We start from the raw sequence: 71,464 nt of genomic DNA on the forward strand, positions 1-71,464 counted from the left end.
TATTACTTAGATGTAGTTCCTTTTTGTTTTTTGTTTTTGATTTGGTTTCTTTTTTAAAATCTCATAACATTTTTTGCTAATTTCATTTCTTCCTTTAATTAATATATTATGTTGGTTATTTTGTATTTTGTCTTGAAAAAAGTCTTATTTTCTTGCTAGTGCTTTTGTTGGTTTTTGTAAATACTTTTGCAAGAAACCATTTTGGCCCAGCATGATTGCCAGTTACTAGTTTGGAACACAGAATTCAATGAGGGCATTGGAGCTGGCATGAGATCAAAAGTCAGTTGAGACGTGCTTATAAAAGTAGGAAAGCTCAGAATGTCAGGGTCTCAATCTTGAGATACTGGTGGGAGGAAGGAGTCGTCTCAGGATCATCTCTTAGCTAGGGTTAGGCTGCTCATAGACTATTCTGTGTGTATCAGCATCCAGCTTTAATCATCAATCAACATTTATATATCAACATTACACCTCTATCACTAGGACTTCTTGGGGCTGTATAATAATCATTACAGTTTCCCTAGGGTCCTTACATTTTGCATGATTATAATTTTCTTCTAGTATTTTTGTTGCTTTTTCTTTTATCTTCTGATGTTTTTGTGTCTGAATTCCTTTTTTTTGTTTGTTTGTTTCTTCATTTTACTTCTTCATTCTGATTCCTATCTTCCTGCCTTTTGTCCTGGCAGAACCCCATGCCTAAATACCCTCCCTCCTCACTTCTGCTTCTTGCAATACCTATTTTCTTTCAAAGCTCAGATTATGTAGTTTCCTACAAAAGATGTTTTTTTCCCTCCTTCTGATTCTCTAATATACTAGTGCTCTTTCCAATAATTTCATGCTTCACTTATTCATTAGATAGCGAGATATGCAATGAGTAGAGCACTTGACCTCCAGTCAGGAAACTGATTCAAATCCTTCCTCAGATACTTATTGGATAATTCCTGGGCAAGTAACTTCTGATGCCCCAATTTTCTCATCTGTAATATGGAGATAACAATAGCACTTATCTCCCTGGATTGTTGTGAGGATCAAATGAGATAATATTTATTTAACACTTTGCAAACCTTAAGGCATTATGTAAATGCTTGCTATTATTTTTTGTAGTTTTATTTCTTGATATGATTTATTATTATTATTTCCCCTAATAGAACACTAGCTCTCCAGGAGCCAGAACAGTTTTGTTTTTTGTCTTTGTATCTCTTGTGCCCAACACAGGGCCCGACACATAACAAGAGCTCAATAAATGTTTATTGATTGGTTTACTCTTTAATTTCTTTGAATGTTCCTTAAAAATAATTTTCCTTTGAATATATATGGTAGTTTACTTGTTTAAAACTTTTCTATGATTATATTTCAGGGGAACTGAGAAATTAGACTCACCAGTGAGCTCTCACTCATCCATCTTCCTAGAAGTACCCAGTTTAAGGGGTCAGGGAGGAGGAAATAAGCATTTATACAGCACCTACTATGAGCTCTCATCTGTGGATCCAAGAAGATATAGCATGTGCAATTAATTGTCACCCTACAGTAAGCCATTTCAGCAGATGGGCTAAACCAGATTGAGGGTAGCTAATGAGCCATTAGTGATGAGTTAGAGAGATGTCTACCCCAAGCACAGAAAGATTTCCCCCTTTGGAATGTAGGATGAGGACCATTTTGTCCAGTGGCTATGAAGGCAGCTGAAGCAGGTACTTTGCAGTGCTTAAGAGTTAGGCCAGATATTGCAGATGCCAAGGCCGTCCACTGCATCCTGGGCCATCACCAGTTGCCTTGACTTTTGTCTTGCCATTGGACTTCAGTGACTGGAAGAGACTGCAAGACTGACAACTTTGTGCAACTCTACCTCCCTGAAATTCCATTCACGCTCAAGTGAAGATGTTGCCCCATGTCACTGGTCCTCTTTGAAAATGAAGGACAAACTGAAACAACTATGGCACTGTTATGAGTGTTTAACAAATATTTTTTTCATTTAATCCTAACAACAACTATGAAAGGAATGTGCTACTATTTGCCTATCAGACAGATGAGAAAACTGAGGCAACAGAGGTTAAGTGCTTTGCTTGGACTAATAAAGGCTAGTGAGGATGCTAAAAGAAAAACTCTATCTTTTTGATCCTTTTTAAAAAAAACTTTATTAAAGAAAAGGCACTGATAGTTTCTCCTGACTGAAATTAACTACCTCTCTAAACTTTGAATCAAGTTCTATTTAAAGTTCCCTCCTAGGCGTGGGATTGGTCCTTATGTAGACCTTAGACAGAAGTAGGGGCGTGGTCTCTCCTTAGCATGGGATTGGTCCAATCAGGACCAATCACATGCCAGGATATAGGGGCATGGTCCCTCCTCAGCACAGGATTGGTCCTTATATAGACCTTGCCAGGAGGTAGGAAGCATGGTCTCTCCCTAGCAAGGGATTTGTCCAATCAGGACCAAGCCCACACCAGGAAGTAGGGGGGAGGGACCTCTGGGGCACACTGGGTGGGGGTGGAGGGATGGGTGTGTGTGTGGGGGTGTAGGGGTGGGGGTGGGGAGGATGGGGGGATGGGGGTGGGATGCAGTTTCTCCAGCCACAACATTTCAAAATCCACCCTAGTAAGTGTCTGAGGCCGCGTTTAAACTCAGTTCTTCTTGACTCACTGTTCGGTCCTCCCTCTACTATATCACCTCAAAGCGCTATGTACATGTCAGCTCTGATGATATCTTAAATTTATGTAGTATTTTAAGATTTCAAAAGTATCATCCTCAACAGCTCTGTGGAGTATGTAGTAAATATATTGTTATTCATCTTATGGATAAGAAAATTAAAACTCAATGAGTTTAAGGGAATTGTCAGTGGTCATACCACATGGCAGACCTATAATTTAAACATAAGTTTCCTGTCTATATCTCCACCATCCTATGAAGAAAATAATGCTAAAATTCTGGCTGTGTTCTACAAAATGGATTGATAGAATGTGAGACTAGAAAAAGGAATATTTTTGAGGTGATCAGGTATAAAACAGCAAAGACTAGGACTAGATGTAGAAGATGAAATGAAAATGAACAGAAGGATAAGAAAGACATTTTTAAAAACCCTTTAGCTTCCGTCTTAGACTCAATAGTAAGTGTAGGTTCCATGGCAGAAGAGCAGTAAGGGTGAGGCAGTTGGGGTTAAGTGACTTGCTCAGGATTCCACAGCTAGGAAATGTCTGAGGTCACTTTTGAACACAGGACCTCCCATCTCCAGACCTGGTTTTCTATCCACACTAAGCTACCTAGCTGCCCCAAGAACTGCATTTTAATATAAGAATCTACAAGTGGTAGTGGTGGTGACCAATTGAATGGGAGTGATGTAGGAGGTGAATGAGCCAAGTGGAATGAATTAATAAAGTCAGGAAAACTGGAATGGCAAGTTGGCTTGCTGTTAAGTTTAGACATGTGGAATTCCAGTCACATCAAGAAGAAAATTTCCAGGTCTACGGCCTCCCCATCTTTAATTCGAAATTTGTGTTCTGCATTCTATATGATAGAAGCACATATCACCTATGGGAAACATAGAAATATCAATAAGAATTTTAAATGCCATTTATTAAATGTCAGGCATGGTGCTAAGCCCTTGGGATACAAATATAATGAATGAAACAATTCCAACTCCTAAGGAACTTACATATATAATTGGCTCTTCATATGCACTACTGTGAAGATGGGATTTACTCTACTCTGCCCATTTTTCTATTTAATCACCAAGTGATTATAATGTATACATACATTGCAAGCATGAAGGTATGAAAAGAAAATGGGAAGGTATTCACCAAAGATACAGATAATATAGTCATAGAATTGACTGGAAGGTGCAGAAAATGCAAGATCTCACTTTGTTTATTGTTTGATGACTATAAAATAGTATGTGATTACGTTAACCCTAAACATTGACCAATACACACACAGGCACATATAATGGATGACGGGCCAGGGAGTTAAGTCTTTATAAGTACGTGCGGCATGCTTGACTGATGTAATCCTTATCGGGAAGCATGTATATTTTTAACTCATTCTGGCCTATTAAAAGTAGAGTGAAGACAAGTCTAAATTAGCTATAGAGTCAGAACCGAAGTGGATTCAAAAAAGCATTGACCAACCCAAGAGAATTTCTGGCTTTGGTTCTTGTTTTCCAACTTCTGTTCCAGTAAAGAAGCAAGAACTAGGACTTTGATGGGGAGAAATGCCTCTGCCCTTATCTCTTTCTACTGTGGGAGGCCTTTCCAGAACTTGGAGGACTCTGCTGGGGTCTTTGAGAGTCCAATGTCATGTCCACACCATGATGCAACTGAACTTTGGAAAGTATGTGATGGGTGTTTAGTGAATATTTGCTGATTTATTGGTATGGGATTTAGAGCTGGATAGAACAGACCCATCAAAACATCTAGTTCAATTTTCTCAATTTTGATTTAAAAAAGCGGAGGTCTGGAGAAGGGAAATGACTGGAAGGTGACACTAGTAGTAAATAACAGAGCTAGGTTTTGAGTTTAAAACTTCTGCCTCCAAATTCAATTATCTTTCTCATCCTGTTTCTACTTCTATCCTCAGTGGTGTTATGGTCAGTCTAGGGAATAAATTAATTGGGAGTGTTGAATAATCCTATGGGACACCTAGATATATTAGTGATTCCAAAGGTCAACCCCAATACATCTGATACTGTGAGTGAATATGTGGAATCTGCTCACTCCAAACCCAAGATGGCTAACAGCAACCCAGGACTAGCAGCCTGAACTAGGAATTAGCTGATAATGGAACACAGCTAACCCTCATCCAACTGTAGCCCAGTTAGTTTGATGTTGATGGCTATATTTCTTAAATTGATTCACTATAGATCTGATTATTTGATCTATAAAGATTAATTAATTAGTTTGACCTGTTCTGGCTGCAGATTGATCTTAAGAAATTGATTAAAGGAATATTGAAAGTAAACCCCTTTCCCAAATTGTCACTGGACTCAGTCAACTAAAGCCTCATTAGATCTTTGAGAATTCTCAGGCAAGTGATTTCTTAAAGGAGGGTTTAATAGTTGAAGAGTTTAGGGAAAGGGGAACTGGGTAAATGATGGAAAGTGGGAATTGGGATTCCTAAGTAAAACTATAATGGATAATTAGTTGTTGAATCTTCAATTGATTGTTGTTGATCAAAGATCTTGATTAGCTGACAGCCTAGCTGAGGGCTGACTGGCTTCAGTCCTGAGTCAAGGCTTAACCCTTCTAAATGATAGTTATCTTTGCAGATCTTCTTGGTGATTATAAATCAGGAAACAGAGGTTGATGGAACATAGTTGTGTCAGTCTGATTGCTAGAGCTGGTTGCTGAGAAATGAAAGTATAAGCTATGCCTAAATCCTTTCTACCCTCACCCAAATATCTCCAAACTGAGACTAAGACAGGTTCAGATCTGTTCCTTTTATAGCCAAAATCTAACTGCCTTGGCTCAAGCCAGGCTCATGCCAAGCTCAGTTCATTCTGCATTCTAAGCAGGTAACTGTCCACCACTCTTGATTCAACATGGCTGCCATTATATTTCCTTACAGCAGTCTTTTTTATTTAGTTATTTTTTCATATGGAAAGTAGAGAGACAGAGCCCGAAACTGAAGCCATATTTCTGAAGAACTTCATGAGCCTAAATTGAGTGGATTAGAAAAAAGATATCCGGGATTCACTAAGAATGTGAAGGGCTTCTGGGAAGCAAGAAAGAAACAGTCTAAATGACAAATTTGGGGGGAGCTTTTCTTTGCTTCTCCCTGGGAACCTGAGATAAGGAAGGAGGAGGGCCACACTGAAGCTCCTTGACAGATAAACAGATCTCCAGAGAGACTAGGAGTGGAAGTGGGGGAAGGGCAGGAGTGTCCCTTTCTTGAAACAGAAGTTTCAAGGGAAAAAAAAGAGTAAACAGTTGCTTCTGCAATATCAGATCACCAACTCAGCAAAACAGACAAAAAGAGACAGAAATAGAGGGGTGAAACCCCCAGACATAGGAACCAAGAGACAGAGAAAAAGACATTTAGGAAAAGGGAGATCAGCCATTCAATTCAGGGCTGTAGCACCCCAAGACAGAAGCACTTGCCCCAGTGGAGAAGAAAATTAATGCACTGAAAAAAGAATGAAGAGACCTTGAACTAGGCGACTGGTGGGATCAAGAGATGGACTTGGGAGAGGGAAAATAGACTTTAAGTATTATAAATGGAGGGATGGAGGGAGAGCATGCAAGAATGTTTAATGGAGGAAACTCTGAAACACTGTAGGAAAGCATTGTCATAGGGTTTAGGGTAGCTGAGTGGTGAGGAGAAGAGGACTTGTCTCAAGGGAAGCCTTGTTTTCTTCCTCTATTTCCTAAACCAGGACCTCCCTCCTCCCACACCCAGTTAGGGAGGGTGGAGTCCAGAAGTAGAGGGTAACACTACTGAAGGACAAAGCAGAAGAATGGAGACTGCCTGGACCCAGCAGGTAACGGACTGCCCCCCCAATCTTTCTCCTTTCCAGTTTCCCATTCTATATTTCCCCCCTTTTGCCTCTCCTCTCCTTCCCTTTTGCTTTTTCTTGCAGTCTCCCTCAGGCCAAAGAGTCTTCTATTTCTATAGTTTACCATCCTTCCCTCTACAATTTCCTAAGACAAAAGAGATAAACTGGTAACTTCCCTCTTTGGGGTTCCTCCAAGCTTAGGTCTAAGCTGACTTGGAATCCTGATCAAATCCTCTCTGTCCCATGGAGATGTTGGGGAGAAGAAAAGAAAAACAAAGCCTTGGTGTAGCACAAAGGGTATTATAGACATCAAATAATTTCACCTCTCTCAACTTCAATTGACTCATCAAAAAATGAAAAGTTAGATTAGGTGATCATTGAGGCCCTAACCTTTACTCACATTCACCATCCTCTTTCCTCTTTTTTCTTGGTATTCTGGGATTCTCTCTCCCAGAACAAGTGAACCTCTTGTTCTCTTGATCATTGAATTATCTTTCCCAACTTAAGTTTCTAGTAGAATAGATTTTAGGGAGAGAGAGGCTAGGGAAATAGGAAGTTGTCCTGACTAACACTCTTGCCTCTCTTTTTTTTCTCTCTTTGCACCTATCTCTCTGATCAGTTCTATTTAATAACCATTTCTCAAATGCCTATAGTATACAAAAGACTCTCACTACTTCTTCCTTGGTCTTGATCTCTCTTTCCTTCCCTGCTGGTATCCCTTTGCTTACCCTACTGTGAGACTAAGTCTGTCTTTACATATTTCACATTTGGAATGGTGTCTCTTAATTTCGGATTTTGTCCACAGAGATCCAGAGAGGAATGGAGTTACCGCGAGACCTTCATGGGATGGGGGCTGCTAAGTGTCCTGCTACTTAGCCTGACTGTCTTTTCTGTGCTCCTGTACTATACCTTCAACAGCTGTGGACCCCGTATGCAAGATATTGGACCGTCCAGCCCTCTACCCACTCTCATATTAGCCCTCTAACTTCTACCTTCCAATCCTGAAGGCATATGATCCTAGTTCCTCTGACTTCCATTGCAGCCACTTTATAAACAAAACAAAACAACAACAAACCCCAACCCTTACTTTCCATCTTAGAATCAATACTATATTTTGGTTCCAAGGCAGAAAGTGGTAAGGGCTAGGCAGGGGTGGGGTGGGGTGGGTTAAGTGACTTGCCCAGGGTCATGTAGCTAGGACATGCCTGAGGTAGGATTTGAATCCAGGACTTCCTTTCTCTAGGCTTGGTTCTCAATCCAGAGTCACTTAGCTGCCCCCCCCATTGTAGCTACTTTTAATGCCTTGATATATCTCTCATTCATTCTGTTTACCCTAGATTCCCAACTCCTGTCACTTTGGGAGTCTCCTAAGCTTGTACTAGCCACCAACCCCCAGCCATCATTGATTTATTTCTAGTTCATCCAGTGTCCTCTCCCATCTTACTCACAGTCTTAGATTTTGGTCCCCCTTCTTCAGATGACCCTGGGAGGGGCTTTCCATCCTTCTATGTCTTCTCCAGCAGTCACCCTGTACCCACAGGCCCTTGTGAGAGCCCTGTGTGCCTGGCGCTTATGGAAAATTATCTGATGACTGGCAATGCCAGTGCCCTGCCCTGCACAGACTTCTTCAGCTTTGTCTGTGGGAACTTGACATCTGGATGGGCCAACGAGTCCAGGAATGTACTTCAGATTCTGAAAGAGGAGAACCAGCATCAACTCCGGAGAATACTGGGTAAATGGAATGAGGGACAGGAAGAACATGTATACATTTGATCTCTTTTGTGGCTAGGTCTGTGTGATTGGGTAATCATCAGACTATGTGTGCAAGAACATAAATATGAGTGACTGTGTGGATGCACGGTGCACATCTTTATTGCTGAGAGGTTCTAGTCTCTACTTTTTTTAACCATTCAAATCTCTAGCCTCTAAGTTACCTCCTTTCCCTTCATGCCTCCTCTCAGTCCTCCTACCTTTCCCCAATCCCTATCTCGACCAATTTCTACCTCTCACTTTTTGCCTGTATATTTCTAATCTTTGATCTCTAGGTCCTTTCTATTATCTTAATTCCTTCTCGGTCTTCCATTTATCTTAGCTTTCCCAACTCATTCCCTCTTTCCAGTTCCCCTCATCCCAACTTATTCCTTCCTAAAACTCCCTTTTTATCCCCCAATTTTCTCTTCTCTCAATTTTTTTCTCCCAACTGGAGTAGATGAACATATCCTTTATTTGAGGCAGAGTGGATGATATCATTTTAAAGGATTGATTGCCAGCCCCAATTAGGAATAGGAACCATCTCAATGGAGAGATAAAAAGGAGTATGAGGAGAGGGAAGGCCACTCATCCAAGGTTTTGGAGGTAATAAGAATGGCTGAAGGAAACTATACTTAGAATTTATTGAAGACCAAAATGGTTGAGAAGCTGTGAGAGGAGCATGACAGATGAATTATTGAATGTGGATGTTGAAGCCATGGATAATGGTGGCAGGTGAAAAAGAAAGAGTGAATGGGACCTGGGAGAATATAGGTGACAGCAGTGTTGATTTGGAAAAATAAACCTAATGTAGGGAAACAGAGAGAATGTTGTGTGTCAAGGATTGGAAGTGAAAGTTGGGAGAGAAAAGAAAGTTAACCTCCTTCCCATCCTTTCACTGAGTAAGTGAAGGGCATCACAGGATAGAAGAGGAAGGAAACAAGATTTAATAAGCCCTTGTTGTGTGCCCAGCACTTCACTAAGTGCCTTACAGATACTATCTCATTTGACCATCACAATAACCTTGTGAAGCAGGTGCTATTATTTTCCCCATTTTATGATTGAGATAGCTGAGGCAGACAGAGATTAAGGGACTGGCCCAGGGTCACACAGTTAGGAAGTGTCTGAGGCTGAAATTGTCCTCCTGAGGTCCATCCATGGTACCACCTAGTTAAGGGGTAAGTCTTGAGAGGAACTGGGTTTTGAGTCAACTGCATAGATGAAAGTAGTGATAACTTTAGAGCATATGGGAATTCGTCATGATCTTCAGTTACTCAACAAGAGGATAAGTGCTTACTACATACCAGCCACTGTGCCAGGAACTGGGAATACAAAGACAAAGAAATAACACAACGGAAGAGGGACTCCATAGGGGTGCAGAATTAGGGTGTAGCAACAGCAGAACATGCTATAGAAATGAAAAATGATACAGTTTGGGGGAAATAAGTTGAGAGACAAGAAATACAACTTAGGTTTATTTGTGCTTGACATTTAATAAAACATTCTCCTTAATCCATGAGGCAGGCAGGTAGTATCCCTGTTTTACAAATGAGGACACAGACATTTGAAGAAATGATGACCATCAGTGCCAAAATGCACATCAGGCTAGCAAGACTGTGCACTAGGATGGTATATCTAAGGACTGCTGTGTGCTTCCCTTCTAACTACTAGGAGGCCTCCCCTAATCCATTAATATGTCTTACCTCAGAGTCCTTTATTCTGTCACAAATGATGATCCTTGGGCTGGCTTCCAATCCAAGAGGTACAGACTGGGCTTCTTCCCCCCTTGCCCCACGGAATGACTATACTTATCTACTTTTTTTTTCTTTTAAACCTTTACCTTCTATATTAGAATTGATACAACAAATTGGTTCCAAGGCAGAAGATCGGTAAGAGATAAGAGCTGGGCAATTAGAGGTTAAGTGACTTATCCAGAGTCACACAGCTAGGAAGTATCTAAGGTCAGATTTGAACCCAGGTCCTCTTGACTCCAGGCCTGGCTCCCAATCCACTGTGCTATTTAGCTATCCCTACATTTATATTCTGTCTGTCCCTATTGCCTATCCTCTTCTCTTCTTCCTCTGATTCTACCTATAGCCTGGGCTTCTGGTTGCTAGGAACATTTCTTTTATACCACTTTAAATGTTTCTGTTCCACTTTTCTACTGAAATCTTCTGATGTCTTATCAGAATGTCAGTTTTATCACAGAACCTCAACCCTTAAAATATTTGAAGATTGCTACCCTTTGGGCCCAGCTTATTATCTGTGACCAACCAGAACCTAAATAGCGCTCCCCTCTATAAAATACTCAACAAGTAATCACCTCAGTCATTACTTAAAGACTTCCAGTTAGGAAAAATGCATTTCCTTCCAAAACAGCCCTCTGCACCTAAAGAAAGAAGCAATCGTGAGGAAGTTTTTTCCTTATTTCAGACCCAAATTGATTTATCTGAAAGTTTTACTCACTGCTCCTACATCTGACTCTTGGGTGATGCAGAGCAAACCTAATTATCTCTCTTCCACATTAAAGCCCTTCAAATAGTTGAAGATAGCTATCATGAGAGTTCTGTTGATGATCTGTGTGATCTTGGGGAAATTATTTCATTTCTCTGAGGCTCATTTTCCATAAGAGATCTAACATTGTGATGTAGGAGAAATTGCACTGAATTTGTAGTTAGAGGACTTGTATCTTAGCTCAACCACTGAAGAGTAGTATGACCTTGGGTGAGTCATGTAAAATTAAAAAAAAAAACATTAAGATAAAAATATTGGTTGAAAAGTATTCCAAGAGGCTAAAAAAACCTGTTAACTTTGAAAGCTGTAGCAAAATACCAGACTTGTTTATAAGTCACCTACTTATAGACCCATATTTCCTTCCTCATTCCCTTACCCCAGCTCAATTATTTTAACCAAGAGAAAATATTCCTAGTTACAGTTTTGAAAAGTCCATGATCACAATCAGGTGTTGGCAAAACTGCACTCTCAACTCAAAATCTTTCATAAATGGGACAAAACATATGAAGTGTTTTACAAGTCCTGAATGAATGCTAGCTCTTACTATGCCAGGGTAATTAGAAGAATCCAGATAAAGATATCAACAAGGAAAAGTTTTAACTGGAATTTGTAGGTGAGAACCAAGAATAGAATTTTTTTGCCCCTATATTCTTCCTCTTCTCTCTTGTGTCTCATCATCTACCTCTCCGCAGCATCCTCCTCAATTCTTCTAATGTCTTATTCGTCCCATATCCATCTTTTTTCTCTCTTTTCCATCTTCCCCCTGCTTCTTTCTATCTCCTCCCCTCTTAACTCTTCCCCTGTTCTCACTACTTTTTTCTCTTCCCCATTTTCAAGATTGCCAGTTGCTTTGTGTCCTTCTCCCCAATACCTCTTTTTCTCACACTAGTTATGGTAGTCCTTCATTTTTCCCCTTCTCTGCCTATTCATGTCCTTCTTCTGTTTTTTTTTTCTTTATATTGTCTTCCATTCACATCCTCTGTACTTATCCATTTCTTCCAATTTTTTTTTATCTCTTTATTCCCTTGTATCTCCCTCTCTTTAGAAGCTTCAGTTTCCTGGCCTCCTGACTCTGCAGTGGAGAAAACTGTGAGGTTCTATAAAGCCTGCATGGACACAGATGCCATTGAGGCTTCAGGGGCAGAGCCTCTTCTACAGGTCATCGAGGAGGTGAGACCTTAGAGCAGCAGATGCTCACCTGAGATCCAACACACAAAAGCCCCCTTCACTACTCAGGACTGACAATTAATGCAGTGCAAATGGCCATGTGCTTGTGAGTGTGCATGTGTATATCTGACCTCAAAATGGAATGGGAGGAGGAAATAAAGACCTCCAGCCTGCCTTTGGCTTTTAAGACTCTAACCAGCCCTCATGAATCATCTCCAGTGGCTTTGGAGAGGGAAACAAGACTGCACTCACCAGCGGCTTGTAATATTGTGATTTTTGTACCTCTGTTCCTTGGGCAAATCAGGCAGCTTCTTCTTCTCCAGTTTTTTCTTCCTTGCTTTTATTTTGTGGAGAGTATGGGGGTGTATGGCAGTGTGTAGACCTTGAGGCCCCAGGAGGCAGATGAAAGGGGAAAGGGGCTTATGAGGAAATCAGGACCTTGGAGGAGCAATGAGGAGAAAAGTCCAGGAGTTGAACCTTGGAGGAGTCAGGGCTCTGAATGTAGAGTCTTTGAAGAAAAAATATTCAGGACAATGGATGTCAGTCATACTGAACTGGGTGTCCCTCTTCCACAGCTGGGGGGCTGGCGGATCTCAGGTAACTGGACGCCTCCTGATTTTAACCATACCTTGAAGCTGCTAATGAGTCAATATGGTAGTTTCCCATTCTTCAAAGCTTACTTGGAGCCAAGACCTCCACACATGCCTGTCATCCAGGTGAGTCTCACACATGCAGACACACAGTAAAATCAGGCTTGCCTACGTTCTTCACTCCCTACCCATCATCTAGGAGGAAGAAGAAAGAGATCTAGCTGAAGGGGGAGCACAAATTAAACATGGAATGGTTGGAGCCCTTTCTGAAGGATTCTGGATACCAAAGAGTCAAAAGTTTAAAGAATGGGAAAAGCAATTGCCTATAAAGGATTATTCTCATGGCATAAACCTCTCTGCCTCCGTCCACTGAACTCAGAATGCCCTTAGTTTTTAATCTAACAGTGAGTATTTATGAATGTTTTGTCTTTTAGTGCTATGACAAAACACCAAGTTTTCATGAAATGCAAAAGAAAAATAGTGCTGTGTCTGGAGCCTCAAGAATTTTCCAGGGCAATGAGCAGTACAAGATTAATATAGAAACAAATAATATGAAATACTACATAATAGCTATATTGTACTGAACAGGCAGAAAGCATCATGGAATAGGAGAAAAAATGTTGGATTGGAAATGAGAAGAACTGGGTTCAAATCCCCTTTCTGCTATGCACTATTTGTGTCATCTTGAGCAAGACTCTGAGCCTTGATTTCCCCATTTGTGAAATTAAAATATCAGGCTAAATCATAAATGTAAAGCTAGAAGGGGCTTCTGGGGCCATCTATTTCAATTCTCTCATTTTACAACTGAGGAAACTGAAGCTTGGGAATGTTAAGTGATTTGCCCAAAGTCACAGGGAGTAACTGATAAGAAAGTGGAGGCAACAGACAGATTATCAAAAAGTTTGACAGCAAAAAGAAGGAAATAAGATGGTAGATGATATATTTTTTCTTTTTTCTTCAAGATATGGAAAGATTTATGAATGTATCAGTCTAAAGACGGAGCTAGCAGATAAAGCTGAAGATGGTTCAACATAATGTAATATAGATGGCATAATATAAATGTGGGAGTAAGGTCCCTCAGAATAGAATCAAGGGCATAGAGAAGGGGATAAGCATAGTGTATAGATAGTGTTGAACTTGGGGTCAGGAAACTTGAGCTCAAATCCCAGCTCCCAGAGTATTTTCTTATAAAACCTTGGACAAATCACAACCTCTGTGAGTCTCAGGTAGTTCATCTTAAATTGAGGATAATAATATTTATGTTACCCTATTTCATATCACTGTCCTGAGGAAAGCACTCTGCAAATCTAACAACATTATATAAATATGAGTTGCTATTATTATCTTTAGAGAGGAGGTGGAATTGCTTTCCGGATTCACAATTCCAGACACCAGACCCCTCAGTCTCACTGCCCCTTTGACTATCTTGCCTTTTTTCTTCTGTTTCCATCTCTTCTTTCTGTTGTTTCTCCCAAAACCTTTACTCCCTGGTCAACATTCTTTCTTTTTCTTCTCCAGTACCTTATTGTTTCCTCCATATCTATCCTCTCTTTTCTTTCCTCCCATCCCATATACTCCATTTCTCTCTAGTGTTTCTTGTGTCCAGATTGATGAACCAGAGTTTCAGATGCCTTTTCGACCTGATCAGAAGAACTACACCCAGGTATGGAAGTATCTTGAGGGGAGGTGTAGGGGGAAAGGGGACACTGGCTTATGCACATAGGATACCGTGTCTAAATAAGAGATGGAGGGGCAGCTGGGTAGCTCAGTGGATTGAGGGTCAGGCCTAGAGACGGGAGGTCCTAGGTTCAAATCCGGCCTCAGACACTTCCTGGCTGTGTGACCCTGGGCAAGTCACTTGACCCCCATTGCCCACCCTTACCACTCTTCCATCTACGAACCAATACACAGAAGTTAAGGGTTTAAATATATAAATAAATAAATTAACGAATGTATAAATAAACAAACAAATAAATAAATAAATGAATAAGAGATGGAGATGACAAGAACCATGTCTAAAGCTGCTTCTCATCCCCAGATATTGAGAGCATATGTGTCATACCTGGAACGACTGGGAACCTTGTTGGGGGGAGACCAAAAGGTCGTGTTGGAGCATGCCTATCTATCAATAACCATAACTTCAAGTCTCTTTATGATTGCAAATCCCTCAGTCCAGGAGAAGACAGAGGACAAGCTCTTCCAAGAAACTACCATTGCTCAGCTGCAGGTGCCTGGGTCCTGGGACAGGGTAGTGAGAAACAGAGCACACCTATGTTTTGGTACTCTCCCTCTCAATAAAGCCTTAATTTATTAATAATTAACTTAATTATAATTTCCTTCATAACCTTCTGTTCCCTCAGTCTTTTCTGCAACCTAACCCATCCTAAAATAGCCCATCTATTACCCTTGACCAGTCTGACTATTCCTTCCTGAGTTTCCCAAGCATCTCTTTAACTGTCTTTGATAAAGTACCTTTTCCTTATTATAACATTTCCGCCTGAATAAAAGTAATGGGGACTCCTGAATCCTGAGGCAAGAGAAAAGGAGAAAGGATCAGTCCTCCTCTTCCTATACCTAATGCCTAATTCCTATACCTAATCTCTTCTTCCTCAAGGAAATGGCCCCTTCCATTGACTGGCTATCTTGCTTACAAGCAGTGTTTTCTGCGATGACCCTCAGCCCCTCTCAGCCCATCATAGTTCATGACTTGGACTACATTAGAGGCATGTCCCAGGTGATAGGACAGAAGGCAATGTTCAGGTATGTATTAGGTGAGTTGATCAAAAGTATCTTACTTAGGGAGTAAGGAAAAATACAGGAGGCAAAGGAGAGAATTGGGAAGGCTGGGAAGGCTGGGAAGCACATGGAAGAATGAATGAATATGCTGGAGGGTATGAAAAATATAGGGAAGGAATGAAGGAAACAGAGGCCCATGGGAGACAGAATACAGTACAGCCAGGACAGTATAAGAAGACTTGGGGATATGGACATTCAGATATTAGTTATAAAAAAAATAGCTCGCATTAATAGAAGGCTTTAAGGTTTACAAAGTGTTTTACATACTTATTTGATCTTCATGTCAACCATTTTTTTTTTAAGAACAGCACATTTCATTGATGCCTTTACATCACAGCTTCTTTACACACATGACATCCTTCTAGGTTAAATCTTTCTTTATCACAAAAAGCATTTAGGCAGTAATCATAATGGCCAGTACTTATGTTGAGCCTACTATGTGCCAGTTGGATAACAATATGGTATAGTGCATAGAATAGTGGACCTGGAGTCAGGAAGACTCATCTTCTTGAGTTCAAATCTGGCCTCATATACCCCCCCCCAGCTAGGTGACCCTGGGCAAGTCACCCACTCCTGTTTGCCTCAGCTTCTTCATCTGTAAAATGAACTAGATAAGGATAAATCACTCCAGTATCTTTGCCAAGAAAACTCTAAATGGAGTCATTAAGAATTGGTCATGACTGAACAAGGAGAACAACAAAGTCTGACAGTCTTAACTTCAAGTCTTATTTCTGCTATTTACTACCTGTGTGGCCCAAGATGTTCCTCTTAACTGTGCTGGGTTTTGCTTTCTTCAGTTGTAAAATAAGAGAGTCACACTAGATGATCTCTAAAATCCTTTTGGCTTCTACCGTTCTGTAAGTCTCTTGAAGACATCACTCTCTTCTTTTCCTTCCTGTTCTTGTTTCTGATTTATTTTTGCACTTGCTACCTGCTCAGGTCCAATCATTCTATTGTTAGTATATGTCTTCGTTTCCTTATTTAAGCAGTCATTTACAGAGAATCATCCTGAACACAAGGATCCCTAAGAAGATGGATAAATAGTTTACTCCTACCTGCCTACTCACATCTTTCTTTCCTTGTACTGGACTTAATACTGACTCTAAGCTCTGTTCCAGGGTCAGTTCTGCTACTCATTCTTATCCTTGTCATGTTGGTCTAATCTTCTTTCTATGGACTTCAGTTTCCTCATCTGAAAACTTGGGGATGCAGACTAGATTATCCGGTTTGTTGTTATCCCTTTTATCCTGTATATCACTTATGTATGTGTTTTCTTTTTCCTAGAGATTACCTTCAGAGCCACATGATCCTAGGACTGGTTTCAACGCTCATTCCTGCTTTAGACAGTCACTTCCAGAATGCACAGAGGAATCTGAGCCAGAAACTTCAGGAATTGGCAGGATGGTCTCCCATTGTAAGGAAACAGATACAATCTCCCTCCATCATGGTTGGGGAGGTTGGGATTTGCAAATTATTTATCAAGAGTAGCATAAGGAAATTTGAAGGGAAAACTAATGCCTTGGGGGAAAGAGCAAATACCTGCTGGAAGGGGGATCTCCAGCCTTGGTATGTAGGGCTAGTAATAACCCTATTCTGAATAAAAGGCTTTATTTTCTTGCCACCAAAACCCTGAGAAAAATGGGCTCCTTATTTCAAAACTGGGCTCACTCCTTTACAGCAAGCAAGTGGTAGAGGATCCTGAATGAGAGGAGTCAGGTTTGTAATCCTCAGCACCACCACCACCATCAGTGGAAATGAACAAGTCAGGGAATAATAATAGTGTACATTTCTATAGAACTCATACTTTATGAAGGTCTTGATTTACCACAACCCTATGAGGGAGGCAGTGCAGGTATTATGATTATTTTGCAGATTAGGGAATTGATGTTCAGAAAAGCAAATGATTTTAGGATCCTCATATAGCTGGTAAGCAGTGGACCTGGGACTCAAGACCTGTGCCCTTTTCCCAGAGTCAAACTACCTGTAAAGAGATGTTTACTAGGCATGATGGAATTCACGTTAGAGTAGGGGTCAAATGGAGGAGGATGCAGGTTTCTGGCGAGTCAGCAGCTATTCTCTCCCTACCTCTGTCTGGATGTATGCTTCTCTGGCTCCAGGTTGGTTATCTAGGTTTTAAGTACTATAACCAATGAGACCAAGTAGCCCTTCTCTATCTATGATCCTGAAACTGTCAGAGCTTTACACTTTACAAACAGATTCATATCATTTTGGGGGTTTTTTCCTCTTCTTTTTTTTTAACAGATTGCTTTATTAATGTGGCATTCTAAACATTACATAAATACAATACCACCTACATGCTACTTACTGTATCAAATATCCCTTCACTAAGAAGTTCAAGAGTACACTTAGGGCTGCTTTAAGAAATGGACCCAGTGATTAGTCATTAGAGACGTTAGTCATTAAACAAGACGATCAGTGGATAATAGAACTTTATAATTGATCCATCATTCACTTTGGTCACTTCATCTTAAAAATTAGATAATTTACTCCCTAATGTGAAGCTGCATGGTTGAAGAGATGGATTGTTAAATCTGAGGTTAGGAAGACACAGGTTTGAATACCAGTTCTGAAACTCAAGTCATAGAATTTTTTTGACACTTGGTTTACTCATTTACAAAATAAGAATGACAATAACATCTATAGCACCTACCTCTTTAGGGTGGGGATTAGGGCTACAAGATTGAAATGAGATAATAGAGCCCTTGCAAAACTTAGAAAGTGATATAATTCTCAATTATCCTTAAATTCAGATTCCTAGATGTTTCTGGTGAATTTCCTGATCCAAGTAAGAAGTAAACAGAATGGCGCAGCTAGTAGTGGATAGAGAGCCAGGTCCTGGGTTCAAATGTGACCTCAGATACTACTAGTTTTATGATCCTGGTCAAGTCACTTAACCTCAGTTGCCTAGCCTTTACTACTCTTCTGCCTTGGAATCAATATAGAGTATTGACTTAGAATCAAATGTGAATAAAAGTTTATGTTATATGTACAAGAAAGCTTACATGGTTTTTGAAGTGTGATGTGTACTGTCAACCTTGAAAAACACAGAACCACCAAAGTATTTAGAAAGAACAAGTCTTTAATCAGTTCAAGGAAGACAATGTTCAGATTGGCCACTACACAGAGTCAAGTGCTGGATAATACACAGAGCCAAGGCTCTGGGACTCTGGAAACAATATCCCTGGGGAAAAGCCCCACCAAAAGAGATTTTCCAAAGACCTGAAGAACTTAGGGTCTTATATGCCTTTTGGGGAGCATAGGACAGGAATGTTCAATTGATTGGCTTTACAGTGGACATAAGGGAAGGAGCTGGAAGAGGCATCTGATTCAATGGGAGAAACTTTTAAGACAGAAGGGTATTTGAGATTTATTATATTCACTAATTCTATCTAAATTGAGATCACTGGGTACTTTAAGGTTTATTGTTCAGTCTAAGACAAGGTCTGGAACTTCTCTGAAGGCAGGTTCCCAAGGGACAGGGGCAAACGTGGGGGTTCTATAAAACAAAGTTGACAGTACTATAATTTGGAGAGAGACTCTCTTCCCTGAGACCATTGAATTTCTAAGGTTTTATGCTCATTAAGGTCACCACTTTGTCATTATGTTCAACACAAATTCAGTGAAGATCCAACAATTTGTTTGAAAATATTTCCTTTGAGATTAATTCTCCCTTCTGGTAAAAGTTCTGTCCATCTGCTGCTGAAGAACAGATATTTGTGTGGGGTGAGGAGCAATTGCAGAGAATTTCTATGTCTGTACCACTACTCTGAAATTCCTGACTAAAGGTAAAATTAATCCTAGCATCAGGAACCTCACATCACAAAATTCAAATAATTTTTGGCTATATGAAATTAAAAAAGCTTTTGCATGAAGAAAATCAATGCAACTAGGAAAGGAAAGAAGGCTATCAACTGAGAGAAAATCTTTGCATCCACTATTTCAATAAAGGTCTAAAATACAAACTAGATGAAAGTAGCATAAATATATATAAGACCAAGAGCCATTCCCCCAATGCCAAGGGAGATAAACAAGTAGATCTCAAAAGAAATCAGTGGTCCAAATGGGGCCACACTTTCTCAGGAAGACACCAAAGACCCTTGCAAGTCCAGTCATGAAATCTACTAATTAAAAATTTCTTATTGGTCCTTCATAAAGAATATCTCATTGAAAAGGGGTTTTTTTTTGTTTTTAATGAAGTGAGAATGAGTATTGGTATGCACTGACTCAAGTTCTTAGTATGCCTACAAACACTACCACTTATTGAAAGAATTATCTCAAAGAGACATTGTAGTATAGTGTTAGATCTGGATTCCTGAGTTCAAATTCTGACTCAGACTTGTTAATTTTATGAGTTTAAGAAAACTTTTTGACTTCTCTGGGCTTTAGTCTCTTTATTCAAAAAAAAAAAAAGATTATAGTACTTGAATTGCCTTGCAGGGTTATTATGAAGAAAGTAATTTATAGACCATAAAGTGCTATGTAAATGTAAGTTTGCCATGTCTTCTGGGGTTTGGATAGGAAGAAATGATTGACCTTGGTCTTTCCTTCATAGACACTCAACATCCCTCGATGGAAGAAATGCATTAAGGAGACAGGGACCTTCTTCAAGCCCACATTGGGAGCAATGTTTGTTCAGGAAACCTTCAGCCGTGGCAGCCAAGATGTTGTATGAAAGGATTCTTCTCCAGTTCACTTCATTCCCTTTCTTTCCCTAGCCCATTCTCTCCCAGAATCCTTTTCACTAAATCCTTCAACACATATTTGAATCAATAAGATTGTCATTGAAACGGGCAGTAATGAAATGATAAAGAGTTTTGGTTTTGTTCTAGATAGGGGAAACTTCAATATGTTGGAAGATAAAGGGGCCAGTATGTTTGGAGAGATGTAAAATGTTGCCCAGGGAGAGAATGAGTATGACAGTAAGGTCTATTGAGTGGTAAGGAAATGGGAAAAAAAGAAATGGCTTCAGAATTCACACTAGAAAAGGGGAATGGGGGCAGTTAGGTGGCTCAATTAATTGAGAGCTAGGTCTAGAGACAGGAGGTCCTGTGTTCAAATCTGATCTTAGATACTTCCTCGTTGTGTGACACTGGACATTTCACTTAAGCCCTATTGCCTAAACGTTACCATTCTTCTTCCTTAGAACTGATATTTAGTATTGATTCTCAGAGGAAAGGTAAAGCTTAAAAAAAAGGAAAGAAAAAGGAAATAACTTATTGGAAATGCCACTATGTTTTTTGGTACTTTTCCCTGGTGTTGTTCCTATCTCTTTTTGTGTGCCCCATTTTATTGGACTCCCTGATAATTGTGTCTTATCTATTAAAGAAGATACCTCTTAATAATAGCAGGGACCTTGTCTCCTATATCAGATGGACAATCCTTGAAGGGAATGATAATATCTGTTGTATACCTCACTTTCTCCTTTACTCTCTCCTAGAAAGAAGATAAGACATTCAAGGGAGTCCTTGTAATACTTGCCATTTGGAGACTTATACATCTCCTTCACTTTCTATTTCTTCCCCAAAGCTCCTTTCCTGTGAGATGGTCCTGATAATTGTGGTAACCCAGGCAACAAACCCTTTATCACCATTTGACCCTCAGGAGATCCTTCCCCACTTAAAGACCCTGGTGGTAGGAAGTAGAGATGGATGTTTATCTTCAATTCCTTTTCACCAATTACTAGGCGACTCAACTTTTCTCTGAGATTCAAAATGCCTTGAGCAGACACTTGAAGAGACTTCACTGGATGGATGAAGGAAGCCAGAGAGAAGTGCAGATCAAGGTATGTCATGGAGTAGAGTAAAGGGTGTTGGAGTGAAAGTTAAGGAATGTGGGGCAAGATACCACTAAGAATGGAGATATTGTACTGGTGGCAGAAAAGACAAAGTGTCTAGAAAACGAGTCATACAGATGCGATGTCCGGATATACAAGCAGAAATACATACTCAATAAACATTAAGTACCTACTATGTGCCGAGCATTCACTAAGTGCTGGAGATGCAAAGAAAGGCAGAAGACAGTCCCTGTCTTTAGGGACCTCTCAATCTAATGGAGGATAAATATATAATTATTAAAGAGACATGCATACAAGACTTAGACAAAGCTTCTGCCTTATAGCATTGAATTCCCTAGGAGCTTATCACCCAGTACTTGACACCCTACTGTGTTTTCTCAGTTATCCCAGTTGAAGGTAGAGATGGGGGCTCCAGAGGAGATATTAAAGCATGATCCAGCCAAACAAGACTATCAGAATGTGAGTAATTCTGACCCTTAACTCTATCCTCAACTCTTCCTGGTCTCCTATCCCTGCCTTCCCTTCCTCCCCCATGCTTTCCCTGGGATCCTTCTCATCAACTCTCAGCCTTGACCTTCCCCCTTCCTTCTGCTATTTTTTTCTCCTTTTCCTAGCATTCTCCTCATCCTGAATCTCCCTGGTTCCCCTGAGAATATCTCCCCTCCTTCTCTCACTCCCTAGTGCCAAAGCACAAAGGAAGCCTAATCTGGGACCATGAAATATAGATAGACTGACAGATAGACAGATTGATATAGACAGACTGATAGGAATGAATGCATATGCTTATATATATGCATACACATGTATGTGCATATTTCTATATAATTAGTTTCCTTTGCAATTCTATGTATTTTATGCATTTAAAAAGTCTTCTGAGAATAAGTCAATAGGCTTCTCCAGATTGTCAAAGAGGTCCATGCTATATCGAGGAAAAAAGGTTAAGAACCCAGCTCTGTAGCATGGACTACTTTGGCAACTGGTTAGAAAAGGAACTTGAAACCCAGTTTGGGTTTTATATAAAGTAGACTAGCTGTGAGATTATGGTTGTCGTTTTTTTTCCTGGACCTAGACATGTGTTTGGTTTCTGTATCATTGTGTCTACATCTGAGTGAATCTTTGAATGCATAGAAGAGACTGCTGAGTCTCTGGAAGGCGGTCAGATTGAATATCTCTTATAGTCTGCTAGTTTCTATGGACAGCTGTTTGTGCATCAGTGTGTATCTCAAGATTTCTGCACCTTCCCAGATAAATTTTGGCTCCAGTTATCTTCAGACAGTCCTGAGTTGTTCCCGATCTTTCCAAGAGAGGACCATGAGAGGCTTTCTGGAGCCTCCCTACAGGCACAGGTATAATAAGCAAGAGATAGGAAGTCAGAGATACCTTAGTCCTAGAGCACGGGGAGGGAAACTTGGCTGCTTATGGAAACAAGGACAAAGGGGAAAGGTGGGAAGGGGTTGAAACTGGCTCTCTGGACATAGGTATTAAGGGGTGGGATGTGACAAATGGCAGAGCTTGAGTTTCATCTTTGCTCCTCTTCTGTTCAGTTGGAAGGTATTCCCTTGGGATGTCAATGCCTATTATTCCATGCCAGATAATGTGGCTGTTTTCCCCGCTGGACTTTTACAGCCCCCATTCTTCCACCCTAGTTACCCAAGGTATAAAGGAATTTGGCTGGGACAGGGAAGGTTGTTGGGAAGGATAGGCGCCATTAAGAGAGGCAGGAAAGTAGTCCTTGAGGAAGGGAAGGAAGTCCTTGAAACAGAAGGAAAGGAAAGTTAGAGAAGAGGCACAGATCTCATGGTGGTCGTGGGTAGGTGGGGCTGAGGTGGTGGGGAGTATGGAGCTTATGGAAAGATTAAAGTTAGAGTATTTGGAGGTGGTCAGTAGGTGAGCTCCCACATTCTCCCTGATAATACTCCCTATCTCTTAGTTCTGTGAACTTTGGAGCTGCTGGCAGTGTGATGGCCCGGGAATTAATGCATATCTTCAACCAGTATTGTGGGTAACAGATGGGTACAAGAGGGAGGATGGAGGCTTTGGGTATGAATATGGGGTCCCAAAAGAATAGAAGGGTGCCATGTAGTTGAAGCAGTGATAAACAGTGATAAGTCCTAAGTCCAACATACTGAATCAGAAACTTGTGGCAGGGGTTTGAGGGTGGGTAGAAGAATTTGTCAAACACCCCATCACATATATAATATTCTCAGTAAGACAATATCTATTTTAACTGAGATATCTTCTGCTTACTCATTTCCTTTTCAGAAACACTTATCAGTATTTTTCTGTACTTGCTACAGTGGTCCCAGAGGGCTGCCCTGCTTGTGATACCCCCACCCTGAATGGGGAGCTGTTCTGCTTACAGAAACACTATGAGTCCTTCTCACTGCCAACAGGGAATACATTCAATAACTCCCACACCCTGTTGGAGAATGCTGCTGATATAGGCGCACTGGTTATTGCAATGCAGGTAATTATGCTCTCATGCCTATGAAGGGAGCCCCAGCCAGATTCCAGAGATGTAAATCTCTAGAGTTGGAAGAGACTTCTATCTAGTCAACTCCTCTTTCCCCCTACCATTTTGAAAATGAGAAAACTGAGATCCAGGGAGTTGAGTGACATTCCCATTTTCAGTTGCAGAGGCACATTTGAATCTAGGTCCTCTGACTCCAAAGCTTGTTCTCTGTCTAATACACCACACTGCCCTCAGATTCTTATCCACACCCCCCCAAAAAAGAAAATACTTTGGGCCCATCAGGGGACATTGGCTACTATCTACAAAACATCTCCTTTAATATAACTTCCTCTGTTCCATTGTGTTCAGTGCCAACCTGGATAACCCCTCCTATCACCCACGAAACATCTGGGTCCCCAAATCCTCCAATAACACCTCCTCACCACTTTACTCCATTTCTATGCTAGCTTTAAGTCCTATCTTTCCTGGCCCTAATCAAATGAGAGTAGAATCTAAAATAGAGAACCTGTGGTTTGTACAGGAATGCAGAGTAAAATGGGAAGAGGCCACACAGAGACCAAGGGCAGACTCCTGGTCCACAGACTGAAGTGTAGGAAAGTCCAAAACCATTGCAGAAAGCTTGTCATTAAAGGCTTCCTGGATCTAGAGTCAGATGACCCAGAGGCTCTTTAACTTCCTATCTGTGTGGCTTTGGAGCTCAGTTTCCTAAATAAGTGTATTGCCTCTATGCCATCTAATATGTTTTTATCAATGTTTGGCAAAAGGCCTAGATAGAATGTTTATCAAATTGGCAGATGACACAAAGCAGGGATAGCTAATACTAGATAATAGCTGGGATCCAAAAACTCTTAATAAGATTAAACAATGGGTTTAGACCAGAAAGACAAAATTTAATAGGGCAAAATATGAGTTCTTACATCTGGATTCTTAAAAACTGACTTCATAAGTATAAGATGGAGGAGGCATTATTAGAGAGCAATAAAAATTATCTAGGCGCCTTAGTGAACTATAATGTAATGATTAATATGAATCAACAGTGTACCAGGGTAGTCAAAGGAGCAAATGTGATTCGGGGTTGCATAATATCTAGAACTCTATTATAGTTTATTCAAACCAAAGTAGTAGTATTGTGTTAAGTGCTGGGTCCCATTTTTTTTTTTAAGGAAGGGCACTCCAAATCTGGAGAGGGTAGTTAAGGGTTGCCAGATCATACCATGTGATGATCAATTAAAGGAAATGAGGATAAGAAGCCTGGACAAGAGAAGACACAAGGGGATATTATAGCTGTCTTCATGATTTTGAAGAGTTGTCATGTGGAAGTGGGAATCACATTTTCTCTGTTTCTTCACAGAGGGCAGAGCTAATAAGAATGAAGGGGAAAAGGCACAACTGGGAAAATTTAGGTTTTATGTGAGGAACAATTTCCTGTTAAGAGTTATGCCTCGGAAGGTAGTGGATTCTCCCTCATTGGAATTCATCCATGTCTAGGCTGACTGCCGGTCTGGTATATTGTAGAGAAAGTACTTGTTTAGGTAGGACTTAGATGGCTCCTGAGTTCTCTTCTGAGACTTTCCACCTCTAAATTCCATATCTTATATTTTCTCACCATCAACATCACCCCCAGGCATATAAGAAGTGGCTACAGAAGCATAAAGGGGAGACCATCCTGCCCAGCTTAGGCCTTAGCCCCTATCAACTCTTCTACCAAAGCTATGCCAAGGTAAGAGAGTTGTCCCTACACTCAACATAATCCTTGCTGTACTCAGTTCAAATTCCCCTGGATCTCTAGCCCCACCTCAAACCCTCTCTCTCAGAATCTCTCTAGAATCTAGAATGCCTAGAATCTCTCTTCTTAGATGTTCCTCAGAACTCCTAACATAGATTCTTCCCCAAGATTTCTGCAATGACTCCCCTTACCATAGTCCTTCTTCTGCAGATCAGGATCTCCCCTACCTTGCTATCTCTCAGTGTTTATCCTCTTCACAGGTCTCTACCATCACTTTTATTATAGACTCTACCCTTTACTACTTCTCCACTACAAAAGACATCTCATTTCCTCCTCCTTCTCATTCTTCTTCTGGTTCTTCTTCTGATTCTTCTTCTTCCTTCTTCCTTCTTCCTTCTTCCTCTTCCTCTTCTTCTTCTTCCTTCTTCCACTTTTCTTCTAGTTTTTCTTCTACTTCTTCCTCCTCTTTCTCTTTCTCCTCCTCCTTCTCCTCCTCCTCCTCCTCCTCCTCCTCCTCTTCCTGTTTCTTCTTCTTTCTTCCTTCTTTCTCTTTTCTTCTTCTGGTTCTTTTTCTACATCCTTCTTCCTCTTCTTTTTTCTGCCTCTTCTTCTTCTGGTTCTTCTTCTTTGACATTGGATACACACACAAAAAAAGATGCCTTATTCACCCCAGATCCTGTAGGGTATAACCCCAATACAGTTCTCTACAGATACCCCACATACTAGCATAGAGAACTTCCTACAAAACACACTCTACCAGTCTTATTTTATGAATTTTCTTCAGCAGACCCTAGCCATCTTACAACATACCTCTAAAATTATCCTAGATGGCCATGGTATTCTCCCCAAATCTTATTCTACCTTTGAAGTATAACCATCCTTTTCCATTCTTCCATGGGTACTAGTCCATTCCAAATGCTCTGCCTTCTTGTTTCCTTTCTGCCCCCTAAAACATCACCTCACTAATACTCATTTTCTACCCTGGTGACCACCCTACCCATTCACTGTTTCCACCTGACCCTCTAACTTAGGCTTGCTGCCCATTCCATCTTGATCTGGTTGACTACTCCTTCCTCCTAGGTCATGTGTGGCAGTCTCACCTCTCAGGATGCTCAAGACCTCCATAGCCCTCCTATCCTTCGTATCCATGGGCCCCTCAGCAACATTCCAACATTTGCTAGACACTTTCACTGCCCAAGAGGTACCCCTATGAACCCTAGCAGCCGCTGCCAACTCTGGTGATCTGCCTGAGTGTACTGCCTAGCTATGAAATCAAGCACTTAATTATGAGAAGCAAGGTATCCACTACCTTCCTACTTCTAGAAATAAAGATTCTGTCCCTTCTCCTTGTTGCCTTTCCCAATTTTGTGCTCAGTGTCCTGAATCCAGGACAGAAAAAGAGGACTCTGTGTTGGTGGTTAAAAAATAAAATCATATGGGGGCCCGGATTAGGGGTGCACACAAATCTCACACAAATAAGGTAAGGAAAGAATTGAAGAATAAAGGGATGTTGCTGTCTAATTGTTGATCATTGAGTTAGAGGGAAAAATAGTTATGGGACAAATGGGAAGGAAATAGTTGGGTTGTTAGGGCTTTGGTTCAGACAAAGAGAACTGCCTCCATTTGTTTTGGGGGTTTAATACTGTTGCTGCTGCTTCCCTCCCCATCCCCAACTCTCTGAGAACTCCTATCACAGGGCAGAGGAGAAGAGAGAGTGGGGAGAGGGATATGGTGTCCCTGGCCCAGGGTGGTAATATCCAGGAGGCTTAGTGGCAGAAATCAGGCAGTAGTTTCAGAAACAGACTCTGGTTCCCAAGTGCCATCTGGAGCCAAAGCCAGAGGGGGGAGCTAGCAAAAATCAGTGCAGACATCCCCATGGGGTGCGGTAGACCTTGAGTCAGGGGAAATCAGTAGGCAATCATGAAGCGGAGGTAGATGTCCAGTTCCTCATCCAGAAACCAGGCGATGACCTCAGCCTCCATGTCCCTCATAAAAAAACCAGGATGCTGGCGAGGTTGAAGCAGAAGGCCAAGTCAAAGAGGTGGTCTCGAACGGCTGCGTTCTCTTCCATCTCCACCTCTCCTTCTGTCTCTTCCTCCTCTTCTGACTGCTGCATGTTCAGCAACTGTAGTATCTCTCCAACTGATGAAACCACAAATTGCTCTTCTAGCTGTTCTTCGCCCTCACCTAGAACCAGGGAAAGTAATGGGGATTGAAAGGTTGTTTCCTGACTTCAGCCAGCTCGGACCTGACTCCATCTTAAGCCTGGCCAGAAATCAGAAGAGAATATATATAGCGGGATCACAAGAAGCAGGCCAATAGAACCTGTAGGGAGCACTGGACTTAGGAAGAATGGCTTCCAGCATTGACCCAGATACTTGTTAGCTCTGTGCCTGTGGGCAAGTCACTGAGTCTCAGTTTCTCATCATTCAAGTGGGATACTACTTGTACTGCCTGCCTCATATATTCATGACAAAAATACTTTATAAACCTCAAAATGGCATAACTATGTTATTATCACCACAAGCCTAATCTTGACCAGTCAGGGTTCCTGATCTCTTTTACCTCCACCTTTATGGCATTCCATGTCTGGGGAATAGGACTAAGACAGGGATGAGAGAAGATCAATGAGCAATAGACCAGGTGGGAAGCACTCCCTCTGCTCTTCTCCCCCTGAATACCCTTTGGATGCTGTACACACACTGCTAAGACCCTGACCCTGACACGAGCGTAACCGACAACGTAGACCCTGACACACAGTGGTCCCACACCACAACAGGGACCCAAGCTGCCTCTGACCCAGTCCAGATGGTCACCCTTCTCCCAAGCTCCTCTCTGACCTTTGGCTTATGCCAGTCTGGGGCTGAGGCATGGGGAGTGCTTTTTCCCAGTCTTCTTTCTATTCCCTCACCTTTTGGGGAAGCTTCCTCTCCTTTCTGGCTCCTCCCTTTCCCATTGTGATCCCCATTCTGGGGCTTCACTCCTTGAACCAACAGCAGCAACAGTAAGAGGCAAACCAGGAGCGATGCCTGGTGGAGCTTGGGGCCCTGGGAAGTCATTCGCCCATTTACTATCGGCCCTCTGCCTATGGGCCTCCACCTGCTCAGGGAGCAGCGGCCTGCCCCTCCCCTGCCCCTGCCCCAGCCCCTCCCAAACACCCTTCCTTTCCTGTCTGAAGAACCTGTGACCTCATGGGCTCTATGATATCATAGCCTTAGCTCTGACCCCATGTTCCGAACCCACAGCCTAGTCCCGTTTGCAAGGAGAGAGGAGAATAGCCACCAAAGGACTCCTGAGGTTCTCAGGGAGGCCAGAATCTAAAAGCCAGCAAGGATTTCCTTCAGGCATCCTTCTGATTGTTAGTAGGCCTTCAGGGTGGAGAGAAGACCAGAAAAACTGAGGCTGGGCAGGAGGAGAGAAGAGCCGGAATCTTTAACTCGGCAGTTCTCTCTTCATAAAACATCACTGCGAGATGAGGGAAAGGCCTTTCGATGGCGGGGATGGGAGAGGAGGTGGGAAGATCACACCTGGTGTGGCTGTGGACTAAACTCTGAGTCTACGGAAGGCTCACTACCCTCTCTTTCACTCAAACCCTCACAGCTTCATCCCTGGTCCTTGGATTTCCCATTAAATGCTGTGCTCTCTCCTGGACTGGTTTCTCCCTCAATGGGCACGGACGAGGATACCCTCCGATGAAGTGCCTTTCGAGTCACATCCCCAGAACTAAGAAGGGGAAAAAAAAACCCAACCTTTGGCCCAGAAAACAAGTATTTGGAAGTCAATAGTCCTGGATCTTTTCCAAAGAGTTTATGGTTTGGAAAGTGCAAGCCAGAGGGAAGGGAAGGAGTAGAAAGGGGACAATTACAGGGCAGAAAGGAGGGATTAGATCCTATCCAGGTAAGACTGTATAGAGACAGTCCTCCTCTTTGCCTTCGCAGGGAGACTTCCAATCCCCAAGCACTCCCTCAGACAGCCCTGTGACCAGGGATTAGCCTGGCTAATGATCTGCTTCCAGATGTCCCACCCAGCCTAGAAAATGAGCCTGAGTGGAGGTTTGGTAGGGAAGATTAGAGTGTGGGCTGGAAAAGACGAGATGGTCAGCAGAGGCTGCTGTCTGAGAGCCAGGGCAGCCCGGGGCCAAGATGATTATTGATAACTGGGGTGGGAAGCCCAGCCAAGGCACAAAGAATTCCTGTAGATTCTCCCAGAGCACAAGCGGGTACTTTGACCCACACCTGCACCTCTTTGTATACTGATGGATACAGAAATAAAGCCACAGGTGTGAACACACACAGGACTGTCCCCAAATACGGCCAGACTAAGAAAGGATCCATGGCTTGGTGATTGGATGAGGGTGGGAGGAGTGACTTCCAGTTGCTGGGGAGAGGTGGATAAAACTTGAGTGTCTATATGGCCCTGATAACCCCAGCCCTGCACCCGGTGACCCTACTGGTACAGGATGCACATGCCAAGGTGGAAAAACACTGGGGGCCCCTCCAGGCTGCAGCGGGGGGGTGGGGATGGGGCTCTCTAACTACTTGGCTGAAGGAAAAGCTATATTTTGTTTCCTTATGGGGCTTTGGAGTGGGGAAGGTGAGGAGGAGGGAAAGGAAGGAAATAAATGTTTATATAGCTCAGCTCCTACCATGCTCCGGGCATTATGCTAGGCACTTTGACAAATATTATCTCATTGGATCTTTACAACAACCCTAAAAAATAGGGACAATTGCTATCCCCATTTCACAGTTGAGGAAATTGAGGTAAGAAAAGGCTAAAAGAGTGCCCAAGGCCACAGAACCAGTATCTATGGTCAGATTTGCACTTAAATTTCCCTAATTTGGGGTTTAGCACTCCATCCACAACATTATCAGCAGAGTAGAAGAAGGAATCACACAAGGGAGAGAGGGGACCTAACCTCTCCTCTCCTTTCATCACTTCTCTTCTGCGTAGACCCTTTACCTTAAAACCTGCTTAATTTCCCCAAGAGAGAAAAAGACTCAGACTCTCTTGGCCATAACTACAATTCTATAAATCCTGTTTCTTTCCATTCCCTATAAGCAGCCAAAAAGGTCTTGTTGCTCTAGGAAGAAAGAAACAATGTCCAGTTGAGCAGATCAGGGCAGAAAAGGCAGAAAAAGAAGATACTGGAACATATTTTACTTCCATCTGTGTCACAAGACAGTATGTTCCTGATGTGACAAGCATGAATTTGGAATCTGACTACCCAAATCGGAAGCTACTACTATATTACCCATCACTTTAGGTCCAAACCACTGAGATCTTTCTGTGTCTCAGTTGCTTTATCTATAAAAATTAGTGTTGACCTAAATATCTAAAATCCTTTCAACCTTCAGATCCTTTGATTTTTATGATCAAAGTCCGCATTCAGTGAGGAAGACTATGGCTAACCAAGGCCTGGGAGGTACTTGGACAATGGTCACCAAAAAAGGTTGTGGAAGGAGAGAAGAAGAGAAAAAAAGAGAAGAAGAAAAAGAGGGAATTGCAGTGTGGAGAGAAGATGGACCAGGAGAGCTGATCATGATAATTTACATTTATGTAGCATTTTATGGATAGAAGGATCTTTACACACACCATTTCATTTCATTTTCAAATATTCTTATGAAGTGGGTATTATTAAGTGAGACTCAGGAGGCTAGATTATTTATCCCAGCTCACTCAGGAAGTGGCAATTCTGGAACTCAAGTCCAAATCTATTTACTCCACTTCTGCTGCTTTTTCCACTGAAATGGGCAAAGCAGGAAAATAAAAGAAGAGGGGCACTATGCGAATGACAGTCAAGCTGAGATGTCTCTGGGACTCCTGAGTGGCAGAGTTCTCCCAGCTCTACACACATCTCCCTTCTCCCAAAAGCACTCATTTGCACTCACAGCAGAGGAAACAGAGAGAGAAAAATAAGGATAAGGTTACTCAGAAGGTCAGGGCAAGTATCCCAGGAAGAAGAGGCAAGTATCCTGATTTGCACAATGGATATTCTCCTTTCCTGTCTCCTGGATTGTGGGGAAGCCAGACCACAATGCCCTCAGTGCCCCCAAATTCTTGGTTCACTTGTCCTGTGCAGCTCTGACCAACCTGGCCAGCCACCTTCTGAGCCTGCTCCTCCCACTTTCTCTCATCCCCTCAAGGATTAATTTTATGGGCCTCATGTTTCCTTGGCAGGGGCTCCTTACCTTTCCCCATTCCTGCTTATCAATCCATCTACCCACCCCTCAACCTTATCAGGCCCTCCATCTCCTCAGACTGGAAGTCCCTACGGTTATAGAGCCACTCACCAATCCCCAACATTGCCTCAGCCCCCAGCAGGGTAGAAAAAAATCTCACACAGCTTGCCCTCCACTTTCTTACTCTCCACCCCCTTATCCTCTAAGGAAAATGAATAGCTATGGGGAAGTGGCAGGAGAATAAATCATTACTCTTACAATAATCTCCTCCCCAGAATCCTTTTCTTTTTCACAAACTTCTCAGATGAACTGGTAAAAGGATCAATCTCCTTATTTACAGAAAACTGAGGCCAAGAGAGGTTGGGTGACTTACCCAAAGTCACACAGACACAGGTGAAATTCAGTCTCAAATCCTGTGACTTCCAACTCAACTGTCTTTCCACCGTACCTTCCTTTCTTCTCCATTTCTCAGACAGAAACGGATAAAAAGAACATCTAAATCCACGAGTATGAGCAAGGAGTCACCAAAATGCTCACATGCACCAGTCACTCTCCCTCTCCAGGCCTCACATTTCTTAACTGTCAAATGATGGAGTTGGATTAGGTAATCCTTAAGATCCCCTCCAGGTCTCATGATCTACGAATCTATGCACCTTCCTCAGTAATTACCCAGCTATAATTTCGAATGGCAAAATCCCTCCCCTAAAGGCATGGGGTCCAATCCTTGGTTGACCCGGAGGACAAGACCTTTCTCAAGAGCAACCAACAGGGATTCTCCTGGTCATGGAGCCCTCCTTGTGGCAAGTCTTAGTTTCTGCAACTGCCATGTTAAGCTTCACTACGTTTGGTCCAAAAGTTCCATATGAGCACCATAATCAGAGGAACCCTGAAAGGGGAATAGAACAAGTAGGAGTGCTATTCTCAGTTCTGCCATTCATTTAGGTCACTCAACCTCTGTGCCCTTGTTTACATTCGGAAAATTCAGTGAACTATTACTCCTCCCCTTACCCCCCTCAGACCATGCACAAGATTGTTGTTAGAACAAAATTATAGATTTAACCATGCTTTGAAAAGGTCAGAAAGTTACCCACGTGCAAGATGTCATTAGCAAAAATAACATAGTAGGGTTTAGCTTCAATCTTTCCTGCTGCTGTTTCTTTCTTTCTTCTGGACACCATCTTTCTTTTCAACTGGAAAAAAGAACTTGCAGTCAGAGGACCTGGGTCTAAATGCCTGATTTGTCATTTACTATTTGTGTGACTTTGGCCAAATTATTTATTCTTCTTTGCCCTAACCTGATCTAGAAAATAAGAGGGTCAAACTCAAATAATTTCTATTATTTCTTTAAATTCTAAGCCCCATGCTTCCAGTCCAGGAGAATGTAAACTTCATGAGAAAAAAGGCTCTCATTTTTGTCAATGAATTCACAGCACCTAGCACAGCCCTGCATCTAGTAGGTGCTTTGGAATGTTTATGGAATTCCTTCTCTAACTTGGTCCCTCTCGTTTGACCTTGCCTGAACTTCTTGTCCTCTTAGGGTCTCTCTCCTCCTTGGCAGGGAAAGGAGTAGGTGGTGTCTCCCTCTGATTCTGGACATGTGAAAGCATGGTTTAGCTCAGGTCTTGCTCTAGGAAGACTAGAGGATAAGACAGGAAAGAAGAAAACAAAAGATCAGAGATTCAGAATTGGAAGGGCTTTTAATGATTACTTACAAAACCAGAGAGGAATTCTGCCTCCAAAGGAGAAAAAAAAAGTGGGAAAAGCCATAGTAGAGGAAAAGGGGTGAAGAGGAGTGGGGGCAAAGTTAACAATAGGAGGCAAGCCAAAGGGGAGGAGGTGGGAGCAGAGATGATACAAGGTGAAAAGACATGGGATTAAATACTTCTAAGACAGTCCACTTCTACTCTGGCCCTCTTCTGGCTCCTTTTTTCTCAGTCTTGTCTATCTTCCCTAATTCCTGCCCATTCAGACCTAGCTAGTTCTGTCCCTCCCCACTATTACCATCCCTCCCCCATTCTCCCTGTCCTAGCCTAGGTCCCACAATCAGTACACCTGATCCCCTCCCTCTCCCTTTCCCTCTGCAATTGCCTCAGGTGTAGGGCTGGGTTCTGGGCACTGGGGGCTCAGCCCTATAAGAGCTCCAGCTCCTCCCTCCTCTCTCCTGCTGAACAACTTCAGGCTCCTCACCCTGAACTCATCCCATGCAGGCACACTGATGAGAGGCCCCTGACCCTGTACTTGGCACCCACCAGCAGCTCTAGTCCTTCCAGAGCTCCCTGGTCCATTCTTCCAAGGAGAGTCCCTCAAGTTTTTGGTTCTAGATAGAAGGAACATGGAGTGTCCTCCACTGAAGAGGAGGGGAACTTGGACTTACTTGAGGGAGCTTCTCAATATCTGGATGCTTAAAGAGAAGCTATGGAGCCAGCACCTGGATGAGGCCAACATGCTTCAGCAGAAGAGGTAAATTGCTCTCATTTAGCACAACTGACCCTGCTGTTCTCCACTCTCCTGTCCCACAACCCCAACATCCCTGCTACTGTCTCAGCTGAGAAATCGGCTCTCTCCTACGTCATTACTCCTGCCCTGACTACCACCCCTCCTCTAGCCTCTGGAATAGGATGGGGGCTGGGACAATCCTTCTTGGCCTCTTGAGACAGATTGGTGGTGTTTGCACAGGCTTTAGGGGCTGTATTAGGGGAGGCCTTGGGCTTTGAGTTCTAGGACAGAGGGCAGGGCAGCAGCCAGTGGCCCATCCTGATCCCTGGGGGGGCCATGTGGAAGAATGGGGTAGACTACAAGTTTGGGATGGGGGAAGAGGGCAATGGTATGTGTGGGATTGACTAAGTATGTGATGGGGGTGAGGACGTGTTTGTATGTGCATGTGTGTGGAAGAGAGAGAACATATTGTTTCCAGAGCTGATCCTGGTTTTTCAGGCAGTGGGTTGAGCACCAGTAGCAACTATGGATTTCCAAGTCACTTAGTGTTCATTCACTAGACTAGCAAAGATAGCAAAGAGCCTTTGATTGAAGATCTCAGGGTAGAACTGAGCTAGGTTTGGGCTGTGGGCTTGTTTTAGTTGCTTCTAAAGGTGTATTGGCCCCTTGAAGATTAGGCCTGCCCTGTGATACTGGAATTTAGGCAAATCTGTCACCGGGGAGGTCGCGTCCCATCCCAGTGGTCTTTCCATTCACACTGAGTCCTGAGAATGAAACTCAGAGCTTTAGGGACCCCGTCTTGGCTCTGTCTGTTCAGACCTCACTGGGCTTTCGAAAAATCAGGAGGAAAACTGAGCCTCCAAGCCAGGGACTAGCCACCAACAGAACTGGGGCTAAGCACCCAAGGATTCCCTATTTCTGCCCTGGACGATCAGGTAAAGGAGGAAGAGCTTGAACTGCTCAGTTAGAAAGGTAGGAGCGGGGTGAGTGTTATTTAGTAGAAGCAAAGTCCCATTGATCCTCTCTTCTGAATATCTGATCTCCGAGTCTCAGTTTCCAGATAACTGGAGAAACAAAAGGGAGTCTCCCGGAGCCCTGAACTGTTGACTTGGAAAACGCCCTTTCTCCCAGGAAGCCACCGGGCAAGGAGCCATCTCCTGCTGTCTGGTCACTCCCGTGCCCGACCTTCTTGCTGCCAGAATCAGTGTTTGTCTCTGCAGCCCACAACTGTCTCACCTCGTCTGGTGGGGCAGGCTGTGGCTTTGCCTTGTTTGTCTAAAACCCCGGCTGGGAAAGAAACAAACAAGGATTAAGAAGCTCAGACGCCCGCGAGGGAGAGAAGAGCTCACCTCTAACCACCACCACCGGCACTCTGCCTCTCCGATTATCTCCGCGCCTGACCACATCGCTCCCTCCCTCCAGCTTCTGGAGTCCCTCCCGGGAGGGAGTAGCTGGAGGGAGAAGGAGAAGATTCCTGCTCTCAAGCTATAAATTCTTGAAATGAGAAGCCGGGAGTAGCAAAGCTCCGTGAATAGTTAGTTACTCCTTCAGCCCCGATTTTTTTCCTTTTTTTTCTTTTCCCCCTTTTTTAAACCAGACTGCAGAAAACTTTCTAGTGATAACTGCCTGTAATGTATGTAATCTGGATTTTTAGACAGTAACAGGGGACGCTGTGAGATGAAGCGATTTATTCACGGTCACACCATCAGGATTTGGGAGTGGTGGAACTGATCGAGGGGCTGCCTCCCTACCCACTAGGCAGCACTGCTTTTTATTTAATAAGGATAATAAATAATGATAATAGTGGCAGCTCATTTGTTTACAAAGCAGCTTGCCTTCCGAAGCTGAGGTCGGTAGTATAGTACAGGAATTATTCCTTTCTGTGTGTGTGTGTGTGTGTGTGTGTGTGTGTGTGTGTGTGTATGTGTGTGTGTGTACACACATATATATAATCTCTCCAATTAGAATGTGAAGCTTCTGGATGTCAGGGAATAATTGGAGTTTGTATCTCCACATTAGTGTCTGGGATAAGAAAGATGAGAAATAAGTGCTTGATCAATTCTTACAGATGAGGAAACTAAGGTAAGGTGACTTATCAAGTGAGTGCCTGTAAGGGAATGGGGCAAATGCCCATTTCGAAGAATTCTCTAACTTTCCCGATGCACATGTTCATCAGGGCTGGGATCTCATTGGCCAGTTTTCATATGGTGGTAAGTGGCAGATGCCAGAGTCAGAGCCCAACTCCTCACTCCACAGATAAGAAAACTGAGAGCTAGGGAAGTCAAACTGCTTATCCTTCTCTGGGCTAACTGGATCCAAATCAGGATTTGAATCCTAGAGCTCTAACCACCCCAAACTGGCCTTATCAGGCTTATGGTGGCCCAACTGAAAGCTATCTAGCAGAATTCCCTAGTCAGGCTTCCTAACTTTAGTGCCTATTGTTTGTTTGTTTTTTAATACAATACACTACACTACACTACACTACACTACACTACACTACACTACACTACACTACACTACACTACACTACACTACACTACACTACAATACAATACAATACAATACAATACAATACAATGTGTATTGACTCCAAGGAAGAAGAGTTGTAAGGGTAGGCTATGGGGGTTAAGTGACTTGCCCAGGGTCACACAGCCGGGGAAGTGTCAGAGGTCAGATTTGAATCTAGGACTTCCCATCTCTAGGCCTGGCTCTTAATCCACTGAGTTATCCAGCTGCCCCCTAACTTTAGTGCTTTTATAGGTTTCTAGATGCTCAGATTTTGAAGGGACCTCAGGAGTTATCTAGTCCAAACTGGAACTCCTCTATGGGAGCTTGGAGCTGACCCAAACCCCTCTGGGTCTAATAATTAGGGTTACTCTGCATTGTTCTCCTACATAATCTTGCAAAACATACTGCCAGATATTCAAAAGGCTCCTCTAGCCTAAGATATGGACCTAGTATAGACCTTTACTCCTTAGCCTGCAACTCCTCCCCACCGCAGCATCCGCTTCCTATAATAAAAATGATTAACCAAGATCGATTGAAAGTTTGCTTTGAGAGCTGGGAACAAAATTCTCCTTACTCTCCCACTACCTTTTTTTCTGAGAGTCCACTTTCACCACTTGTCTTATAGAGTCCCCAGGCACCAAATATCCTTTTTTCCAACCTGTCATCTCACGCACACTTCCTATTCTAAAGGTCTCAGGCTCAATCTAATTTTTCTATTCCAGTCCAATTCTTTCCTAAAGAGAAATACCTCTCAGGCTTTTCCTGCCTTCTCTGAAGCCTGGCTCTGCTTCAGAGGTCTGCTCTGCAAGTCTGCTCTAGGACATGAGATTCTGCTTATTTGGCTAACTTGTTAAAAAACAAAAGGAACCAAAAGGAAAAACCAAAACCAAAACCACTCAGTTAAACTGGCTGTATAGCCTCTCTTAGACACAGTTTCCAGGTATCCATGGGCAGGCATGTGTGTATATATGCAAGTGTATGGAAGGGGTTTGTATCCCTCTGCTCAGCCATTCTCTGTCTCTGTCTCTGTCTCTGTCTCTGTCTCTGTCTCTCTCTCTCTCTCTCCATTATTCCACTTTCCTGCCCCTCTCTGCCTTCCTCCTTCCTCCCTTCCTCTCCTTTTCTCCTTTTCTCTTGCTCAGGATCTGGGAGTCCCCACTACTTAAGGCAGTCAAGGAGAATGACCTCTGCACCCTCAAGAAGCTGCTGCTGGATGGTCCCAGGGATATTCATCAAAGAGGTGGGGGCTACACTTAGGATGGAAAAGGGGCAGGAGAAAGTTTTTTACTTTGAGCTCCATGACATTAATTATTCCTCCCAGAGGCCCCACCTAGAAGTTATCTCTGACAGCATGGGCTCCCTCCCTAGGATATGTTTGACTTTCCTGTCTCTCCCCCCACCTAACCCCAGGAGCCCTGGGGGAGACAGCACTTCATATTGCTGCCTTCTATGACAACCTGGAGGCAGCCAAGTTGCTGATGGATGTTGCACCCGAACTGGTGAATGAACCAATAACCTCTGAGCTGTATGCAGGTAAGAAGAAGTGGCAGACCAAAGGGCTATGGGGAGGGATTGGGGAATTTATAAAGCACGGGGCTGGCAAAGTTTGTAGACTTATTCCCTGGAAATGACCTCTGATGACTGGGATTGGTAGGTGTAGTGAAATAAAGGAGTAGGAAGGTGTGTCCAAGGAAGGCTTGGATGCAGGCTCAGGATTGTTGGGATTTCACCCTCACCCTCCCTTGCATTGCCAACTCTCAGTTATCTTCCTTTTTCTCCAATCACTGTGCCTACCTGCTGTCACTCAAAGCCCTATTTCTTTGAAGAATCAAGGGGCTGGGAGAAGTCATGACTGCCTCCTCTTGGAATTCTCCCAATGTAACATCAACAGAAGAGAGATCTCATAGATCAAAAAATAACATCCTTCTTCAGGATAAGATAGTCAGTCTTTTAAAAGGTTCCAGAAGTGTACTGTTTCTGAAAGTATCTCAGAGTGGAAATGGCCATCCATGCATGGGATTATTCTACTGGGAGGGAGACAGTTCCCATATCTGAGAGGATTTCATGGAGAACCTTTTTCATGACCAATGAAGTCTTTTTGTTTGTTCCTCAGGTCAGACTGCACTTCATATAGCTATTGTGAACCAAAATACAAACTTGGTGAAGGCTTTGCTGGCCTGTGGTGCCAGTGTTTCTGCCAGAGCTACTGGAATGGCTTTTCGTAGGAACAAATTCTACTATTTTGGTAAGAGCTATCACTTACAAAAGGAGAAAATCAAAGAAGTTGGGTGGGAAGATGGAAGATAAAGCTCTTGGAGAAGGGGAGAATATGCTAATAATCTCTTCCTCTGGAAGATCACTCTCTACAGTCTATGCCAAATGACTGAAGATTCCCTATCTGTCCATGCTGAACATGACCTCTGCCCTCTCATTCTTTCCCTTCCATACATATACCTCTGATTTTCATTGAATCTATTCCCTCACTGGCAGTTATATACAGAGAAACAAACTGAAAAATACAGAGAGGGGGACAAACTTTGGAAAAATAGTTATACTTTGATTCACGCCTTTTCCCCCTTCTTCTGGGGTGCTAACAACTCTATCATCCTTCTTTCCCTCTGTTCTAGGGGAGCACCCTTTGTCTTTTGCTGCTTGTGTGGGCAATGAGGAGATCGTCCGACTACTTATTGAGTATGGAGCTGACATTAGGGCACAGGATTATCTAGGTGAGAAGTACAGAAAGTGAAGGGGGTAGGAAGTAGGAAGTCCACAATAGAGGAAACCTGGACCGGAGCTGGAAAAAACATCTATGGAGAACTATAGGGCTCACTTAAGAGCACTTAATATGGAGTCTGGCACATTGTAGGTACTTGATAAATGCTGCCTTTACTTAGCTGAGGAGCTGGGATGGCTGTTGTATGAAGGTCTGGATCAGTAAGACATTTTAGGGATATCAAGCTGTAAAGGGTACTTAGGGATCCCTTAGGCTGACTCTGGTTCTACATTTCTTAAAATTGAGGATGAGAAAAGTTGTAACTTTCCCGAGGCCCCAGGTATGGTGAATGAATTAAATTAATGAACAAGGTTTCCTAACAACCCTGTTTTTTTAATTTAGTCCTTTTTCCACCTGGAAGTGAGGGGATCAGGGATCTTCTTAATGCCCCATATTTTCTCCACCAGGGAACACAGTTCTGCATATCCTCATCCTGCAGCCCAGTAAGACCTTTGCCTGCCAGATGTATAATGTACTGCTCTCCTATGATGGGCGTGGGAGCCACCTACAGCCACTTGAGCTCATTTCCAACCACCAGGGTCTTACCCCTTTCAAGCTAGCTGGTGTGGAAGGCAACACTGTGGTGAGGAATACTCACCTCTAAATCCTGGTCCTTTCAAAAAACCTTATTCCCAAATTGCTGTCTCCAAAGTTCTCATAACTTATTCCTGACCTTTTACTTCAAACCCCTAAATTTCAGTAACCTGTGATGCAGAATAGGGTGAGGGTCCCATGCTACGGATCTGCCATAGGCAAACCACTATCCTCCCAAATCTTCCTCTCCTCTTTCAGAGATCTAGAAGGAATCTCTGGAGAGAGAAAGGAAAGGAATCCAAGATTTCTGTGTGAGTAAGGGTCCTTCTACTCCTGGATGTCAAAGGTGGGGCAAACATTGTCCTTCAACTGGCCACTCCTCCAAATGGTTCTCAATGCACTGTCCCTTCAGTTCTTTCTCTAAATCTGACGTTCATGCTATACCTCCCCTATAAGATGTTCCAGCATCTAATGCAGAAGCGCAAACATATCCAATGGACATATGGACCAGTGACCTCCACACTGTATGATCTTACGGACATTGATTCCTGGGGAGACGAATTGTCCTTCCTGGAGCTTGTTGTCTACACCAGGAAACGTCAGGTAATGGGCCAGGGTTGGGAACTCATGAATGATTGACTGCTACTGAAGTAGGAAAGAAGAAGCAAAGACCTTTGAAAGGCTTAGAACCTACTGATGCCATTAACAAACAAGGAAAGGTAGTAGGAGAGTGTGCTTTTTTTGAGGTAGGGAGGGAATGATGAACTTAATTTGGGACATACTGATTTTGAGACACCCAGATGAAGATGTTAAGTAGGCATCTGGAAGTATAAGTTCAGCAAAAAGGATATGGATTTGTGAATCCTCCCCCAAAAGATGATAGTTGAGGCTGGTAGAGTGAATGATATTGCTAAGGGAGAGCATATTCAAGGATAGCATACCTACCCTGAAGGCAAAAAGAGAGAAAGAAGAACCTGAAGGAACTAGAGATAAATCTGTCAAATAGGTAAGAGGAAATAGTGCCATGTCAAGGAAGCCAAGGAAGAAAAGGACTAGGGGCTGGAAGATGGGAAAAGGTGGTAAGTAGTATCAAGTATTTCATGGAGGAGAGCCTGCATAAAAGGCTATGGGATTTGCCAATTAAGTGTGTCAGTGACTACTGAATTTGTAGCTTCAACTGAGTGATAGGGTGAGAAGTTAGAATGCAAGGCTATGAAGAGTGAAGGAGAGAAGGGCATACCTTTGTAACAGTTGGCCATAAAAAATACTTTTTTTTTTTTTAAAGAAAAGTAAAGAGAGAGTTCAGAAGAAAGGAGATTGAGGGAATGACTGGATGATGTTGTTGCTGATAATGTTTTAGGACAGAGATACCCCAATTATGAATGACTAATAAATGTAAAAGTGAAGGAGGAATTCTGGAGGCGATGAAAGTTAAAATCCTAAAGAGAGGAGATAATTGATGGAACAAGGCTAGAAAATCCAGGACTCAATAAGAGCAGATAGGATTTGTGGTTCTTAGAAAGGAGAGAAGCTTATAAAGGATGAACTTAGTTAAGTAGAAGGATTACTATCTTAATAAGTAGAATGAGGGTACTTTGGAAATTGAAGGATAGTGAAAAATGTTTGGTGTTAAATGATGTGGGAAATTTAATAATGAATCAACTAGAGGTATGTAATATATAAAAGAAATAATTGTACAAACAGGCTTAAATGTTTGTTAAGCTTTGATGAAGTTAAATAACATATATTTTTAAATATGTGATGTGAAATACTTATAATATCTATAGCAATTGATAGTTGCAAATGGGAAGTCAGAAATGTGTGTCTTAGAATCTACCCAGGGTTGGACAAGTATAACAGAAGTTCAAAGGAGAGAAGGGCTTCCATAGCGCTAGTCAGAATATTTTTGAAAGGGTATATGGTCCATCCTGGGTCAAGAGATAAGTTAAATAGGGAAGGGCTTAATAGCCTGGGGATATTACGAAAAGTTGAGGCAGTAAGGGATGACAGGAATGTTGGGATGGCTTTTGAAGGGGTGCAGGAATATGAGAATTAAGAGGACAGAAGGCTATGATGAAAGAAAAAAATCTCAAGAGTTCTAGTTCTCTTGTAACGAAAAGGTGCAAGGTATGATGGTGTTTATAGATGTCTGAAGTGGAAAAGGTCATGAGAGTTGAGGAAATCAAAAGACAAGTCAAGGTGCTAGAGTAGTCATCACCATGAATACTGTTTAGCAAGGGTGGTAGGAAAGCATCAAGAAGTGTGGTGGATGGTGGGAATGAAGATGTTGAAAGCACAGTATTATGTGAAGTGTGCCATCTGTTTATGCCAACCTTCTCATCCTTTTTATTTATTGACTATCATGGAACTTTCTTACCTTCCTTGAATCTATAGCCTATGATTCAAATACTGTATGTACTCTTTTTCCTACACGATATGGTGAAAAGAGTGCTAGACCTTAAGTCAGGGAGACATGAGTTCAGATACTTAGTAGTGGAAGGACACCAGTCAAGTCCTTTAAGCCTTAGTTTCCTCATCTGTAAAATAAGAGTGTTGTGAGAACCAAATGAAATAAATATGTAAAGTACTTTGCAAAGTTTAAGTTGTTATGTAAATGCTACTGTTATTATGATGATGATAATTATCTCTTGTGTCATGTTGCTATCCTTTTTTTCAAGAATTGACATAAGAATATTTACAAATTAATTCATCAGTTAAGTGCAAGTGAAGGTGGTGCACACTGCATATATTTTATGTAGGGGAAAAATGAAATAAGGGAAAGGAGTCACCAAAAAAAATAATAATAACTTCCTTCAAGAAAGAAATTTTGTTTAGAAAAAGGCTAATTCATAATGGTCTGTTGCTAGTATCCTCCCCCAGAGGGGAGTCCTAAAGTTGAGTCAGTGACCACATGTTCCATGAGGGTCCACCCCTTCTTCTTACCAGGCCCGAGAGATCCTGGAACAGACTCCTGTGAAGGAGCTAGTAAGCCTCAAGTGGAAGATGTTTGGGAGGCCGTATTTCTACATGTTGGGTGCCCTCTATATTCTCTACATTATTTGTTTCACCATGAGTTGTGTCTACCGCCCTCTCAAGCCCCGGAGCAGCAACGTCACCAATCCACGAGATATCACTATACTCCAACAAAAATGCCTTCAGGTACCTGCCCCTGGGAGAGGGATGGAGAGATGAGGAAAGGAGGGTCAGGATCAAAAATGGAGTTTCTTAAAAGTTAGGTCCAATATTCCTTCCTCTCCTCTGTCTGCCTCTTCAAAAGACTCGAAGCATTCTGGGCTACCAAGTCACTGGTTTGTAAGAAACATTCCAGTCCATCTATGTCAATGGCTATGAACTGGGGAAGGGTCCTCAAGGAATGATAACACAATCTGATAATGACTGAATGACTCTAATACTGGCAAAAGTGAAGGAGGAATTAGAGGCAATGAAAATGAAGGTCCTAGAAAGAGGAGATAATTGATTAAATCTAGCCAAAGAAAAATTGAAAGGCCAGAATTAGATAAGATCAGAAGGGATTCCTGGCTCTTATAAAGGAGGGAAGCTCTTAAAAGATGGTCTTAGTTAAGTAAAAAGAGAATTACCTTAATGAGTTTTTTTTTTAAAACCCTTACCTTCCATCTTAGAGTCAATACACAAGGCAGACAAGTGGTAAGGGTTAGGCAATGGGGGTTAAGTGACTTGCCCAGGGTCACACAGCCAGGAAGTGTCTGAGGCTAGATTTGAACCTAGGACCTCCTGTCTCTAGGCCTTGCTCTCAATCCACTGAGCCACCCAGCTGCCCCCTTGAGTAGAATTTTATGTAAGAATGATCCTTATTCATGATGATCTGTTGTTAATAGGTAGGTAGCTATGTGGCACAGTGGATAAGAGCACTGGGCTTGGAATCAGGAAGATTCATTTTCATGAGTTCAAATTGAGCCTCAGACACTTAATAGCAATGTGACCCTGGGCAAATCACTTAATTCTGTTCACCTAATTCCCTCATTTATAAAATGATCTGGAGAAGGAAATGACAAACCATTCCAGTGTCTGAGAAGAGAACCTCAAAATGGGATCACCAAGAGCCAGACATGACTGAAATGACTGAACTATAAGTTGTTAGCATCAACTCTCACAGGACAGGGCAAATCTAAATAGAAAACTTCTTGGGAAGAAAGAAATTTTAAGTATGAGTCTGATAGGTCCAGACCTTTTCCTGATATTTCTGAGAGTTTGACAGTTACACCTTTACCCTTTTCTCGATTAGGAACATATTTATTGAGAGATTGAGACATAGTCACAATCATAGGACCAGAGGTACTTCTGGTTGGTCCCATATATTTCACAGATGAAAAAACATGTTGGCCTATTTCTTCAGTGGACAGAACACTGGATCTGAAATCAATGATCAAATCCAGCCTCAGACACTTGTCAGTTGTGTGATGCTGTGACTCTGTTCACTTAACTTCTATTTGCCTCAGTTTCTTCAATTGTAACATGAGACACTATGCTAGATCTACTTCCCAGAGTTGTTTGGAGGATCAGGTGAGATCTTAGCACAGTGTCTGGCACTTAATAAATGTTCCTTTCCCTTGTTTTCTCCTGTAGAATGTGGGATACTGGCTTTGAAGTCACAAGACACAGGTCTAAGTTAATCATTAGCCCTGGGATCTAGAACAGCACTTGACTTCTCTAAAATTCTGGTTTTCACATCTTTAAGACAGGAATAATAGGAATGGAAACGTATAGGACTTTTGGAAGGGTTCCCTGAAATAGAACAAGATATTTATTGTTTCAAAGTGCCATACAGAATGTATTGCACTTGAATGTTCACACAGCTCTTAAGGAGGACAAGTCCTTTGTGATGTCAGAAGGGAACTCTATTGTTTCAAGGGAGGGAGATTCTGCTCAGACATGCTTGAGTACACCTCCGATGTGTCCAATCAACACAAACATACCCTATTGTCCTTCATTCAATCCTGCGTATACTGTCAATATGAGCTCAATGGCAATAACTTTTCACCTGTCAGACCACCTGGACATTGTGCAGGATTCCTGTGGCTAGAAATTTGGACATGATGACCTTTAAAGCCCCTTGCAACTCGAAGATTCTGTGGTTCTATGATTTTATGTTCTCCCTAGGTAGGAATCTCTAAGAAGAAGAGAATGTGGTAGAATGGAGGAGGAATATGTAGAGAGAGAATGGATGGGAATGGAAGTGTTAGGTTGATTGAGGCTGTTGGTCTATCTATGTTTGAATGGGAACAAGTAGTACGTCCCTCCCCAACCATAGTAGGCATAGTATCTTACGCTGATGTTTGATTTATTTGATGCTAGATGATTGTTGCTAATTTGTGAAGGTGGTGTCAGTAGTTAAACAAGAGAGATTCCTTCTGGAAAGAACACCAAGATTCTTTGTAGGTACCTTAAGTTTGGAAAGAGAGCATCAAAATTAGTTAGACACAGGGATAGGAAAATCACAAGTTGACAAAGCCAGGCTCCTTTTCAGTTTAGCGTCTCTATAAGTATACATCTGGATGACTGGATAGAATTTTTATTTTTTATTTATCCTCAAATCTGTAGGGGATAGGAAAGACAAAAGGAGACTTATGGTAATAATCTCAATGGCTGTGGAATTCTTGTCTGTAACTATGGCTTTAGGAACAGTCCTTCCTTTATTTTACATATCCTCTGCTGGCCCTCTCCTTAGTAAACAAGTCAACATGACAGTGATATTTGTTCTTTTTTTTTAAATCTTTACCTCCCGTCTTAGACTTAATATTATATATTGCTTCCAAGGCAGAAGAGTGGTAAGGGCTAGGCAAAAGGGGTTAAGCGACTTGCCCCAGGGTCATACAGTGATACATTCTTAAGTTGGCTGCTTTAAGTAGCAGGAAAATACTCTATTAGGTTGAAAATATTTAATATACATCATATATGTCATTAAAGTCCCAGAATTGATGCTGAATCTAGGATTAGGTGGTTTCTGAGGCTTTCTTTTGGTTCTAGATAGTTACATCTAGCCACTTGGTTCTAGATACCTCCATCTAGCCACCTAAGTCCATTTCAGGGATCCACTTCATGCTTTTCCTGGCTATTAGATAAGTCTTCAATATCTTTTCAGTTCCATTATATGTCTATTTTATTCAAGAAAAAATCACCAGTCTATATCTTCAGGGTCTCTAAGACTCTTAGAATGTCAGTCTTGGGAGGGACTTCAGATGTAACCCTCATCCAAAAAATGAATAAATGTCCTCTGCAACATCTCTGACAAGTGACCATCCAACCAACTGGTCTTTGGCAGGAAGAAGGCAAGACCATCTCTTAACAAAATGGCATAGGGCACTGCCACCCCATTCAGAATTCTAAGGCTCTTTATAAGGAAACCATAATAATTTAAATAAGTTTATCCTAAGTTATGACTGACTAGCCCTTTCAGGATTATTTAGAGGCTCAAAAGCATTTCTCTCCCTCATTCAATAATCATTTGGTCTTCTGAATGACCTACCACAACCACTACCAAATGTATGCCCAATCTCAGGTCCTACTGCTCTTCTGTTCCTTTTGCTGGCCTGGCCTCTGCTTTGTCTTACCCAGAATGGTCACTGCTCATGACACCATCACGTAGACTGAGTTATTTGAATTCTTCCACCCCAATTTTTTTTAAATGAGGAAGAAACTTTGTTAGCTCAGGCATTATCTTTAAGCACTTGCTTATATAGTATAATGGGTGGGGGAGGGAAAGGGGTTTTATTTGGTTTATATTTATATAATAAATATAAATATATTAAAAGGTTTGGTCACCAGGGGATTGAACAATTATCAATCTCCAATTAAAGAATAATCTCAAGTTAAAATGCCTTTTATGGAAAATTTATTTACAAATGAGAAGAGGAAGAAGAAATAAGGAAATAAGAGAGAGGATAAGATAGGATAAGTAATCTAATACAGTAAATAATTTGCTCCAATCCCCTAGTTTTAATCCAGGTAGATCTAATTAACCCTCAGCCGAGGGAAATCCAGCCTCGATCCCAAGCCCAGAAACTCAGAGGGCCAGAGGCCTGGAGAGCCAAAGGGCCCTGAGTTGAATGAAACAAAAGCTTCAGTCACAGAGTCTCTTTGAAAGGAAAGTTCCTTAAGAGAAGTTCAAGAAGATTCAGTCTTTACACTCACCATGTGGAATTTCAAAGGAAAGATTTAAGAATGGTCTCATCAGCTTCAGAGCTCCTTCAAGTCCCGGTCACCAACCAGAAGAGGTCCTTCAGTTCCTGTTCACAAACCAGAAGCCTGAGCCCAGCTGACAGGTCTCTATTTAAAGGGGCCTCTTTTGCGTCACTTCCTGTGGCCTCTTAGTTTACATGTCCAATCACAACAGATGCTTTTCTTAGGACTGCCCAAGAGTCAGTCAGTACATTCTGATTGTTACTCTAGCACACGTGGGTTACAGACCACCCCAAAATGGAGATGTTTTCACCTTTGGTGATTAAATCTAAAGATGGGCAGTGTAGATTTAATCTAATTATCACAATAGACTATACATGATGTAAAACCCTTACCCCAGAGATAACCAAACAGGTATAAACAATTAAGGGAGGTTGGGAGAGATCTTAAATTGGCTTGCTCATGATAGACAGAAATGGGGGGCAGCTGGGTGGCTCAGTAGATTGAGAGCCAGGCCTAGAGACAGGAGGTCCTGGGTTCAAATTTGACCTCAGACACTTCCTCGCTGTATGATCCTGAGCAAATCACTTAACCCTCATTGCTTAGCTCTTCTGCCTTAGAACTAATACACAGTATTGATTCTAAGACAGAAAATAAGGGTTTTAAAAAAAAAGAACTGAATTTCCACTTTGCATCTCACATTTTTCCTCTGGTTTTCCCTACAGGAATCCTATGTGACCCAAGAGGATTATATTCGACTAGTTGGGGAGCTGATTTCTATTGCTGGGGCTGTGGTCATTTTACTTGTAGAGGTGAGGCACTGGCAGTGGATGAGTTAATCCCATTGATAAAAGGAAGAGCCTGCTCGGAATGGGCCCCATGTAGTCTGTGGGTCTCCTTTCTTCTCTATCCTGATTTCTGATCCATCAGCATTTTCCCCTCAGGCAAGAATAGGTGGGAAATGAGAGCAATGTAGTCTCATATATTAAGAGAGGGCAAAGAGTAGACAAGACTTGCCCCTTTCTTTACTGAAGTGAAGATCCTCTACCATGACTAAGTGGTAGGGATGGATTTAGGACTTTACTATAGAAACGGGTCTAGAAGCACCAAAAGGCCCTCCAAACCATTTGATCTATATAAGAGATGGCACTGATATCAGGAGCATCATGTTTGAGCCCCCAGTTTCAGAGAAAGTATCATAAAACTGAATATACAGGTAGAAGTTTCCAAGGGAAGTTGAGTTCCAGGAATACTTCCTACCACCACCACCTTCCTTCTGAGGCTCAAGTCCACTATTTTGACACTTGACAATCAGGAATCTCCATCCTCTCTTGATTTCTTCACCAATCTTAGCCAAAGCCTTCCCATTCTGCCTTTATGTAGGGTCCCTGTGTTCTTCCTCAGACCCCTTCTCTGATAGTTGGTCAACAAAGTTTGAGTCTAAGCAGGTAGGCCTGAGGGCCCTTTCCAGGATGCTGAGGATGATTCACAAGATAAAATAAAGGTAGTGGGAGAAAGGGAGGGAGGGTAAATCAGTAGAAACTCCCACCCTCTCACTCTCCAAATGGAGTTTTGGAGACCCTAAAGCAAATGTTCCTTTTGCTGAGATAACTATATTTTCCTCAGATTCCAGATATCTTAAGAATTGGTGCTGCTCGATACTTTGGACACACCATTCTTGGAGGACCCTTTCATGTCATCATGTGAGTCCCTTCTCATTCTCTTTTGGGGTTCATCTGGGTCAGTGGTGCTACACTCTGGATCTCAGCTAGCCTTCACTTCCAGGAACCCCATCTCTAGAGAATCTATGTGTTTGCAGTGATGCAGGATGGCTGCCTAAATTTGAATGCATTTGTGTTGCACATGCATTAGTATATGTGAACAGTGTGAAATCACACACAAATTGCAATTGAGGCCTGAGACAGCTGAACAGCCAGCCATCCCTTAATACATGCCTTGTGTCTTACTCTTTCCTCTTATCCAAGCATAACCCATGCCTGCATGGTGTTAGTGATCATGGTGATGCGACTCACCAGCTCATCTGGGGAAATGGTGCCTATGTCTTTTGCCCTGGTACTTGGCTGGTGCAGTGTTATGTACTTCGCCCGAGGATTCCAAATGCTGGGGCCCTTCACCATCATGATCCAGAAGGTCAGTCTTCCTCCCTCCTGCTTCTAGGCTTGACAATGTCTTGGATAAATTATCTCAAGAAAGGGGAATGAGCAGATTGGGGAGACTTTGAGATAGGGGATATGAAATAAACTAAATTATCTTAGAGGCTATGCAACTATTAGGAATAGACTCATTGTGTTAAAGAAGGAGCAACCCTTTGAGAACTGATGTCTCAGCCCTTCATTCTCTTCTCTGCCCCCTGCAGATGTTTTTCGGGGATCTGTTACGATTTTGTTGGCTGATGGCTGTGGTTATCCTGGGTTTCGCCTCTGGTAATATCATTTTCCCCCAAACCACTTGTACTCTCTGATGTGTCCTATCCTATTTTTGGTGTCCATAAATACATATTTTCCCACAAGTGCACAAATACAAATAGGAGAGAAATGGAGGAAAGGTACAATAGATACCTAAAGATTGAATGCTATAATAAATCCAGCCATTTATTTATCCACCAGTTTTATTTTCACTTGCTTAGTTCCCTAATATGTAAACACTAGTACCAAGTCATTTTCTTTTTATAGATTATATCATCTCAAAAGTCTGAACCATACTTATCCTAATATCAGCATAATCATTAGTATCAAATGTGGGGTACCTCATGTCAACACAAGCCATTTCTAGCTTTTAGTTGTAACATATACATACATAACAGAAGGAAAAAAGGACAGAAAATATGCCAAGCCCAGGCCTGGGACTATTATGGTAACCACCCTTTCCCCCACCCTTTTCCCTTGGGTGGAGCAGCGTTTTATATCATCTTTCAGACAGAGAACCCGAACAGGCTGGGCCATTTCTTCAATTATCCCATGTCAATATTCTCCACCTTTGAGCTCTTCCTTACGATCATTGATGGTCCTGCCAACTATGATGTGGATCTGCCCTTCATGTACTGTTTGGTCTACTTTGCCTTTGCCATCATCGCTGTACTTCTCATGCTGAACCTCTTCATTGCCATGATGGGTGATACTCACTGGCGGGTGGCCCATGAGCGGGATGAGCTCTGGAGAGCCCAGGTGAGTTTCCTAGTAAACCATGGCCACAAGAAGTAGTTGGTTGATAGATAACACTAAATAGGAGAATGAGAAGAGATGCATTAGTTATAGTGGCTATATGCTGGAGGGGCAGCAGGGGACATGGAGAGAATTTGAAAATAGATTACCTTGGGTCCTGGGTTCAGATTTGGCTTCAGGCACTTCCTAACTATGTGACTCTTGTAAGAAATAAAATAAAAAAAAAGGATAGATTTAAAAATATTATGGGTTTAAAAGATTTATTGGTATCCATTAGAAAAATGAAGATACATGCCATGTTAAGAATCATTTTAAAAGACCTGCCATTACCTACATCACCATACTTCTTCAGCCAGAAAAAGAGAGTGAGCAAGCACAGCCACTCATTTTTAACCCCTGGTCCACATCATTACATAACTGCCTACATCATTTATGTAAGCCAGGAATCATGGGAAATGTAGTTTGAAAAACCCATAAACTTCCACAGGAAATTTAGATTAGAGACCTCAAAATTTCAATTACACATTCCCCCCTGAAGAGCCAAGAGAGACTGGTCTCCCCAAAGGCTCTTGTAAACATAACTAACTTTTAAATTACAGAAAATTGAGGATATAAAATAAAAAGGACAAAACCAATGATCCAATTATTGCTAGGCACATTGACAAAAAGCCAATTGGGGGCAGTCCCCTTTGGCATAAGAGTGTACCTTCAAAATAAATGCATTCAATTCCCCATAGTTCAATCAACTGACTGCAAAGTTCATTCTGGAACTTCTTGATGCAATGTAGGTTCTTCAGGGATCTTTCTGGTGCCTTCTCCAAACAGGTTCATTGTCTGGATTCTGGGGAGATGGCAAATTTCTTATCCTGAAATTACTTTTAAAAGAATGTAAACTTTACATTATAGATTATAATACATATGTTCCCTTCTGAGGAGAATTACACATTCCCCCTGAAATTACTCAAAAGAATTTAACTTTACATTATAGATTATAATACATACATTCTGATTATAGAACATACATACCCCCCTGAGGATAATTAATAACACATTCCCCCTGAAGAGGATTACACTTAGATCAGCTAAGGATACATGGCTGAGTTTTGGGGTTGTGGCTGAGTTTTGGGGTTGTATGAGTCAATTGGCAAAAGAAATAAAGATTTTAAAAAATCCAAATAAAAGAGAAAAAAAATAATTTGTGAATGAAATGTAAAATGTCAAAGTCTTATGTGCAAAGATATAAGTAAAGGAAAAATAAACTTATAACAGGTCCTTGAACCAAGGCCCAATTAAAGTGATCTAAGCAATTATGCAATTACCCACGTAGTAGCCATGACTACAGAAGGTTGCCACACTTATAAGCGAAAGAAAAGGACCAAAATTTTGTGTGAAAAGGGAAGTGTCATTTCCTGGTCTGATTTGCCTTGACTCAGGGATAGGGCAAGCCATAATGATAGCCAACCTTTGGTACTTGACTAGGATAAACCTCTGGGAAGTCTGGCCTCTAACATATGTCAGAAAAGCTGCAACCCTGAAAGCCAATTGCTAAGTTCAAGTCCTTCAGTATTGGAATGAGAAAGTTCTGTCAATCCTACCTGGATTGGTATGGTCTTTTTTGACCTTGTGCTGCTAGGCACTGTGCAATTTCTCATCAATCCCATTGGGACTGGGTGGTCTCCTTGACCTTGTGGCTCTTTTGTTCCCTTCTCCTGGAATCAGACAGAATCATTAATCACAGTCCCATAATATTTAGCAGTAATTGGCAGGATACCATATGCATTATATTACCATATGCATTAATATTACAGCAGTTATATATTTATATTAAACTTATATTACTGTAAAATCAAAAAGGATTAATATTGATTATATGTACTTTAAGTTCAAAAATGAGAAAACGGGAAAAATCAATTATTCTATTAAAAAATAAAAGGAAAAGCAATAAGAAAATGAAAAATTCAGGGAAAAATACAATGTTTTTAAGTACAAAAATGAGAGGGGGAAAAAACCTCAAATACTGTATTGCACATAGAAGGGAAAAAATAATAAAATGTTTTGAAAATTCAAAAAAATATAGCTTAGAATCAGTGAAAGGTTTTTTACCCCAAAATGAGATCCATTTTCTTTTAATCTTTTGCCATGAAGTACTGTGAGTGCAAATGACTTTTCCAAAGTAGCAGATTTATAATGCACATTCAAATAAAGTACTAAAATTTCCAAACACATTTAAAGACAATAGCAAACAAACCCATATGAGTTTTCTATATAACCACTTGCTGATGTTTAAAAAATGTATACTTGTCACAAATTCAGCAGGTATAACAAATCATTTAACATTGGCTGAGATATTTTTAACAAAATCTATTACTCTCTTCATCTAAATGTGGGGCAGAGCCTAGAAAAAAAATCTAATAAAAATCTTTTGGGTCTAAAATATCACAGGGAATTCTAGATCCTTCTGATGAAAAAGTAAATTAAAATAAATAGTTAAAATATCAAGCATACAGGAGCTCTGTTGGCTTCCTGCTTCTATATATAAAGAATCTGGGTAGGAAATTTCTATTTGTTTTCTCTACCTTTTAAGACAAGATTCTTTAAAATATATATATAAACCTATCATCCACTCGGAAGTTACTATAAAATCCTAAATTCAATTTTGAAGACCTCTTATAAAATTACAATTTAAATTCTTAAGTCATCATAGTCTTCGAGGCATACATACATACATACATACAATTGTCAAGATAGAATAAAAAATGTTAAGGCAATATGTGATCCTATAATTGAGATGACAAATTCAGGATACATAAGACTTATGAGCTTTTATAACTTAAAAAATATTTGTGTAAGATGTTCATGGTCTTTTATAATTATATGTTGTTCTGTAAAATCATAGGTAAATGGTACAGATAAAGAATCATATAACATAATTAGATTAATATAGATAAACTTAAAAACATTTTAAACCTTAAAGAAATCAGGAAATACAATATAAGCAAATGACAAATTATAAGCAGTGTAGTTAAAAAACTTTTCTACCAGTCAGAAAAAACATGTTCACTATTAAGGAGTTATAATAAAATCATGAACAGAATTTATCTAATAGTCAAAAACTTAGCTTAAAATGATTCAGTGTAACAGAAAGATATTGATTAGATTAATATATGAACTTAAAACAGCAAAATTAAAACATAAAACAACAATCAGAAAAGTACAATAAGATACAGAGATTTTCAAAAGAAAATGGAGTCTGAGGAGGTTTAAAATCCACCTCCACTCTTTAAAAATTCCTGTTTGGTAAAAGACTAGAAGTACATGTGCTATCTCAGTCCCTTCCCCACAGGCAGAGCATGGAAGCCGACTGGGGTAAGGACTGGAACCCACATGGAGAGGCTTGTGGCGAGGGTAGACAAGCATTTAGATCAGGTTTGAAAAGAAAACATGTGGAGGGGCTCATGGGCGTAGAAGCTCTCCTCTGTTAAAAGTCATTGTCTAAGAGGAAATACGCTCAGAGCAGCTAAGTAAGGACCTTTCCCAATGAAAAAGAAGTGGGGTTATACTTTCCAAGTCTCCGGAGCTCCAGTAACAGCCACAGTCCTCAAGTGGAAGCATTAGCAGGAGTAGCTGGAACTCAGGTGGGGGTGTCAGGCTTCCAGCATCAAGGGGATGGGGAATTGGAATCAGGAATGGCAGGGAACTGCTAGGATCTGGGATCAGTGGCTAGGAGGCAGCAGCTCTCCATAGAGGGGCCATCAGCCCTCAGTTGAGGGTTGGGAAGGTCAGAAATGGCTTCCCCCCACACTCCCAGGAAGGGCAGGTGGGGCCGGGGGCTACCTGCATTGGCTGGATCGGCAGCCATAGGGAATGTAAGTAATGGCAGGCAGGAATAGGCTGCTGGAAAAATTATATTCCCCTTTGAAAAAGTTGCTCAAAAGAACTGAGCAAAGTGGCCAAAAATAAAAGCACAAAAACAGCAAGAGCAGGTCCACAGCTCCAGAGAGGATTTGGAATGCTCTCAGAGTTTTGCCTGTGGGGGGAGGGTAAAAAATCATGGCAGAAGTAGTGTGGCTTGTTAGGCTATCTGAAAAAAATGAGAGTTCTTTGTCCAAAAACTTCTGGTCACCATTAATGTAAGAAATAAAATGGATATAAAAGGATACATTTAAAAATATTATGGGTTTAAAAGATTTATTGGTAGCCATTAGAAAAATGAAGCCACATGCCATGTTAAGAGTCACTTTATTTTTTTATTTTTTTTAAACCCTTACCTTCTGTCTTGGAGTTAATACTGTGTATTGGCTCCAAGGCAGAAGAGTGGTAAGGGTGGGCAATGGGGGTCAAGTGACTTGCCCAGGGTCACACAGCTGGGAAGTGTCTGAGACCAGATTAAAAGTCACTTTAAAAGACCCGCCATTACCTCCCTCCCCATGCTGCTTCATCCAGAAAAAGAGAGTGAGCAAGCCCAGCCACTCATTTTTAACCTCTGGTCCACATCATTACATAACTGCCTACATCATTTACATAAGCCAGGAATCATGGGAAATGTAGTTTGAAAGACCCCCAAACTTCCACAGGAAGTTTAGATTAGAGACCTCAAAATTTCAATTATACACTCTGGGTAACTCACTTAATCCCAAACCGTCTACCCCTTACTGTTGTTCTGCTTTGGAACCAATACTTGGTATTGATTCTAAGACAAGAAGAATGAAGGAAGGAAGGATGGAAGGAAGGAAAGATGGGGAAGGAAAAGAAGGGAGGAAGGAAGGAGGAAGGGAGGGAGGAAGGGAGGAAGGAAGGAAAGAGAGAGAGAGAAAGAAAAAGAAAGAGAAAGAAGAAAGAGATAAAGAAAAGGGGGAAAAAAGAAAATAAATAATTTCCCCATATTACATAGTTTCCCAAATCCTCGCCATATAGGTCACTCTCATCTGGGTGGTGTCCCTCCTAAATAATTCCATCCTGACCTGAACAAAATAATTCAGGTGTGGTCTGATTGGAATAGAGTGCTGTGAGATTGTATGTAGTATTACATTACATTCATAGATGACTTCTATTAATAGCTGACTACAGCCTAATTTATCATCTTTTTTTCATAGTTTTAAAAGTGTTGGCTTTTAGTTAACTTAAAACTGCCAAGTCTTTATCTCAGCATCAGCCCAGCCAGGTTTCCCACTTCTTCTAGTCATGTAATTGGATTTTACACAGAGCTTTTTTAATCTTATGATTTTCAATTCACCATTTCAAATCAAGTCTAAAAATCATATGTATACCTACATATATACATACATGTAGATAAACATATAGATATAAAATTATGTATATATATAAGCATATATGTATACATAAACATAAATATACACACATATACATGTATTAGAACTAAAAAGGACCCATGGTGCTGGGTTTAAGATAAAAGATCCAGATTTTAATCCTATATCTACTGACTGTATTGGGTAAGTACTGCTTTGGGTAAGACAATTAAATCTTAGTGTGTAAAATAACAGGGTTTGATTAGATGACCTCTGGGGTCCTTTCTAGTTCTAAATCTATGATCTTATTACCCTAGAGATTATCCTGACCAACTCAAACCCCATGTAACAGTTGAGAAAGCTAACATTCAGTTGGGTTATTATTTCTTTCTCTTATATAGTTACCTTTCACAGCTTTTTTGATATTTGTAGACTCAATGAACATCCTTTAGTTTATATCCAATCCATTGGTACTTTTGAACAGGACAGGGCCAACTGTAGCAACCTTCTTCAGACTAACATAAGAATTAATTTAAACTATTAAAATTAGGATATACTATATATAATTCTCTCATTTAAGCATATCTCAAAATCATATGAAAAATGGAATGAGTTTAGTAGAGTATGATTTGTTATTAGTGAACTTTTTGTTGCTGTCTAATGATTACCAAATTCTCTTCTAAATAAATATAATCTATCTTCTCTGCTTCTCCTATTTCCTGATATCTCTCTGCATGGAATTCTATTTGTTCCCATTTCAGCTTTATTCATTGTTTTTTTTTTCTCGTATATTGAGTTAATTTCTGATTATTTTCTCCCCTTCCCAATTTTCTCACCAAGGTTGTGGCCACCACAGTAATGTTGGAGAGGAAACTACCACGATATCTGTGGCCACGTTCAGGCATCTGCGGGAGAGAGTATGGACTCGGAGACCGCTGGTTCTTGCGGTGAGCAGGAGGATGTATGGTAGTCTATATATGAGAATATATGGTTATGTGAGCATCTATAGTAATGAGAGCAGTTTATTCCTTGAACCTTTCCCAACAATCATACCCTTGGACTACCTCCCTTTCATGAGATTTCCTCTTGGGTCCGCTAGGGAGGGAAATAATTCTACAAAGTTGAGGTTCTGAAGTCTGAGGAGGGGTGGTTTAGGGATGAGTTGAGCTGATGTGTGAGTGAAGACTATTTGAACATAAGTGATCAAATCTGTATGTTTACATGTCTATGCAGGTGTGTGCATTTTCTATTGGTGTTTCTCTTTGGTCCCCACTTAATGGTCCCTAGGGAAAACCAAGTACCCAATCCTACTCTCCTATTCAGGTCTACACATCTGAATGCTTAATGTGGTTCTTCTCTCAATCTCCCAATTTTATTAATTTCCACTCTGCCCCTTGATTCCTTTCATTCTTACTCCTCCATAATCCTTTTCTTCATTCCTCTTTCTAGTCCATTTCCCTTCCATTTTGCATGGTCTTTCCTGCTGCTGTTTCCTACTAACCCTAGTATTCTCTCTTACTCAATCTTGGCTCATTCTTCCTCTCCTTTTTTGTCTCATACATGCTATGGCCTCCTCCTGCTTCCCTTTACCCCTCTACCAACCCAGTTATTCTTTGCAGATTGACCCTGTTCTTTTCATTCTCTTCCAGGGTTGAAGACCTCCAGGACCATAACCCTTTGCGTGTACTCCGATATGTCGAAGCTCTCAAGCCATCTGACCAAAATGAATCAGATCAGGAGCATTTATCTGAGAAGCCTCCCTCTAAGAGGGAGGGTAGAATATGGGGGAAGGCCTCATTAGCAACCCCTACAACCTCCTTATCTCGAACTACATCCCAAAGTAGTTCTAGTCACTGGGGCTGGGAGGTCCTTCGCAGAAACACCTTGGGTCATGTGAACCATGGTCTGGATTTGAGAGATGGGGATGAAGAGGAGAGAGTCTACCATATATGACAAGGAAACACTTGACTTTCAGCCTTTTGACACAGGACATTTGGGACTAGAGGAAGAATAACATCTATCTAAATGTGACTAATCCTAAAACCCAAGTAACCAGTGGAATATGGGTCATTCCAGCCTATTCAGTAATTTATCCTTCTCTGGACAAAGTAGAATTGTGGGCATTCTGTCCATGAATCCTCATGCCCTAGGCAAAGGGTCTAAGGTTTGAGTCAAATATTCTTTAACTCCAAGTTCACTGTCAGTGAAGAAGAGAATTGGTGCTAAAATTTGGGGCTAGCTGTGAAGAGGGGAACTGTGACCATGTCTTGTACAGTTACTTTTTCCTTGAATTGAATTAGAACTCTCATTTTGTGAAATTCCAACCACTCCCCACCTCTACAGGGGAAAGATGGTTAACAATTTCTATAGCTCCTTTGTTCACTCAGCATTTGCACGAGTAATTTCAAATGAACTTCTGGGCTGGGCGTTGGCCACTTCATTGTATTAGGATCTGGCTCTTGTATCTTGCCATCAATTACCTCATAATATTAATTTTTCTGTCAGACCACCCAGTTAATTTTCAATCACCCTTCCCCCTTTCCTTGTAACCTCAATAAAATTCAATATGCCTGGCTAAGAAGAAGCTCTCATTCCATCAGAGCTAAATCCTGTCCAGCTTACCCTATGCTGAAATACGTTGTGTCTGTGTGTTTATTTTCTTGCCTTATGTTCTCCCTTCCTTATACTTTAATCCCTCCAACCCATATTCCTTCAGTTCCCAGCCTCCCTTTGAGGTGGTCACCCACGGAACAATATCATAATACATCTTAACTTCCTATTTGTTTCCTTCCAAAGACAAAATAGTATTGGCACATGGGTAATCCTATATATAATCCAATAGTCCCCTCACTCATACTAGGACTGAGTTCTGAGAATGGAAAGAGGGAAGATGCACACAGGGAGGTAGTAGTGGGGAGAGAATCTGGTTATGGTGCAAGGGACACCTCTGTCAAGGAACTCATCAGCCAAGACATGGAGAGACAAATATATCTGGGCACATATACAAAGTTGAATACCAGATAGTACTTACATATGCCTATACAGCGAATTGAATGGAACATGAAATAGTATTAGGAGAATTTGTTCTGAATCTAGCTTACCACTTGTCCTACATCAAAACAAGACCCAGGTTTGACTTTGGACAAGTCACTTAGGATTTCTGGGCTTCAGACTCACCTGTTCTATTCAAATAATGCTTATTCTTGCTACTTAATACTGTAATTGTGAGATTCAAGTGAAATGATACCTAGTATGTATATGGAGTTTTAAGGTTTACAAAATGCTTTACATGGACTATCATTGGATCTTCACAATTCTGAGAGACAGGTGCTGTCATCCTCATTTTACAGTTGAGAAAACTGAGGCTTAGACATTATAGTTATGGGTCACATAGTAAATGTCTGAGACAGAATCTGAACTCAGTTCAAATTAAGTGAAACTAACTTTTAAGCCAGTATTCTCTCATCTATAGCACTTTAGTTCTAGATGTCAAAGGTTTTGTGACCTCTTCTCCCACAGCCCGTGCTCCTAAAGAAATACTAGTCCCTGGGGCAGCTGGGTAGCTCAGTGGAGTGAGAGCCAGGCCTAGAGACAGGAGGTCCTAGGTTCAAACCCAGCCTCAGCCACTTCCCAGCTGTGTGACCCTGGGCAAGTCACTTGACCCCCATTGCCCACCCTTACCACTCTTCCACCTATGAGACAATACACCGGAGTACAAGGGTTTAAAAAAAAAAAAAAACTTAAAAAAAAAAAAAAGAAATACTAGTCCCAGACTAATCATTAGGTACATATATGGTCATATCATTTCTTTGCTCTAAAGCCTTCACTGGTTTCCTATTACCTGCCCCTAAATAAAGTACAATCCCCTTTACTTGGGATTCAAGGCCCTGCAATGTATAATTCTAGCCTACCCTTCCAGTCTTCCATATTCCCTCACAGGTACTCTACTCTCTACCTAAGTTCTCTTTTCCCCAAAATGTCTTTTAGTTTGTCACCTCCATTCCTAACTCATGCTGTTTCATGAACCTGAATTTTGTCCTTCCTGTCCTCTCCCCATCTTCTATGGCTTATTTCTCCTCATTCATGATGTTTTGTTCAGTTGTGACCAAGTTTTCATGATCTCATTTGGGAATTTCTTGGCAAAGATACTGGAGTAGCTAGTCATTTCCTTCTCCAGCTCATTTTACAGATGAGGAAACTGAGGCAAACAGGGTTAAGTGACTTGCCCAGGATCACATAGAGGCCAGATTTGAATCCTTGAAGATGAGTCTTCCTGTTTCCAAGCCCAGTGCTCTATTCACTGAGGCACTAAGATGCCCCAACTTATAGAGACCAATCCAAATGCCATTTACGTCCATGAAGCCTTTGATGTCTCCCTCTCCCACAACAACCTTCCCCCTCTAGTTTATACTTAGCACTTTATTTTGTACCTCATTAGCCTTTTGAATGTAACATTGTTATGTGTGTCTTTCTCTGTTCCTACTAGATCATGGGCTCCATGAGAATAGATTTTATGTCTTCTCCAGTTAAACTATTCATCTTCCCAATACCTAATTCAGTGTTCTGCACAAGTAGCTGCTTAGTAAATTGGTACTGAATTTAGTCCTTTTGGTCTCAAATACCCTAATTGGTATTTCTTTAAAATAACCACTCCCTCCTCCACTATACAGTGAAGATGGGATTAACTCTCCTCTTCTTACTTGTAAATTTAATCAACAAAAAGGAAGACACCCATACTTACTGTTAAGTATGGGAAGTCCACAACCCACTTACTAAAGTGGTTTATGCCTCCAGAAGCAGCTGACTGCTCCCTGGGCAGTGCTAAACAAATTTAAAACTGCAATTTGTCCCCATAAAGTAGAGGAAGAGACAGGAAGTGACCTTAAGAAAGGTCTTTAAAAGGTCTTTTTTGGCTGAAAAAAATCTGACTCCTTTCCTGGCATTTGGAGAGATTAGTTTCTTGAGAGACCTCCCCATCTTGGAGGAGGCCATGTGGGTATGCAACATCAGGCCCTCTGGTTGAGGGTCCTCTAGCTGAAGGCTAATTAGCTCTGCCTGGTTTGAGCCAGGGGCTGGGACAAATATTTAGTGTGTCAGGTTAGATATTTTACTCTACCCTCTTTCACATTTCTCTACTTTCATGCTTCCTCTCTTTTTGTAAATAAAGCTGCTAAAGAGTCATTTTGACTTGAGCTGTATTAATTATTTTTTTAATTGGTGACCACATTCTCTCATATTTAGTCTAACCATAAATTTAATACCTAAATTTCTGGCAAACCATGAAGATTGTAATGAGTACCCTTAATTTTCCTCAAATTTTCTTCAATTTTCTTTACTTTTGTTACTATCCTCAAGTCAACTTTTAAGTAGCTGGTTCTAAGTTACAATCCACAGCTACGAGAAAGTTAAGTCCAATTTTTTTCTTTCTCCTTAAAATAAATAAAAAACAGCTGAATTATCAGCAGTATAGGCTGGCTGGTTTTCCTTACCTGCAGCTATAAACTGGCTGTTTTTTTCCTCAGGTAGCTGTGTTTTCCCCTCAGGACTTTCACCCTAGGAGACACTTCCACTCCCCACCACCGCCTCATGAGGGAAGCAACCCAATTAGTTGGCCCTCAGGACTTTCACCTAGAGGGAGGAATTCTTCCTTGAAGACCCCCCCCCAATTCCAGAATACTAGAGGAAGTTAGTTCAGTTGAGCCTTTTGTTGCACTGAAATTAACAAAGTTCTAGCCATGTTTTGCTCCTGGATTTCTGCTTTCTCCTTTTTCTGAGCCCCCAAGTATTAGCTGAAGTGGTACGTGAAACCTGGGGAGATAAGTCAGGAAGAACAGCAGTAAAAAAAAAATAATAATAATAATAACAGCAACAAAAAACTATTCCTTTTAACCCTAAGAGGCTTTCATATAAGAGAAATAAGAGAAAGAAAAATCCACAAAAAAATTTCCTTTTTGCCCCAGGCCAATTCAGAAAAGCAGCTTTCTGCCCAAGCAGCCTAAGAGCTGCTCCCTGGAAGCATGTGGTAAAAAACACTTGGTCCTAGCATTTTTACCCTTAGGGGAAAGGAGAGAGGAAAAAAACCTCTCTGAAACCTTTTAACTAAATTACAGGCTATACAAAGCTTCAGCTGCCTCCTATTGTTCCCCTTAAACTTAAGTCTTTGGCACCTGTTCTAACTACCTCTTAATGTACTGTAACTCCTAAATTCGTGGCCCACACTATTAAGACCCAAACTCTGCCTATTCCCATTACCTGCTCTATAGCAACCCAGACAAAGAACCTAGAGGCAGAAACTGAAAATAATTCAGCTAATAGCTTATTCCCCTTAAAGGAAGCACCCACCTTCAATAAATCAGGAGATGTGGTGTTTTTAAGACACCATACACCCTTTACCTCCCAAGATCTAGATAAAAAAATTAGAGAATATTTTTCGGACATTTGACCCCAATTGGGTGGACATTGAAATTTTATTACAAATCTTTTTAACTGACAGAGAGAAAAATAAAATCATGTCTCTTATTAATCAGGACCAAAGTAGGAGAGCAATTCATTGGCTAACCCACGATCTTAAATGGAGTCCCAACAATGAAGAACATTACATAAAACTATGCCAGGCTAGAGAAGCATTATTGACAGCAATGAGAACTTGTTCTGATAAGTCTGATACAAGATACATACTCATACAAGCCTAATACACATACAAAATTTGAAAGCATTAAATAAAAAACCAACGAATATCCCTCCCAACTTATGGATAAACTTATTGAGCTGGAGGCAGATATATAGATCTGGATTTGTCCCAAGAAAGGGATATTAGACAACTACATATACAATTCATTAAGAATTGTTGTAAAGTGGTTAAAGACTGCTTTAAGACTAGTTGCCTGAATTGGGATTCTATGGATCTCGAGGAATTGAGGAGGGTAGCAGTCTACATTTTTAAGGGCCATTGTAAGGGTTAAAAATTAAATGTTGGACTAAATTTATGAGAAATGTGGTTGCCAAAATTAATTACTCAAGTCAGAATGATTTATTTACAAAGGGAGAGAGAGTGAAAGTAAAGGGAGTGTGAAAGAGGATACAGTAATGTATCTAACTTAACACACTAATTATTTTGCTCTGTCCTTTGATCAACCCAGACAGGGTTAAATAATCCTCAGTCTGAGGGGTCTTAGCCTTCAGCTCCAGCCATGAAGCCTCTTCCAAGATGGGGGTCTCTCCGGAGGCTAGTCCCTCCAGAAAGATAGGAAAGGAATCAGCCTTTTCATTCACCCTTGTTGTAGTCCTAAAGAAAAGTCCGAGAGCTGCCTCACCTATGTCAGAGTCTCAGGGCCACGAAGCAAATTCTTCACCAGCCTCCAACTCAATCTCCAATTGCAACTTGAACTCAACTCCAAAGGACTCTCCCTCACAAGAAGTTACAATTGCTTTTATAGATGCTTCTTTGCATCACTTCCTGCATCTTCCTCCACTTTACTTGGACCAATTGCAGTCTTAGAATTTTCTTATGACAGCCCAGGGGGCAGTGAGTTGTTTCTGATTTTTCACCCACTTTTAGCACACGTGGGTTATAGACCTCCCCCCACTCAAGTGTAAAGTGGGGTACATATTCTTCTCGTCATTAAATCTAAAAGTGGGCAGGGGAGAGTTAATCCTATCTTCACATCATGAACAAAAAGATAAGGAGAAAAATGAGTTAGTGGAAAAATTAAAGAAGGAAAATAAAAACTTAAGGGAAAAGCTGGAAAAAGAAAATTATGGAATGACCATAACCCCTTTGCAGGAATCCACAAATCAATCATTAATGTAATATTTCTGTGGAAAAAAGGGTCACATGATGGTCTTTAGAAACTGGAATCAGATATTAAATAACAATAATTATTATAACAATAATCATAATTATAATAATTATAGCAATAGTACTCCAAATGAGATAAATGACAATGCACAACAAAATACCCAACAACAATATATCAAAAGTGGAGTTTGTCCATATTATACTCGAGGTGAAAATCCCCCTCAGCATGGTTGTTCCCAGAGGAATACCTAATGATTATAAAGGTGCAATCAATGGGCGGGGGCTGGGGTAAGGGCCTTGGAATCAAAGGATAAAACTTCTGATTTTCTGGACCCTGATGTTTTAATGATAATTATCCCTATACATCTCTCTTTCTCTCTCTCTCTCTCTCTCTCTCTCTCTCTCTCTCTCTCTCTCTCTCTCTCTCATACATACACACACATAGTAATGAACCTCATGTAACCTTAAAAGTGCGAAATTTGTACAATGTCTGTCTCTTAGACACTGGAGCATCCAGATCACTTTTGGTGAGTAAACCAGATGCAAAATTCTATTGGCTCTCTAGATGTAGTAGGTATATCAGTAATGACTCAAAAAGTCCCAAAACTTTCCACTCAAATGATATCCATGGGACCCTTATCCATAGAATATTCTTTTTTATTGCCTGGGTCTCCCATAAATCTGGCAGGGAGACATCTTTTATGTAAACTTAGAGCCACTATAACTTGCTCTCAAGATGGTGCTATGGTACTAGAATTGCCTGAGGAATCTTTAAATTTGCTCCCTATACTTCTCTCAGAGAGACAAGAGGTGAAAGAGCCTCCCACCTTTGAAATACTGGATGATGTACCCAAGTCTCTTTGGGCCACATCTTCTTCTGGTGTAGGCCTGCTTAAATCAGCTATTCCTGTACAAATTAAGATGAAAGGTGGGACATCTCCTTCCATTCCTCACTACCCCCTTATCAAAACAGGCAATTGAAGAAATTACCCCAGTAATAAATTCATTATGTGGGCAAGGAATAATAATTCCATGCAAATCTGAGTATAATACACCTATTTTACCTGTTAAAAAGCCAAAATTGAGCCCTGATGGGGAAAAAAAAACTGTCAATCGATTTGTACAAGATTTAAAGGCTGTAAATAACCATGTGATAAAAAGACATCCTGGGGCAGCTGGGTAGCTCAGTGGAGTGAGAGTCAGGCCTAGAGACAGGAGGTCCTAGGTTCAAACCCGGCCTCAGCAACTTCCCAGCTGTGTGACCCTGGGCAAGTCACTTGACCCCCATTGCCCACCCTTACCACTCTTCCACCTATGAGACAATACACCAAAGTACAAGGGTTTAAAAAAAATTTAAAAAAAAAAAAGACATCCTGTGGTTCTAAACCCAAACACAATTATTTCCTCTATTCCTAAAACAGCAATATACTTTACTATAGTGGACTTGTGTTCAGCATTTTTCTCGATACCAATTCATGAGAGTTCCAGGAATATATTTCCCTTTACCTGGAAAGGTTCTCAATGGACCTGGTCCAGATTGCCACATGGGTTTGTGGACAGCCCTACCCTGTTCTTATAAAATTTGAGCCAAGATACAGATAACATTAAATTTAAGAATAGCTGCTTAATTCAATATGTGGATGATTTGCTCTTGGTCTCACTAAATGCCACAGCATGCCATAAAGATAGCAGACATCTTCTTTTAGAACTACATAAGAGAGACTATAAGTTCTCAAAAGCAAAGGTTTAGTGGTATCTCCCCAAAGTGGAATATATAGGGTTCATTTTAACTGTTGGTGACCATTCTATTTCTCCTAAGTGCATTGAAGATACTCAAAAATTGGGTGTTCCCACCACTAAGAAACAGTTGAGAGCAATTTTAGGAGCAACAGGATTTTGTAGACAATGGATCCCTTGCTATGGGGAAATTACTAAACCCCTTATAGCATTAACACAAGATTCAGTCTCTGAACTGCTTACATTAGAGGCTGAACCCCTGTCAGCTCTCTCAAATTTAAAATAGGCTATCCTGTCTATCCCTACTCTAGGAATCCCAGATTATAAAAAACCTTTTATTTTGTATGTACATGAACAGAGAAGGGTGGCATCAGGTGTTTTAACCCAAACTTTGGGACTGGTTCAGCATCTGGTTGCTTATTATTTGGCTCAGCTGGACCCAGTGGCTTCAGGAGCACCATTACATTTTAGAGATGTAGCTGCCACAGGTTTATTAGTAGCTAAAGCTGCTGATTTAGCATTGGGATGCCCATTAACAATAATGTGCCCATATAGACTCGAAGATATGAAGTAACCTTGTTTGGCAATGAAAATATTTCTTTAAATCACTATACAACTCTTAACCCTGATTTACCAGTCCCAGGAGAACCATTACACAGTTGTGAATCTTTAGTGTCCATGGCTGAAAAGCCTCAAGTAATTTCCTGGACACTCCTTCAGACAACCCAGATCTAGTTTTATTCACTGATGGTTCTTCTTTCATGAGGACTGGCATATGTTGCACTGAACTGCAGTAGTCACAGAATTTGCTACTGTATGGTCAGCTTCATTGCCCTCAAATATAAATGCTCAAGGTGCAGAACTTATAGCCCTAAAACATACTTGTATAATTGCCAAAGACAAAAAGGCAACAATTTGCACGGACTCTAGATATGCCTTTGGAATTTGTCATGCAGTTGGTATGTTATGGCTTCAGAGAGGATTTTTAACTTCAGCTGGAAAATCTATTGCAAATGCAGAAATAATTAATGAAGTTCTTTCTGCACTCCAGATACCTAAAGCCTTAGCCATAGTTCATTGCTCTGCCCATATAGGTGGTACTGACCCTGTCTTTTGGGGAGAATGACCAGGCAGATACTGCTGCAAAGCTAGTGGTCTTAGAAGGGCCTGAATTAACTTTAACTTTGACAACAAATAATGAATCAGATTTATCACTTTCCTATAATGAAAAGGAAGTGGAAAAATGGAAGCAAAATTTTAAGGCTAAACAGATAAATGGAGTATAGGTGTCATCTGAAGGAAAATCCCTGCTCCCTAGAAGTTTTTATCACCAAATATGACAATCTGTGCATAAAAACGGTCACTTTGGCACCCAGGGCATCATAAACTCTGTTAAAAGAGTATAGATAGCCCCTGGTATAACTACTATAGCCTCTAAAAGTGTGTACAGCCTGCCCTACCTGCCAAGCGTTAAATCAGCACTTCTTTTGTGGCAAAGCATTTGGTGGGTAACCTCTGGCTTATACACCTTTTGAATATCTGCAAATTGATTTTATTACAATGACAAAGGCTGGACATTATAAATTTTGTCTAGTCATAGTGGATCAGCTAACCAGATGGCCAGAAGCATTTCCTACTGCTGAAACTACAGTGGCTTTTGTTGCCAAGGTACTCTTAAAAGAGATTTTACCTCGTTTTGGCCTGCCAGCATGAATTGATTCAGACAGGAGAACTCATTTTACTGATTTGGTCATGCCTCAAATTTATTTCTGTTTGGGGATTATTCTTAAATTCTATGTATCATATCATCCCCAGAGCTCAGGCCAAGTTGAAAAAATGAACAGAGAACTTAAAACTATGATTGCCAAATTATACACTGAGACCCATTTAAAATGGCCTGAAGGTTTCCCCCTAGCTTTATTTTATCTCTGAAGCAGGCCCATGGGAGATCTATACTTCTATTGCTTCCTATATACAGGAATTGCAGAACAAATTGTGTGAACTCCATGAATCTGGAGCTGCAGTACAAGCAGGACCAATAGATTTTTCACTTCATGACCTAAACTCAGGAGACAAGGTATACGTAAAGAACTTTCGGTGTACTGAAGCAACTCAGCCTCCCTGGGAAGGTCCATTTAAAGTATTGTTAACCACTCCAACAGCTATAAAAACTGGAGAAAAGAACTCTTGGATTCATTGCTCTCATGTAAAGAGAATACCTTCTCTTAAAACTGATTGACCATATCCTGTCACATGCATTGAAGATAAAAGTCCATAGATAAGAGGACAATGTTTTTGGGAACACACTGAATTCCTAAATTTTATTTTCTTATTGCTTTTCTGTTTACTTTCAATAGAAAATTTGATTTTTTTCTTATTTCTTGTACTTAAAGTACATATAATCAACATTAATCTCTTTTGATTTTGCAGTAGATTAAGTTTAAAATATATAGTTGCTCTAATATTAATGCATACCCAAAAGTTTTTTACTATAGAAACCTGCCATTGATTGATAAAATGTTATGGGACTGTGATTAATGATTGTGTCTGATTCTAGGGTATGTGTAATATTACTGCATTTGTCCTATAGATTTGTGGGCCAGAAATCACTTTAATTGAACCCTGATTTAAGAAACTGCTATTGATTTATTCTTGGTTACTCAGAAATTTTTATATACATAGATTTTGAAATTTTGATTCTGATTTTTAATTTTTTCTTTTCTCCCAAAGTTTAATTTTTCTTTTATCTGTTTTTCCTTTTTTTATGATCTTGATTTTCTTTTGACATGACTTATATGCCCCATAATTCAACCATGTGTCCTGAGTTGATCTGGGTGTTGGTCAATACCCCCCCTCATGGGAGATTGTATATTTTTCATAAAATAGAAGATTTAAAATTTTTTGTTTGAGAAAAAAATTTCAGGAAAAGAAGCTTGCTAACTCCTTGAATCAAGAAAGTGAACTGTTTGAAGAAAGTGCCATAAAGAAATCTCCACTGCATCAAAAGAATCCAAAATGAACTTTGGGATGCAATTGATTGAATTGAAGGAGGTTGAACACATTTATTCTGAATGTAAACTTTTACACCAAAGCAGACTGCCCCCTAACTGGTTTTTTGTCAATGCACCTAGCAAACATTGGTTTTGCTCTCTCTTCTATTTCCCTCTTATCTCTAACTATTGTAATGTCCCCTTAGAAGGTATAATATTATATGCATCTGCAGTGAGAAGAGCTTTAGAGGTATAAGATAATTATATAAAATGATCCACTGGGGAGACCAGTCTCCCAAAGGATCACAGCAGGGACTGTGAAGATGGGATTGACTCTCCTCTTCTTACTTATAAATTTAATCAACAAAAAGTGAAGATGCCCATAATTAACGTTAAGTATGGGAAATCCACAAATCACTTACTAAAGTGGTTTATATCTCTAGAAGCGACTGACTGCCCCCTGAGCAATGCTAAGCAAATTTAAAGACTGCAATTTGGTCCTCATAAAGTAGAAAAAGGGACAGGAAGTGATGTTAAGAAAGGTCTTTAAAAGAGGCCAAAACTTCCTGTCAGGAGGACTAGGGATTCTGGTAGGACTGCTCTTGGATCTTAGATCTTCTCCTTTTGGAGCCTCTGCTTGGGTGACTGAAAAATCTGACTCCTTTTCTGGCTTCTGGAGAGTTTAGTTTCCTAAAAGACTTCCCCATCTTGGAAGAGGCCACATGGGTATTCACCATCAGGCCCTCTGGTTGAGGGTCCTCCAGCTGAGGGCTAATTAGCTCTGCCTGGTTTGAGCCAGGGGATGGGACAAATATTTAGTGTGTTAGGTTAGATATTTTACTCTACCCTCTCTCACATTTCTCTACTTTCATGCTTCCTCTCTTTTTGTAAATAAAGCTGCTAAAGAGTCATTTTGACTTGAACTGTATTAATAATTTTTTTAATTGGTGACCACATTCTCTTATATTTAGTCTAACCATAAATTTAATCCCTATAATACATATGAATGAGAAATTCATGTATTAAACACTTATTTCGTGCCAAGTTGTTTCAGTAGCATCTGATTCTATGTGACCTCTTTGGGGAGTTTTGGCAGAGATATTGGAGTGGTTTGTCATTTCCTTCTCCAACTCATCTTACAGATGAGAAAACTGAGGCAAACAAGGTTAAGTAACTTGTCTAAGGTCACATAACTAATACCCGTCTCAGGCTGGATTTGAACTTAAGTCTTCTTGACTCCAGGCCAGCAGTCTGTCCAGTCTTCCATCTAAACTACCCTACAAAATATAATATCCAACACCAAGAGACAGTGATCTCATCTTCCTGGTCTGTTCTCATTCTTGTTGTGAGGAAGATTATGTAGGATTAGTTACACATAGTTTATATGGACCTAGCAGGAAGGGCTGGAGCATTCCAAGATGGAATGAAGGAGCAGGAAATAGGGCTTGTGCTCTGAGAGAGACTCCATTCGTGTTGGCACAAACTGTTGCTAGCCCTGGGAGATCTCAGACATGCATCCTGATTCCCTGTGATCCTGAGTGGTGGTGGCTTTCAGTAAGTGGACAAGACCTGCAAAGCTGCACCAAGTGGAGGAGGAGTTTGGGATCTGGTGGACAGCATCTCAAGCACACTCTCTCTACTTGGGTATCTTGGACCACCTTTGCTTTTGGCATCCTGTGATCATCTTTGGATTACCATGAGAACCCTAAAGCCACCCTCAGGCCCATTAGCTGTGCTGGTCAAACCTGGCTGGAACCAGGTTTGAAGCAGCCTTACCACTGACTCCTGAACTGCTCCTTTGAGCCCAGCCTGGCCTAGGCCAATTAGAATTAGAGTAGACAAGTCCTCCCCTTGCCCCTGTGATTTGCCCTTTAGGTTTTTTAAGTGCAGAATCCCTTATCCCACCTTTATTTAGTTAATCATAATTAAACTGTTTAAAACTTTTACCTTGCCTGCTGGTTCCAAAGACCCTGGCCTAGGGTGAGCTGGACAAACTGCCATTATTGACAGTTACCAGCTTAGCAGTAAACTCTGGTCTCCCTATACTGGTTGGTTCTGTCTCTCCTTCAACCCAGTGTGTGTACCCACAACCATTTAGATTATATTTTAACATCCCTGGTGCCCCATCTCTTTTACATTCTGGACATGGTTGTTCAGATGTTTTGGTCATATTCAACTCTTCAAAACTCCATGGCAAACCAGTCCAGTACCTTTGTCAAGAAAACCCCAAAAAGGAGGGACAAAGAGTCAGACACAACTGAAATGACTAAACGACAACAATGTGCCAAGAATGCTAAACTCTAGGGATACAAATACCAAGGCTGTCCTAGTCTTACTAAAGCTTGTTGTTTAATAAGGGGAGATGACATATATAGGGGAGTGGTGGACAGGGAGGGATGTTTTGGTTTGGGAAGTTACACAGGGATTGTGGGCGGATATATAGCACAGTGGATTGACGTGCCCTTTCCAAGCACAAAGACAGTACTGATTTGATTATGATTCTAGAACTGGAAGAAGGGTTGGACTATGAAGACAGTGACTTGGTGGCTGGTAAAGAGATATATGAACCTGGAAATAAAGTGGAATTGAGTGAACTGAAGCCAGAGATAAGATGTCCCTAAGTTCATTAAAACATCCTCTTCCCTTCCCCACAACTGCGGAGAGGGAGTAGGATGGAGCAACAATATTTTGGAGCACTCAATATGGGTATGACTGAGAGCAAGGGTTGGGGTTAGAGGCGAATTTGGTTCAGGAGTGGTCAAGAACACATCATGAGCAAAGAAAAGACTCTCTAGGGATACTTTTCCCTCTGTTACCTTCCCCCACTCTGCTAAGAGGGACCAGCAAGGGTCAAAAGTTATATCAGCTTGACCCAAGGCTTTGGCTTACTTCATGCCCAAGACCACTATAAGCCATGTTTCTTGCCTCATCCTTATTGAGACAAGGGGAAGAGAAGAGTTGCCAAAGCTGGTCTGATATGAGGTTATAAAGGGCTACAGGGTCTGAGGAAAATCTCAACTGGTTAGGAAGGTCCCAATGAGTGTGAGACTTTGATAATGTTATTAGTGGTAGAGTGGACAGAACATTGGACTTAGGAGTCTAGAAGACCTGAATTTGAACCTTCTCTCAGACACTTACTAGCTGTGATTCTGGGCAAGTGACAACCTTTAATTAGATTATTTTTTCTCATCCCATCTGTAAAACTGGGATAATAATCACACCTATATTACAGTTTGTCATAAGGATCAAGTGACATAATATCTGTGCAGTACTTTGTAAATATGAATAGTTAAGTGTTAACTAGTATAATGTACAGTTTGGTTGATAGCATTAAAAGCCAATATAAAGAGGAAAATGAAGACACAAAGCAATTGTTACTATGACAAAGAAGAAGAGACAGTTCCTGATCTCAGAAACTTACAGTTTGTAGGAGTAGGTTAAATAATGGTTGTTTTTCAGACATATCTGACTACATAACCTCATGAACTTTGTCCAAAGGGTTTTCTTGACAAAGATACTTAGAGTGGTTTGTCATTTCCGTCTCTGGTGTGTCTCCATTTCACAGATGGGGAACTGAGGCAAATAGGGGTTAAATGATTGGCCCAGGGTCACATTAAA

At 41.1% G+C, this 71,464-nt stretch overlaps 3 protein-coding genes across 3 annotated transcripts; 2 read left to right on the forward strand and 1 right to left on the reverse strand.

The window, feature by feature from the left end:
* Window positions 1-6,436: 6,436 nt before the first annotated feature.
* Window positions 6,437-26,576, forward strand: KEL (Kell metallo-endopeptidase (Kell blood group)). Its single transcript, XM_044677807.1, has 18 exons — window positions 6,437-6,460; window positions 7,281-7,404; window positions 8,016-8,207; window positions 11,784-11,908; window positions 12,481-12,621; window positions 14,102-14,158; window positions 14,534-14,722; window positions 15,110-15,255; window positions 16,576-16,705; window positions 19,865-19,978; window positions 20,996-21,094; window positions 21,488-21,565; window positions 22,352-22,452; window positions 22,651-22,761; window positions 23,037-23,104; window positions 23,404-23,573; window positions 25,204-25,299; window positions 26,386-26,576. Exons 1-18 carry the CDS (start codon window positions 6,437-6,439, stop codon window positions 26,545-26,547), a joined length of 2,127 nt encoding a protein of 708 aa, XP_044533742.1. The 3' UTR covers window positions 26,548-26,576.
* A 716-nt stretch (window positions 26,577-27,292) lies between these two features.
* Window positions 27,293-28,364, reverse strand: LLCFC1 (LLLL and CFNLAS motif containing 1). The gene is made up of 2 exons (XM_044677548.1): window positions 28,217-28,364; window positions 27,293-27,492 (listed from the first exon to the last, which is right to left on the reverse strand). Exons 1-2 carry the CDS (start codon window positions 28,362-28,364, stop codon window positions 27,293-27,295), a joined length of 348 nt encoding a protein of 115 aa, XP_044533483.1.
* Window positions 28,365-33,816: 5,452 nt separating this feature from the next.
* On the forward strand, window positions 33,817-57,948 carry TRPV5 (transient receptor potential cation channel subfamily V member 5). Its single transcript, XM_044678122.1, has 15 exons — window positions 33,817-33,944; window positions 37,571-37,668; window positions 37,839-37,961; window positions 38,542-38,673; window positions 39,056-39,154; window positions 39,609-39,784; window positions 40,192-40,338; window positions 42,682-42,894; window positions 47,619-47,705; window positions 48,520-48,596; window positions 48,879-49,044; window positions 49,271-49,337; window positions 49,810-50,078; window positions 56,162-56,268; window positions 56,971-57,948. Exons 1-15 carry the CDS (start codon window positions 33,817-33,819, stop codon window positions 57,272-57,274), a joined length of 2,193 nt encoding a protein of 730 aa, XP_044534057.1. The 3' UTR covers window positions 57,275-57,948.
* The last annotated feature ends 13,516 nt before the right edge of the window (window positions 57,949-71,464 follow it).

This window comes from Gracilinanus agilis, chromosome 5, assembly GCF_016433145.1.
Source record: "Gracilinanus agilis isolate LMUSP501 chromosome 5, AgileGrace, whole genome shotgun sequence".
In the NCBI taxonomy this organism is placed as follows: Eukaryota; Metazoa; Chordata; class Mammalia; order Didelphimorphia; family Didelphidae; genus Gracilinanus; species Gracilinanus agilis.

What these genes read in the sequence shown, in the direction of transcription:
- TRPV5 (XM_044678122.1), top strand. Translation starts at nt 33,817, where the DNA reads ATGGAGTGTCCTCCACTGAAGAGGAGGGGAACTTGGACTTACTTGAGG. An exon ending in AACCTCTGAGCTGTATGCAG is followed by an intron (nt 37,962 to 38,541) that starts GTAAGAAGAAGT and finishes TTTGTTCCTCAG; the next exon opens with GTCAGACTGCACTTCATATA. An exon ending in TCACCATCATGATCCAGAAG is followed by an intron (nt 49,045 to 49,270) that starts GTCAGTCTTCCT and finishes TGCCCCCTGCAG; the next exon opens with ATGTTTTTCGGGGATCTGTT.
- KEL (XM_044677807.1), top strand. Translation starts at nt 6,437, where the DNA reads ATGGAGACTGCCTGGACCCAGCAG. An exon ending in CTTCAACAGCTGTGGACCCC is followed by an intron (nt 7,405 to 8,015) that starts GTATGCAAGATA and finishes CTGTACCCACAG; the next exon opens with GCCCTTGTGAGAGCCCTGTG. An exon ending in GGACAGAAGGCAATGTTCAG is followed by an intron (nt 15,256 to 16,575) that starts GTATGTATTAGG and finishes TCTTTTTCCTAG; the next exon opens with AGATTACCTTCAGAGCCACA.
- LLCFC1 (XM_044677548.1), bottom strand. Translation starts at nt 28,364, where the DNA reads ATGACTTCCCAGGGCCCCAAGCTCCACCAGGCATCGCTCCTGGTTTGC. An exon ending in AGAGGAAGCTTCCCCAAAAG is followed by an intron (nt 27,493 to 28,216) that starts GTGAGGGAATAG and finishes CCCTGGTTCTAG; the next exon opens with GTGAGGGCGAAGAACAGCTA.